Source organism: Hordeum vulgare, chromosome 4H, assembly GCF_904849725.1.
Source record: "Hordeum vulgare subsp. vulgare chromosome 4H, MorexV3_pseudomolecules_assembly, whole genome shotgun sequence".
Classification (NCBI taxonomy): domain Eukaryota; kingdom Viridiplantae; phylum Streptophyta; class Magnoliopsida; order Poales; family Poaceae; genus Hordeum; species Hordeum vulgare.
In genome coordinates, this window is record NC_058521.1 from 91,978,386 (window position 1) to 92,050,474 (window position 72,089).

Sequence of the window (72,089 nt, forward strand, 5' to 3'; positions counted from 1 at the left end):
GGGGGGAGGACTCTCCCCCCCCCCAAACCGAGTCCTACTTGGTTTGGTGGGAGGGAGTCCTTCCCCCTTCCCACTTCTCCCTTTTTTTTCTTTCCTTTGATTTTTCTATCTTGGCGCATAGGGGATTGGTGGGCTGTCCCACCAGCCCACTAAGGGCTGGTGTGACCCCCCAAATACCTATGGGCTTCCCCGGAGTGGGTTGCCCCCCTCCGGTGAACTCCCGGAACCCATTCGTCATTCCCGGTACATTCCCGGTAACTCCGAAAAACCTTCCGGTAATCAAATGAGGTCATCCTATATATCAATCTTCGTTTCCGGACCATTCCGGAAACCCTCGTGACGTCCGTGATCTCATCCGGGACTCCGAACAACATTCGGTAACCAACCATATAACTCAAATACGCATAAAACAACGTTGAACCTTAAGTGTGCAGACCCTGCGGGTTCGAGAACTATGTAGACATGACCCGAGAGACTCCTCGGTCAATATCCAACAGCGGGACCTGGATGCCCATATTGGATCCTACATATTCTACGAAGATCTTATCGTTTGAACCTCAGTGTCAAGGATTCGTATAATCCCGTATGTCATTCCCTTTGTCCTTCGGTATGTTACTTGCCCGAGATTCGATCGTCAGTATCCGCATACCTATTTCCATCTCGTTTACCGGCAAGTCTCTTTACTCGTTCCGTAATACAAGATCCCGCAACTTACACTAAGTTACATTGCTTGCAAGGCTTGTGTGTGATGTTGTATTACCGAGTGGGCTTCCGAGATACCTCTCCGTCACACAGAGTGACAAATCCCAGTCTTGATCCATACTAACTCAACTAACACCTTCGGAGATACCTGTAGAGCATCTTTATAGTCACCCAGTTACGTTGCGACGTTTGATACACACAAAGCATTCCTCCGGTGTCAGTGAGTTATATGATCTCATGGTCATAGGAATAAATACTTGACACGCAGAAAACAGTAGCAACAAAATGACACGACCAACATGCTACGTCTATTAGTTTGGGTCCAGTCCATCACGTGATTCTCCCAATGACGTGATCCAGTTATCAAGCAACAACACTTTGTTCATAATCAGAAGACACTGACTATCATTGACTAACTGGCTAGCCAACTAGAGGCATGCTAGGGACGGTGTTTCGTCTATGTATCCACACATGTAAATGAGTCTTCATTCAATACAATTATAGCATGGATAATAAACTATTATCTTGATACAGGAATTATAATAATAACCATACATTTATTATTGCCTCTAGGGCATAATTCCAACAGTCTCCCACTTGCACTAGAGTCAATAATCTAGCCCTCACATCACCATGTGAATTACATTGTAATAAATCTAACACCCATACAGTTCTGGTGTCGATCATGTTTTGGCCGTGTAAGAGGTTTAGTCAGCGGGTCTGCTACATTCAGATCCGTGTGCACTTTGCATATATTTACGTCCTCCTCCTCGACGTAGTCGCGGATGAGGTTGAAGCGTCGTTTGATGTGTCTGGTCTTCTTGTGAAACCTTGGTTCCTTTGCTAAGGCAATGGCACTAGTGTTGTCACAGAATAAGGTTATTGGATCCAGTGCACTTGGCACTACTCCAAGATCCGTCATGAACTGCTTCATCCAGACACCCTCCTTAGCCGCCTCCGAGGCAGCCATGTACTCCGCTTCACATGTAGAATCTGCTACGACGCTTTGCTTGGAACTGCACCAGCTTACTGCACCCTCATTAAGAATAAATACGTATCCGGTTTGCGACTTAGAGTCGTCCGGATCTGTGTCAAAGCTTGCATCAACGTAACCTTTTACGGTGAGCTCTTCGTCACCTCCATACACGAGAAACATCTCCTTAGTCCTTTTCAGGTACTTCAGGATATTCTTGACCGCCGTCCAGTGATCCACTCCTGGATTACTCTGGAACCTACCTGCCATACTTATGGCCAGGCTAACATCCGGTCTAGTGCACAGCATCGCATACATGATAGAGCCTATGGCTGAAGCATAGGGGACGGAGCGCATATGCTCTCTATCTTCATCAGTTGCTGGACACTGAGTCTTACTCAATCTCGTACCTTGTAGCACCGGCAAGAACCCTTTCTTGGACTGTTCCATTTTGAACCTCTTCAAAACTTTATCAAGGTATGTGCTTTGTGAAAGTCCTATCAGGCGTTTTGATCTATCCCTATAGATCTTAATGCCTAGAATGTAAGCAGCTTCTCCTAGGTCCTTCATAGAGAAACTTTTATTCAAGTAACCTTTTATGCTCTCCAAAAGCTCTACGTTGTTCCCAATCAGTAATATGTCATCCACATATAATATTAGAAACGCCACAGAGCTCCCACTCACTTTCTTGTAAATACAAGATTCTCCAACCACTTGTATAAACCCAAATGCTTTGATCACCTCATCAAAGCGCTTGTTCCAACTCCGAGATGCTTGCACCAATCCATAAATGGATGGCTGGAGCTTGCATACCTTGTCAGCATTTTTAGGATCGACAAAACCTTCGGGTTGCATCATATACAACTCTTCCTTAAGGAAACCGTTAAGGAACGCCGTTTTGACATCCATCTGCCAGATTTCATAATCGAAAAATGCAGCTATTGCTAACATGAATCTGACGGACTTAAGCATCGCTACGGGTGAGAAGGTCTCATCGTAGTCAACACCTGGAACTTGTGAAAAACCCTTTGCCACAAGTCGAGCTTTATAAACGGTCACATTACCGTCAGCATCCGTCTTCTTCTTAAAGATCCATTTGTTCTGAATAGCCTTGCGGCCTTCAGGTAGTATCTCCAAAGTCCACACTTTGTTCTCATACATGGATCCTATCTCGGATTTCATGGCTTCTAGCCATTTGTTGGAATCTGGGCCCACCATCGCTTCTTCATAATTCGCAGGTTCATTGTTGTCTAACAACATGATTGACAAGACGGGATTACCGTACCACTCTGGAGCAGCGCGTGATCTCGTCGACCTGCGTGGTTCAACAGAAACTTGAACTGGAGTTTCATGATCATCATCATTAACTTCCTCCTCAACCGGTGTAGCAACGACAGAGGTTTCCCCTTGCCCTGCGCCACCATCCAGAGGAATGAGAGGTTCGACAACCTCGTCAAGTTCTATCTTCCTCCCACTCAATTCTCTCGAGAGAAACTCCTTCTCGAGAAAAGTTCCGTTTTTAGCAACAAACACTTTGCCCTCGGATTTGAGATAGAAGGTGTACCCAACTGTCTCCTTTGGGTAACCTATGAAGACGCACTTTTCCGCTTTGGGTTCCAGCTTTTCAGGCTGAAGCTTTTTGACATAAGCATCACATCCCCAAACTTTAAGAAACGACAACTTTGGTCTTTTGCCATACCACAGTTCGTATGGTGTCGTCTTAACGGATTTTGATGGTGCCCTATTTAAAGTAAATGCAGCTGTTTCTAATGCATAACCCCAAAATGATAACGGCAAATCAGTAAGAGACATCATAGATCGCACCATCTCTAACAAAGTACGATTACGACGTTCGGACACACCATTACGCTGTGCTGTTCCAGGCGGTGTCAACTGCGAAACAATTCCACATTGTCTTAAGTGAGTACCAAACTCGAAACTCAGATATTCTCCCCCACGATCAGACCGTAGGAACTTGATCTTCTTGTTACGATGATTTTCTACTTCACTCTGAAATTGCTTGAACTTTTCAAACATTTCAGACTTGTGCTTCATTAAGTAGACATAACCATATCTACTTAAATCGTCAGTGAAGGTGAGGAAATAACGATATCCGCCGCGTGCCTCCACGCTCATTGGACCACACACATCGGTATGTATGATTTCCAACAAGTCACTTGCACGCTCCATTGTTCCGGAGAACGGAGTCTTAGTCATCTTGCCCATGAGGCATGGTTCGCACGTGTCAAGTGAATCAAAGTCAAGTGACTCCAAAAGTCCATCAGCATGGAGTTTCTTCATGCGCTTTACACCAATATGACCCAAACGGCAGTGCCATAAAAATATGGTGCTATCATTGTTTACTCTAACTCTTTTGGTCTCAATGTTATGTATATGCGTATCGCTATCAAGATTCAATATGAACAATCCTCTCACATTCGGTGCATGACCATAAAAGATGTTACTCATAGAAATAGAACAACCATTATTCTCAGACTTAAAAGAGTAACCGTCTCGCAATAAACAAGATCCAGATATAATGTTCATGCTCAACGCAGGCACTAAATAACAATGATTTAAGTTCATCACTAATCCCGATGGTAGCTGAAGTGACACTGTGCCGACGGCGATTGCATCAACCTTGGAACCGTTTCCTACGCGCATCGTCACTTCGTCTTTCGCCAGCCTTCGTCTATTCCGCAGTTCCTGCTTCGAGTTGCAAATGTGAGCAACAGAACCGGTATCAAATACCCAGGCACTACTACGAGAGCCGGTTAAGTACACATCAATAACATGTATATCAAATATACCTGATTTTTCTTTGCCCGCCTTCTTATCTGCCAGATACTTGGGGCAATTGCGCTTCCAGTGACCCATACCCTTGCAATTGAAGCACTCTGTTTCAGGCTTAGGTCCAGCCTTGGGTTTCTTCGGCGGATTGGCAACAGGCTTGCCGCTCTTCTTCGAATTGCCCTTCTTGCCTTTGCCGTTTCTCTTGAAACTAGTGGTCTTGCTCACCATCAACACTTGATGTTCTTTACGGAGTTCAGACTCTGCGACTTTCAGCATCGCAAACAACTCGCCGGGAGACTTGTTCATCCCTTGCATGTTGTAGTTCAACACAAAGCCTTTATAGCTTGGTGGCAGTGATTGAAGGATTCTGTCAGTGATAGCTTCTTGCGGGAGTTCAATCCCCAGTTCAGCTAGACGGTTTGAGTACCCAGACATTTTGAGCACATGTTCACTGACAGACGAGTTTTCCTCCATCTTGCAAGCATAGAATTTATCGGAGGTCTCATACCTCTCGATCCGGGCGTTCTTCTGAAAGATAAACTTCAACTCCTGGAACATCTCAAATGCTCCATGACGCTCAAAGCGACGTTGAAGTCCCGGTTCCAAGCCATACAAGACTGCACATTGAACTATTGAGTAGTCCTCCTTATGCGCTAACCAAGCGTTCTTAACATCCTGATCAGCCATAGCGGGTGGTTCATTTCCTAGCGCAGCATTAAGGACATAATCCTTCTTCCCAGCTTGTAAGATTAGCTTAAGATTACGAGCCCAGTCTACAAAGTTGCTTCCATCATCTTTCAACTTAACTTTCTCTAGGAATGTATTAAAATTCAGGATGACACTTGCGTGAGCCATGATCTACAACACAAATATATTCAAAGCGGACTTAGACTATGTTCAAGATAATTAGAGTTCAACTTAATCAAATTATACGCTAAACTCCCACTCAAAAAGTACATCTCTCTAGTCATTTGAGTGGTTCATGATCCACTTACACTATCCCAAGTCCGATTATCATGTGAGTCGAGAGTAGTTTCAGTGGTAAGCATCCCTATGCTAATCATATCAACTATATGATTCATGATCGACCTTTCGGTCTCATGTGTTCCGAGGCCATGTCTGCACATGCTAGGCTCGACAAGCTTAACCCGAGTGTTCCGCGTGCGCAACTGTTTTGCACCCGTTGTATGTGAACGTTGAGTCTATCACACCCGATCATCACGTGGTGTCTCGAAACGACGAACTGTAGCAACGGTGCACAGTCGGGGAGAACACAATTTCGTCTTGAAATTTTAGTGAGAGATCACCTCATAATGCTACCGTCGTTCTAAGCAAAATAAGGTGCATAAAAGGATTAACATCACATGCAATTCATAAGTGACATGATATGGCCATCATCACGTGCTTCTTGATCTCCATCACCAAAGCACCGGCACGATCTTCTTGTCACCGGCGCCACACCATGATCATCCATCAACGTGTTGCCATCGGGGTTGTCGTGCTACTTATGCTATTTCTACTAAAGCTACATCCTAGCAAAATAGTAAACGCATCTGCAAGCACAAATATGTTAGTATAAAGACAACCCTATGGCTCCTGCCGGTTGCCGTACCATCGACGTGCAAGTCGATATTTCTATTACAACATGATCATCTCATACATCCAATATATCACATCACATCATTGGCCATATCACATCACAATCATACCATGCAAAAACAAGTTAGACGTCCTCTAATTTTGTTGTTGCATGTTTTACGTGGTGACCAAGGGTATCTAGTAGGATCGCATCTTACTTACGCAAACACCACAACGGAGATATATGAGTTGCTATTTAACCTCATCCAAGGACCTCCTCGGTCAAATCCGATTCAACTAAAGTTGGAGAAACCGTCACTTGCCAGTCATCTTTGAGCAATGGGGGTTACTCGTAACGATGAAACCAGTCTCTCGTAAGCGTACGAGTAATGTCGGTCCAAGCCGCTTCAATCCAACAATACCGCGGAATCAAGAAAAGACTAAGGAGGGCAGCAAACCGCACATCACCGCCCACAAAACCTTTTGTGTTCTACTCGAGAAGACATCTACGCATGAACCTAGCTCATGATGCCACTGTTGGGGAACGTCGCATGGGAAACAAAAATTTTCCTACGCGCACGAAGACCTATCATGGTGATGTCCATCTACGAGAGGGGATGAGTGATCTACGTACCCTTGTAGATCGCACAGCAGAAGCGTTTAGTGAACGCGGTTGATGTAGTGGAACGTCCTCACGTCCCTCGATCCGCCCCGCGAACAATCCCGCGATCAGTCCCACGATCTAGTACCGAACGGACGGCACCTCCGCGTTCAGCACACGTACAGCTCGACGATGATCTCGGCCTTCTTGATCCAGCAAGAGAGACGGAGAGGTAGAAGAGTTCTCCGGCAGCGTGATGGCGCTCCGGAGGTTGGTGATGACCTTGTCTCAGCAGGGCTCCGCCCGAGCTCCGCAGAAACACGATCTAGAGGAAAAACTATGGAGGTATGTGGTCGGGCAGCCGTGAGAAAGTCGTCTCAAATCTGCCCTAAAAGCCCCATATATATAGGAGGAGGGAGGGGGACCTTGCCTTGGGGTCCAAGGGATCCCTAAGGGGTCGGCCGAGCCAGGGGGGAGGACTCTCCCCCCCAAACTGAGTCCTACTTGGTTTGGTGGGAGGGAGTCCTTCCCCCTTCCCACTTCTCCCTTTTTTTTCCTTTCCTTTGATTTTTCTATCTTGGCGCATAGGGGATTGGTGGGCTGTCCCACCAGCCCACTAAGGGCTGGTGTGACCCCCCAAATACCTATGGGCTTCCCCGGAGTGGGTTGCCCCCCTCCGGTGAACTCCCGGAACCCATTCGTCATTCCCGGTACATTCCCGGTAACTCCAAAAAACCTTCCGGTAATCAAATGAGGTCATCCTATATATCAATCTTCGTTTCCGGACCATTCCGGAAACCCTCGTGACGTCCGTGATCTCATCCGGGACTCCGAACAACATTCGGTAACCAACCATATAACTCAAATACGCATAAAACAACGTTGAACCTTAAGTGTGCAGACCCTGCGGGTTCGAGAACTATGTAGACATGACCCGAGAGACTCCTCGGTCAATATCCAACAGCGGGACCTGGATGCCCATATTGGATCCTACATATTCTATGGAGATCTTACCGTTTGAACCTCAGTGTCAAGGATTCGTATAATCCCGTATGTCATTCCCTTTGTCCTTCGGTATGTTACTTGCCCGAGATTCGATCATCAGTATCCGCATACCTATTTCAATCTCGTTTACCGGCAAGTCTCTTTACTCGTTCCGTAATACAAGATCCCGCAACTTACACTAAGTTACATTGCTTGCAAGGCTTGTGTGTGATGTTGTATTACCGAGTGGGCCCCGAGATACCTCTCCGTCACACGGAGTGACAAATCCCAGTCTTGATCCATACTAACTCAACTAACACCTTCGGAGATACCTGTAGAGCATCTTTATAGTCACCCAGTTACGTTGCGACGTTTGATACACACAAAGCATTCCTCCGGTGTCAGTGAGTTATATGATCTCACGGTCATAGGAATAAATACTTGACACGCAGAAAACAGTAGCAACAAAATGACACGATCAACATGCTACGTCTATTAGTTTGGGTCCAGTCCATCACGTGATTCTCCCAATGAGTGATCCAGTTATCAAGCAACAACACTTTGTTCATAATCAGAAGACACTGACTATCATTGACTAACTGGCTAGCCAACTAGAGGCATGCTAGGGACGGTGTTTCGTCTATGTATCCACACATGTAAATGAGTCTTCATTCAATACAATTATAGCATGGATAATAAACTATTATCTTGATACAGGAATTATAATAATAACCATACATTTATTATTGCCTCTAGGGCATAATTCCAACAAAAACAACAGTGCTTATGACCACGGTTGCAAGGATTGTTTACCTTACGCATAGTTCGTTAATGCAGTTGTCCGTTGCTTTGATTTTACACTTTGGGTGGGGCTCGCAACTTAATACCGGAGAGATGTTTGGGATAGATATCTCAAGGTGGATGATTAGTAAGTAGATGGTGATGAATAAACGGTCTACTTGTCTTGGCGTACTGCCCATTACTATTAAACCTCTAACTATCAAGTGGCATAATTAGCATTGCGGTGCGATCATAATTCTGTCAATTGCCCAACTGTGATTTGTTTACCCAAGCATAGTTGTTTATCGTCTTTTGGGAGAGATACATCACTAGTGAACATCATGTGACTTCGGTCCATATCACGATCATTGTTTACACCTCCATCATTTGCCACTTTCATTTACTTTTTCGTTGCAATCACTATTACTTTCCTGCTTGTGTTTTGATCCTTTGCAAACTACAAAGCCGGGGAGATTGACAACCTCTCTGTACTCGTTGGGAGCAAAGTTATTTATTGTGTGTGCAGGTCCACGTCTTCTGCTAGCGACAGGGTGGAAGACACCTACTTGTTGAGCCTAGGAGTTCTCCTTGTTCGATAAACCTTACAGTCTCCGTGTAAGGTAAATCTGCTGCTTACTACATCTCCACCTTCCACTTGGGGTAACCAACGAGGGGCGAGAAGTATATCCATCAACTCATCATCACCAAGCGGTACTACCGTGATGACTGATACGTCTCCAACGTATCTATAATTTTTGATGGTTCCATGCTATTATCTTGTCAACTTTGGATGTTTTGTATGGATGAATATGCTATTTTATATCTTTTTTGGTACTAACCTATTAACTCAGTGCCAAGTGCCAGTTTCTGTTTTTTCCGTGTTTTTGACTTCTTTCATAGGTAAATATTAAACGGAGTCCAAACGGAATAAAACCCGCGGAATGATTTTTTTCATAACAGAACATACGTAGGAGACTTGAGAACCAAGGTAAAGGACCTCTCGGGAGGTCACAAGCTCCCTAGCCCCGGCCTAGGGGGGCCGGGCCTAGCAGGCTTGTGGGCTCCCCATGGCTCCTCTGCCCTACTTCTTCCGCCTATAAATTCTCTAAAAATCCAAAACCACTGGAGAGAGCCACGAAAATACTTTTCCGCCGCCGCAAGCTTCTGTCTCCGCAAGATCCCATATGGGCACATTCTGGTTCCCTGCCGGAGGGGGGATCCGGACACGGAGGGCTTCTTCATCAACACCATTGCCTCTCCGATGATGCATGAGTAGTTCACCACAGACCTTCGGGTCCATAGCTAGTAGCTAGATGGCTACTTCTCTCTCTTGGATCTTCAATACAAAGTTCTCCATGATCTTCATGGAGATCTATCCGATGTAACTTTCTTTTGCGGTGTGTTTGTCGAGATCCGATGAATTGTGGATTTATAATCAGATTATCTATGATTATTATTCGAGTCTCCTCTGATCTCTTATATGCATGATTTTGTATGCTTGTAATTCTCTTCGAGTTGTGAGTTTCTTTGGCCAATTTGATCTATGATTCTTGCAATGGGAGAAGTGCTTGGTTTTGGGTTCATACCGTGCGGTGTCCTCACCTAGTGATAGAAGGGGTAGCGAGGAACGCATCGTGTTGATGTCATCAAGGGTAAAAAGATGGGGTTTATATCATATTGCATGAATTTATCCCTCTACATCATGTCATATTGCTTAAGGCGTTACTCCGTTTGTTATGAACTTAATACACTAGATGCATGCTGGATAGCGGTCGATGTGTGGAGTAATAGTAGTACATGCAGACAGTATCGGTCTACTTGTCTCGGACGTGATGCCTATGTTGGGGAACGTCGCATGGGAAACAAAAAATTTCCTACGCGCACGAAGACCTATCATGGTGATGTCCATCTACGAGAGGGGATGGGTGATCTACGTACCCTTGTAGATCGTACGGCAGAAGCGTTAGAGAACGCGGTTGATGTAGTGGAACGTCCTCACGTCCCTCGATCCGCCCCGCGAACAATCCCGCGATCAGTCCCACGATCTAGTACCGAACGGACGGCACCTCCGCGTTCAGCACACGTACAGCTCGACGATGATCTCGGCCTTCTTGATCCAGCAAGAGAGACGGAGAGGTAGAAGAGTTCTCCGGCAGCGTGACGGCGCTCCGGAGGTTGGTGATGATCTCGTCTCAGCAGGGCTCCGCCCGAGCTCCGCAGAAACGCGATCTAGAGGAAAAACTATGGAGGTATGTGGTCGGGCAGCCGTGAGAAAGTCGTCACAAATCTGCCCTAAAAGCCCCATATATATAGGAGGAGGGAGGGGGACCTTGCCTTGGGGTCCAAGGGACTCCCAAGGGGTCGTCCGAGCCAGGGGGGGAGGACTCCCCCCCAAACCGAGTTGGACTTGGTTTGGTGGGAGGAGTCCCCCTCCCTTCCCACTTCTTCCCCCCCCTTTTTTTTTTCTTTTCCTTTGATTTTTCTTTTCTTGGCGCATAGGCCTCCTTGGGGCTGTCCCACCAGCCCACTAAGGGCTGGTGTGTCTCCCTAAAGCCTATGGGCTTCCCCGGGGTGGGTTGCCCCCCCGGTGAACTCCCGGAACCCATTCGTCATTCCCGGTACATTCCCGGTAACTCCGAAAACCATCCGGTAATCAAATGAGGTCATCCTATATATCAATCTTCGTTTCCGGACCATTCCGGAAAGCCTCATGACGTCCGTGATCTCATCCGGGACTCCGAACAACATTCGGTAACCAACCATATAACTCAAATACGCATAAAACAACGTCAAACCTTAAGTGTGCAGACCCTGCGGGTTCGAGAACTATGTAGACATGACCCGAGAGACTCCTCGGTCAATATCCAATAGCAGGACCTGGATGCCCATATTGGATCCTACATATTCTACGAAGATCTTATCGTTTGAACCTCAGTGCCAAGGATTCGTATAATCCCGTATGTCATTCCCTTTGTCCTTCGGTATGTTACTTGCCCGAGATTCGATCGTCAGTATCCGCATACCTATTTCAATCTCGTTTACCGGCAAGTCTCTTTACTCGTTCCGTAATACAAGATCCCGCAACTTACACTAAGTTACATTGCTTGCAAGGCTTGTGTGTGATGTTGTATTACCGAGTGGGCCCCGAGATACCTCTCCGTCACACGGAGTGACAAATCCCAGTCTTGATCCATACTAACTCAACTAACACCTTCGGAGATACCTGTAGAGCATCTTTATACTCACCCAGTTACGTTGCGACGTTTGATACACACAAAGCATTCCTCCGGTGTCAGTGAGTTATATGATCTCATGGTCATAGGAATAAATACTTGACACGCAGAAAACAGTAGCAACAAAATGACACGATCAACATGCTACGTCTATTAGTTTGGGTCTAGTCCATCACGTGATTCTCCCAATGACGTGATCCAGTTATCAAGCAAAAACACCTTGTTCATAATCAGAAGACACTGACTATCATCGATCAACTGGCTAGCCAACTAGAGGCTTGCTAGGGATGGTGTTTTGTCTATGTATCCACACATGTAAATGAGTCTTCATTCAATACAATTATAGCATGGATAATAAACTATTATCTTGATACAGGAATTATAATAATAACCATACATTTATTATTGCCTCTAGGGCATAATTCCAACAGTCTCCCACTTGCACTAGAGTCAATAATCCAGCCCTCACATCACCATGTGAATTACATTGTAATAAATCTAACACCCATACAGTTCTGGTGTCGATCATGTTTTGGTCGTGGAAGAGGTTTAGTCAGCGGGTCTGCTACATTCAGATCCGTGTGCACTTTGCATATATTTACGTCCTCCTCCTCGACGTAGTCGCGGATGAGGTTGAAGCGTCTTTGATGTGTCTGGTCTTCTTGTGAAACCTTGGTTCCTTTGCTAAGGCAATGGCACCAGTGTTGTCACAGAACAAGGTTATTGGATCCAGTGCACTTGGCACCACTCCAAGATCCGTCATGAACTGCTTCATCGAGACACCCTCCTTAGCCGCCTCCGAGGCAGCCATGTACTCCGCTTCACATGTAGAATCTGCTACGACGCTTTGCTTGGAACTGCACCAGCTTACTGCACCCCCATTAAGAATAAATACGTATCCGTTTGCGACTTAGAGTCGTCCGGATCTGTGTCAAAGCTTGCATCGACGTAACCTTTTACGGCGAGCTCTTCGTCACCTCCATACACGAGAAACATCTCCTTAGTCCTTTTCAGGTACTTCAGGATATTCTTGACCGCTGTCCAGTGATCCACTCCTGGATTACTTTGGAACCTACCTGCCATACTTATGGCTAGGCTAACATCCGGTCTAGTGCACAGCATCGCATACATGATAGAACCTATGGCTGAAGCATAGGGGACGGAGCGCATATGCTCCCTATCTTCATCAGTTGCTGGGCATCGAGTCTTACTCAATCTCGTACCTTGTAACACTGGCAAGAACCCTTTCTTGGACTGTTCCATTTTGAACCTCTTCAAAACTTTATCAAGGTATGTGCTTTGTGAAAGACCTATCAGGCGTTTTGATCTATCCCTATAGATCTTAATGCCTAGAATGTAAGCAGCTTCTCCTAGGTCCTTCATAGAGAAACTTTTATTCAAGTAACCTTTTATGCTCTCCAAAAGCTCCACGTTGTTTCCAATCAGTAATATGTCATCCACATATAATATTAGAAACGCCACAGAGCTCCCACTCACTTTCTTGTAAATACAAGATTCTCCAACCACTTGTATAAACCCAAATGCTTTGATCACCTCATCAAAGCGTTTGTTCCAACTCCGAGATGCTTGCACCAGTCCATAAATGGATCGCTGGAGCTTGCACACCTTGTCAACATTTTTAGGATCGACAAAACCTTCGGGTTGCATCATATACAACTCTTCCTTAAGGAAACCGTTAAGGAACGCCGTTTTGACATCCATCTGCCAGATTTCATAATCGAAAAATGCAGCTATTGCTAACATGATTCTGACGGACTTAAGCATCGCTACGGGAGAGAAAGTCTCATCGTAGTCAATTCCTGGAACTTGTGAAAAACCCTTTGCCACAAGTCGAGCTTTATAAACGGTCACATTACCGTCAGCGTCCGTCTTCTTCTTAAAGATCCATTAGTTCTGAATAGCCTTGCGGCCCTCAGGTAGTATCTCCAAAGTCCACACTTTGTTCTCATACATGGATCCTATCTCGGATTTCATGGCTTCCAGCCATTTGTTGGAATCTGGGCCCACCATTGCTTCTTCATAATTTGCAGGTTCATTGTTGTCTAACAACATGATTGACAAGACGGGATTACCGTACCACTCTGGAGCAGCGCGTGATCTCGTCGACCTGCGTGGTTCAACAGAAACTTGAACTGGAGTTTCATGATCATCATCATTAACTTCCTCCTCAACTGGCGTTGCAACGACAGAGGTTTCCCCTTGCCCTGCGCCACCATCCAGAGGGATGAGAGGTTCGACAACCTCGTCAAGTTCTATCTTCCTCCCACTCAATTCTCTCGAGAGAAACTCCTTCTCGAGAAAAGTTTCGTTCTTAGCAACAAACACTTTGCCTTCGGATTTGAGATAGAAGGTGTACCCAACTATCTCTTTTGGGTAACCTATGAAGACGCATTTTTCCGCTTTGGGTTCCAGCTTTTCAGGCTGAAGCTTTTTGACATAAGCATCACATCCCCAAACCTTAAGAAACGACAACTTTGGTCTTTTGCCATACCACAGTTCGTATGGTGTCGTCTCAACGGATTTTGATGGTGCCCTATTTAAAGTGAATGCAGCTGTTTCTAATGCATAACCCCAAAATGATGATAACGGCAAATCAGTAAGAGACATCATAGATTGCACCATCTCTAACAAAGTACGATTACGACGTTCGGACACACCATTATGCCGTGGTGTTCCAGGCGGTGTTAACTGCGGAACAATTCCACATTGTCTTAAGTGAGTACCAAACTCGAAACTCAGATATTCACCCCCACGATCAGACCGTAGGAACTAGATCTTTTTGTTACGATGATTTTCCACTTCACTCTGAAACTGCTTGAACTTTTCAAATGTTGCAGACTTGTGCTTCATCAAGTAGACATAACCATATCTACTTAAATCGTCAGTGAAGGTGAGAAAATAACGATATCCGCCGCGTGCCTCCACGCTCATTGGACCACACACATCGGTATGTATGATTTCCAACAAGTCACTTGCACGCTCCATTGTTCCGGAGAACGGAGTCTTAGTCATCTTGCCCATGAGGCATGGTTCGCACGTGTCAAGTGAATCAAAGTCAAGTGACTCCAAAAGTCCATCAGCATGGAGTTTCTTCATGCGCTTTACACCAATATGACCCAAGCGGCAGTGCCACAAAAATATGGCGCTATCATTGTTTACTCTAACTCTTTTGGTCTCAATGTTATGTATATGCGTATCGCTATCAAGATTCAATATGAACAATCCTCTCACATTCGGTGCATGACCATAAAAGATGTTACTCATAGAAATAGAACAACCATTATTCTCAGACTTAAAAGAGTAACCGTCTCGCAATAAACAAGATCCAGATATAATGTTCATGCTCAACGCAGGCACTAAATAACAATGATTTAAGTTCATCACTAATCCCGATGGTAGTTGAAGTGACACTGTGCCGACGGCGATTGCATCAACCTTGGAACCGTTTCCTACGCGCATCGTCACTTCGTCTTTCGCCAGCCTTCGTCTATTCCGCAGTTCCTGCTTCGAGTTGCAAATGTGAGCAACAGAACCAGTATCGAATACCCAGGAACTACTACGAGAACCGGTTAACTACACATCAATAACATGTATATCAAATATACCTGATTTTTCTTTGCCCGCCTTCTTATCTGCCAGATACTTGGGGCAATTGCGCTTCCAGTGACCCATACCCTTGCAATAGAAGCACTCTGTTTCAGGCTTAGGTCCAGCCTTGGGTTTCTTCGGCGGATTGGCAACAGGCTTGCCGCTCTTCTTCGAATTGCCCTTCTTGCCTTTGCCGTTTCTCTTGAAACTAGTGGTCTTGCTCACCATCAACACTTGATGCTCTTTACGGAGTTCAGACTCTGCGACTTTCAGCATCGCAAACAACTCGCCGGGAGACTTGTTCATCCCTTGCATATTGTAGTTCAACACAAAGCCTTTATAGCTTGGCGGCAGTGATTGAAGGATTCTGTCAGTGATAGCTTCTTGCGGGAGTTCAATCCCCAGTTCAGCTAGACGGTTTGAGTACCCAGACATTTTGAGCACATGTTCACTGACAGACGAGTTTTCCTCCATCTTGCAAGCACAGAATTTATCGGAGGTCTCATACCTCTCGATCCGGGCGTTCTTCTGAAAGATAAACTTCAACTCCTGGAACATCTCAAATGCTCCATGACGCTCAAAGCGACGTTGAAGTCCCGGTTCCAAGCCATACAAGACTGCACATTGAACTATTGAGTAGTCCTCCTTATGCGCTAACCAAGCGTTCTTAACATCCTGATCAGCCATAGCGGGTGGTTCATCTCCTAGCGCAGCATTAAGGACATAATCCTTCTTTCCAGCTTGTAAGATTAGCTTAAGATTACGAGCCCAGTCTACAAAGTTGCTTCCATCATCTTTCAACTTAGCTTTCTCTAGGAACGTATTAAAATTCAGGATGACACTTGCGTGAGCCATGATCTACAACACAAATATATTCAAAGTGGACTTAGACTATGTTCAAGATAATTAGAGTTCAACTTAATCAAATTATATGCTAAACTCCTACTCAAAAAGTACATCTCTCTAGTCATTTGAGTGGTTCATGATCCACTTACACTATCCCAAGTCCGATCATCACGTGAGTTGAGTATAGTTTCAGTGGTAAGCATCCCTATGCTAATCATATCAACTATATGATTCATGATCGACCTTTCGGTCTCATGTGTTCCGAGGCCATGTCTGCACATGCTAGGCTCGTCAAGCTTAACCCGAGTGTTCCGCGTGCGCAACTGTTTTGCACCCGTTGTATGTGAACGTTGAGTCTATCACACCCGATCATCACGTGGTGTCTCGATACGACGAACTGAAGCAACGGTGCACAGTCGGGGAGAACACAATTTCGTCTTGAAATTTTAGTGAGAGATCACCTCATAATGCTACCGTCGTTCTAAGCAAAATAAGGTGCATAAAAGGATTAACATCACATGCAATTCATAAGTGACATGATATGGCCATCATCACGTGCTTCTTGATCTCCATCACCAAAGCACCGGCACGATCTTCTTGTCACCGGCGCCACACCATGATCATCCATCAACGTGTTGCCATCGTGGTTGTCGTGCTACTTATGCTATTACTACTATAGCTACATACTAGCAAAATAGTAAACGCATCTGCAAGCACATATGTTAGTATAAAGACAACCCTATGGCTCCTACCGGTTGCCGTACCATCGACGTGCAAGTCGATATTTCTATTACAACATGATCATCTCATACATCCAATATATCACATCACATCGTTGGCCATATCACATCATAATCATACCCTGCAAAAACAAGTTAGACGTCCTCTAATTTTGTTGTTGCAAGTTTTACGTGGTGACCAAGGGTATCTAGTAGGATCGCATCTTACTTACGCAAACACCACAACGGAGATATATGAGTTGCTATTTAACCTCATCCAAGGACCTCCTCGGTCAAATCCGATTCAACTAAAGTTGGAGAAACCGACACTTGCCAGTCATCTTTGAGCAAAGGGGGTTACTCATAACGATGAAACCAGTCTCTCGTAAGCGTACGAGTAATGTCGGTCCAAGCCGCTTCAATCCAACAATACCGCGGAATCAAGAAAATACTAAGGAGGGCAGCAAAACGCACATCACCGCCCACAAAACCTTTTGTGTTCTACTCGAGAAGACATCTACGCATGAACCTAGCTCATGATGCCACTGTTGGGGAACGTCGCATGGCAAACAAAAAATTTCCTACGCGCACGAAGACCTATCATGGTGATGTCCATCTACGAGAGGGGATGAGTGATCTACGTACCCTTGTAGATCATACAGCAGAAGCGTTAGAGAACGTGGTTGATGTAGTGGAACGTCCTCACGTCCCTCGATCCGCCCCGCGAACAATCCCGCGATCAGTCCCACGATCTAGTACCGAACGGACGGCACCTCCGCGTTCAGCACACGTACAGCTCGACGATGATCTCGGCCTTCTTGATCCAGCAAGAGAGACGGAGAGGTAGAAGAGTTCTCCGGCAGCGTGACGGCGCTCCGGAGGTTGGTGATGATCTCGTCTCAGCAGGGCTCCGCCCGAGCTCCGTAGAAACGCGATCTAAAGGAAAAACTATGGAGGTATGTGGTCGGGCAGCCGTGAGAAAGTCGTCACAAATCTGCCCTAAAAGCCCCATATATATAGGAGGAGGGAGGGGGACCTTGCCTTGGGGTCCAAGGGACTCCCAAGGGGTCGGCCGAGCCAAGGGGGGGAGGACTCCCCCCCCCAAACCGAGTTGGACTTGGTTTGGTGGGAGGAGTCCCCCTCCCTTCCCACTTCTTCCCCTTTTTTTTCTTTTCCTTTGATTTTTCTTTTCTTGGCGCATAGGCCTCCTTGGGGCTGTCCCACCAGCCCACTAAGGGCTGGTGTGTCTCCCCAAAGCCTATGGGCTTCCCCGGGGTGGGTTGCCCCCCCCCCCCCCGGTGAACTCCCGGAACCCATTCGTCATTCCCGGTACATTCCCGGTAACTCCGAAAACCTTCCGGTAATCAAATGAGGTCATCCTATATATCAATCTTCGTTTCCGGACCATTCCGGAAACCCTCGTGACGTCCGTGATCTCATCCGGGACTCCGAACAACATTCGGTAACCAACCATATAACTCAAATACGCATAAAACAACGTCAAACCTTAAGTGTGCAGACCCTGCGGGTTCGAGAACTATGTAGACATGACCCGAGAGACTCCTCGGTCAATATCCAATAGCGGGACCTGGATGCCCATATTGGATCCTACATATTCTACGAAGATCTTATCGTTTGAACCTCAGTGCCAAGGATTCGTATAATCCCGTATGTCATTCCCTTTGTCCTTCGGTATGTTACTTGCCCGAGATTCGATCGTCAGTATCCGCATACCTATTTCAATCTCGTTTACCGGCAAGTCTCTTTACTCATTCCGTAATACAAGATCCCGCAACTTACACTAAGTTACATTGCTTGCAAGGCTTGTGTGTGATGTTGTATTACCGAGTGGGCCCCGAGATAGCTCTCCGTCACACGGAGTGACAAATCCCAGTCTTGATCCATACTAACTCAACTAACACCTTCGGAGATACCTGTAGAGCATCTTTATAGTCACCCAGTTACGTTGCGACGTTTGATACACACAAAGAATTCCTCCGGTGTCAGTGAGTTATATGATCTCATGGTCATAGGAATAAATACTTGACACGCAGAAAACAGTAGCAACAAAATGACACGATCAACATGCTACGTCTATTAGTTTGGGTCTAGTCCATCACGTGATTCTCCCAATGACGTGATCCAGTTATCAAGCAAAAACACCTTGTTCATAATTAGAAGACACTGACTATCATCGATCAACTGGCTAGCTAACTAGAGGCATGCTAGGGATGGTGTTTCGTCTATGTATCCACACTTGTAAATGAGTCTTCATTCAATACAATTATAGCATGGATAATAAACTATTATCTTGATACAGGAATTATAATAATAACCATACATTTATTATTGCCTCTAGGGCATAATTCCAACAGCCTATATGTATGATCATTGCCTTATATATCATCATGACTTTGCGCGATTCTATCAATTGCTCGACAGTAATTCGTTCACCCACCGTAATACTTGCTATCATGAGAGAAGCCTCTAGTGAACACTATGGCCCCGGGTCTACTTCACATCATATTTTCAAATCTACACTTTTACTTTGTTGCACTTTCCACCTTCAGATCTCACCTTCCAAATAATCATGAAGGGATTAACAACCCCTTTATAACATTGGGTGCAAGTTTGTTTGTTTTTGCGCAGGTACATTGGTGCCTTGTCTTGATACTCCTACTGGATTGATACCTTGGTTCTCAAACTGAGGGAAATACCTACTGCTACTGTGCTGCATCACCCTTTCCTCTTCAAGGGAAAAACCAACGCAAGCTCAAGAGGTAGCTAGAAGAATTTCTGGCGCCGTTGCCGGGGAGGATCAAGTCAAGAATAGTCTCCCGTCAACGTGCCAATTTATGGCACCATTGCCGAGGAGGATCAAGTCAAGAATAGTCTCCCGTCAACGTGCCAATTTCTGGCGCCGTTGCCGGGGAGTATCAAGTCAAGAATAGTCTCTCGTCAACATGTCAATTTTTGGCACCGTTGCCGTGGAGTATTCTAAGTGAAGCATATCCAAGTAACTATCGCAAACTCATCTCTTGCATTTACTTTTTTGCCTTTTGCCTCTCGTTTTCCTCTCTCCCACTTCTGAAAAACAAAAATTACAAAAATATTTGCCTTTTTTGTTCGCCCTTTTCTTTCGCTTGCTTTCTGTTTGCTTGTGTGGGATAGTCTACCTATCCTTATGGCTAATCCTATTGCTTTGAACGATACTCCCGAGAGCGAAGTTATTAATTTCAAACAAAATGAGGCAGAAAACTTAAAGGATGCTTGGTATAGGATTTTCAATGCTCAGAATAGATCTACTCGTAAGCAATCTACTACCGTTCTGCTTCGCAACTTTTATGTGGGTATTTCCCCTTGGAATAGGTATGTTCTTGACACAATCGTAGGCGGAAATTTCTTGGGTAGCCATACCCTTGATTCTTATGGTGCCTTGATAAATTTGGTAGGATCACCCCCACTCATGGTTAATGGAACTACCTTAAAGTTGCTACGTAGGCTGGATATCATTGAAAATAAAGTTGCTACGATTGAACTCATTGAAAATTTGGATAAAAAGATCCACAATCAAATCACTCAGTATGGATCCAAGGTGGGGATAACTTTGAAAAATTTAAAGTAGAGGGAACCCACAGTTAACGAAAAACTAGGTCATGATTCCGCTAGAATTGGCAAACTAGAGGATGTTATAACCAACTTGGGTTCCGCTTTTGCCGCTGTTCAGAACACTCCAAATTTTGCCCACAATAAGGCCACCAAATTTGTTTTTTTCGTAAAAACAGTGGTGAACCATCTAGTAAGAGAGATGAAGATCTTAAAATGTTGAGTGTTCACCCTACTTATGGTTTGAGCACCAAATACAACGATACTTGATTCTATCTCCTTATGCCTAGCTAAAGACGTTAAACAATAGCGCTTGTTGGGAGGCAACCCAATGAATTTATCTTTGCTTTTTGCTTTCTGTTTTGTTGTGTCCACACCATCATAATTCTGTTATGATTGTGTTTTTTCTGTTGCTTTTTGTGTTTGTGCCAAGTAAAACCTTTATGATTAGTTTTGGTGATGGTTGTTTGATCATGCTAAAAAAGACAAAAACTTTGTGCTCACGAAATTATTTTTAATTCCTATCCAGAAATAGCCTTTGAGTTGATTCATTTTGCTGCTGGTTTATATGCAAATTGCCCTAATTTTCATAATTGTTCAGAATTTTTGGGATACCAGAAGTACACGAAGTATACAGATTGCTACAGACTGGTCGGTTTTTGACAGATTCTGTTTTTGTTGTGTTGATTGTTTATTTTGATGAAACTATGGATAGTATCGGGGGGTACTAGCCATGGAAAAGTGAGAATACAGTAATCTAACATCAAACTAAATAGAAATAAAGTTTACTACAGTACCTAAAGAGTTGGTAGTTTGTTTTCTTATACTAATGATATCACGAGTTTCTGTTTAAGTTTTGTGTTGTGAAGTTTTCAAGTTTTGGGTGATGTTCTCATGGAAAATGGGATAAAGAGTGCAAAGAGATTAAGCTTGGGTATGCCCAAGGCATCTCAAGCCAAATTCAAGGACACCAAAAAGCCTAAGCTTGGGGATGCCCCGGGAAGGCATCCCCTCTTTCGTCTTCATTCCATCGGTAACGTTACTTGGAGCTATATTTTTATTCACCACATGAAATGTGTTTTGCTTGGAGCGTTGTGTATTATAGGAGTCTTTTCCTTTTGTTTTGTCTCAATCATCCTTGCTGCACACCTTTTTGAGAGGGACATGCACTCATCATGAATTTGCTAGAATACTCAATGAGCTTCACTTATATCTTTTGAGTTAGGCAATTTAGCTCGCATGTGCTTCGCTTATATCTTTTTAGCTAGATAATTTTGCTCTAGTGCTTCACTTAAATCTTTTTAGAGCACAGTGGTGTCATATTTTGTAGAAATAAAAACTCTCGATCTTCACTTATATCTTTTTGAGAGTGCTCTCTCTCAGTAACTTGGTAATTGGCATGTGCTATGAAAGTAGTCCTAAAGATGATAGGCATCCAAAGAGGATATAATAAAAACTTCCATAATTCAAGTGCATTGATTAGTAAGAGAAGTTTGATTCCTAACAATTAAGTTTTGAGACATGGATTTGATGATATTAGGGTTATGTTAGTAGGGTGTTGTGAATCTAGAAATACTTGTGTTAAAGTTAGTGATTCTCGTAGCATGCACGTATGGTGAACCGCTATGTTAGGAAGTCGGAGCATAATTGATTTATTGATTGTCATCCTTTGTGTGGCGGTCGGGATCGCGCGATGGTTTACACCTACCAACCCTTCCCCTAGGAGTATGCGTTTAGCACTTTGTTTCAATTACTAGTAAAACTTTCACAATAAGTATATGAGTTCTTCATGACTAATGTGAGTCCATGGTATAGATGCACTTTCACCTTCCACCATTGCTAGCCTCTCTAGTGCCGTGCAACTTTCGCCGGTGCACAAACCCACCATATACCTTCCTCAAAACAGCCACCATACCTACCTATTATGGCATTTTCATAGCCATTCCGAGATATATTGCCATGCAACTCCCACCGTTCCGTCTCATGACTTGTGCCATCACTTACATATTGCCATTGCATGATCATAAGATAGCTAGCGAGATGTTTCAACGTCATACGCTAAGCTAGATCGTTGCACATCTCGGTACATTGCCGGAGGCATTTCCTATAGAGTCATCATTACTCTAAGTATTGAGTTGTGAGTAAATAAAAGTGTGATGATCATCATTATTAGAGCATTGTCCCATGTGAGGAATAAAAAAAATAGGCCAAAGATGCCCACCAAAAAAATGAAAAGAGGCCAAAGAGCCCAAAAAAAGAGAAAAGGAGAGAAGGGACAATGCTACTATCTTTTTCCACACTTGTGCTTCAAAATAGCACCATGTTCTTCATAATAGAGAGTCTCTTGTTTTGACACTTCCATATACTAGTGGCAATTTTCATTATATAACTTGGCTTGTATATTCCAATGATGGGCTTCCTCAAAATTGCCCTAGGTCTTCGTGAGCAAGCAAGTTGGGTGCACACCCACTAGTTTTCCTTTTGAGCTTTCACACACTTATAGCTCTCGTGCATCCATTTCATGGCAATCCCTAATCATACACATTGATATCTATTGATGGGCATCTCCATAGCCCATTAATACGCCAAGTCAATCTGACCATCTCCTCCTTTTTGCCTCACAACCTCCACCACACCCTATTCCACCTATAGTGTTATATCCATGGCTCACGCTCATGTATTGCGTGAGAGTTGAAAAAGTTTGAGAAAGTAAGAGTGCGAAAACAATTACTTGGCCAATACCGGGGTTGTGCATGATTTAAATTCGTTGTGTGGGGATGATGGAGCATAGCCAGACTATATGATTTTGAAGGGATAACTTTCTTTGGCCTTGTTACTTCAAAAGTTCATGATCACTTTGCTAGTATGCTTGAAGTATTATTGTTTTCATGTCAATAGTAAACTATTGTTTTGAATCTTACGGATCTGAACGTTCATGCCACAAGAAAGAAGTTACAAAGGACAAATATGTTAGGTAGCATTCCACATCAAAAATTCAGTCTTTATCACTTCCCTACTCGAGGACGAGCACGAGTTAAGCTTGAGTATGCCTGATACGTCTCCAACGTATCTATAATTTTTTATGGTTCCATGCTATTATCTTGTCAACTTTGGATGTTTTGCATGCATGAATATGCTATTTTATATATTTTTTGGAACTAACCTATTAACTCAGTGCCAAGTGCCAGTTTTCTGTTTTTTCCGTGTTTTTGACCTTTTTCAGAGGAGAATATTAAACGGAGTCCAAACGGAATAAAACCTGCAGAATGATTTTTTCCATAATAGAAGATACGCAGGAGAGTTGAGAACCAAGGCAAAGGACCTCGGGGGAGGTCACAAGCCCCCTAGCCCCGACCTAGGGGGGTCGGGCCTAGCAGTCTTGTGGGCTCCCCGTGGCTCCTCTGCCCTACTTCTTCCGCCTATAAATTCTCTAAAAAACCAAAACCACCGGAGAGAGCCACGAAAATACTTTTCCGCCGCCGCAAGCTTATATCTCCGCAAGATCCCATCTGGGGCACGTTCTGTTGCCCTGCCGGAGGGGGATCTGGACACGGAGGGCTTCTTCATCAACACCATTGCATCTCCAATGATGCGTGAGTAGTTCACCACAGACCTTCAGGTCCATAGCTAGTAGCTAGATGGCTTCTTCTCTCTCTTGGATCTTCAATACAAAGTTCTCCATGATCTTCATGGAGATCTATCCGATGTAACTTTCTTTTGCGGTGTGTTTGTCGAGATCCGATGAATTGTGGATTTATGTTCAGATTATCTGTGATTATTATTTGAGTATCCTCTGATCTCTTATATGCATGATTTCGTATCCTTGTAATTGTCTTCGAGTTGTGGGTTTCGTTTGGCCAACTTGATCTATGATTCTTGCAATGGAAGAAGTGCTTGGTTTTGGGTTCATACCGTGCAGTGTCCTCACCTAGTGACAGAAGGGGTAGCGAGGCACGCATCATGTTGTTGCCATCAAGGATAAAAAGATGGGGGTTATATCATATTACATGAATTTATCCCTCTACATCATGTCATCTTGCTTAAGGCGTTACTCCGTTTGTTATGAACTTAATATACTAGATGCATGCTGGATAGCGGTCGATGTGTGGAGTAATAGTAGTAGATGCAGACGGTATCGGTCTACTTGTCTCGGACGTGATGCCTATATGTATGATCATTGCCTTAGATATCATCATGACTTTGCGCGATTCTATCAATTGCTCGATAGTAATTCGTTCACCCACCGTAATACTTGCTATCATGAGAGAAGCCTCTAGTGAACACTATGGCCCCCGGGTCTACTTCACATCATATTTTTAGATCTACACTTTTACTTTGTTACACTTTCCACCTTCAGATCTCACCTTGCAAATAATCGTGAAGGGATTCACAACCCCTTTATAGCATTGGGTGCAAGTTTGTTTGTTTTTGCGCAGGTACATTGGTGCCTTGTCTTGATACTCCTACTGGATTGATACCTTGGTTCTCAAACGGAGGGAAATACTTACTGCTACTGTGTTGCATCACCCTTTCCTCTTCAAGGGAAAAACCAACGCAAGCTCAAGAGGTAGCAATGACCGCGGTACTACCGCGTCGTCGGGGCCGTGAGGAGTTATGTTAGGGCAGGGGCAGTTCCTTCTCCCCCCATACCCATTCATACCCATTCATCTCGTGTCTCTCTCTCACTTCTCAAGAAACGACGCCGGAAGGACTTGCCGAATCTCCTTCTCCGGCCACTCCCCTCCCATTCCGTTTGGTGAGATCATCTCCCTCCTCTCCTTCGTGACATGGAACCCGGTATTGCCCCTAGTTCTCTTCTCTTTGTCTCGATTTTGTTGGATCTAGGGATTGGGGGCATATGAGTTAGGTTTCATCGTTTTGTGGCACAATCTTTACATGAACGGATGGTTGGAGAGTGCTTGTGTGGTAGAAATGCTACTTACTAGGATACAACATGTTAGTTTTGGTCTACGGTAGTACCGGATCTGAAGATTGGAGTGTGAGATCTTGCAGTTTTCGCCCCGTGCGGTACTACTGCACCTCCTCGAGCGATACTACTGCAATGGGCGTGGTAGTAAAAATTTACTACCAGCTGAACTACGGTACTACCGCACCCTGGAGCGGTACTACCGCGGTCAGTGTGGTAGTAAAATTTTACTACTGCCTGCACTACGGTGCAACCACACCCTGGAGCGGTACTACTGCAGTCAGCGTGGTAGTAAAATTTTACTACCGCTTGAACTGCGGTACTACCGCTAGACCCTGAATTCACATGTTTTGTCCTACTAATTCTCATTTCTCCAAGGTTTTCTGGTTTGCTTTGGTCTTTGCCTTGACTTCTTGTATTATTTTCTTGTGTTTGCGTTGTGTGTCATGGGTGGTGGCTCCAGTTCCACCTCCAGGCGCTCGAAACCTTCTCGGGATACCGGTTCCAAGCGCCTTCGCAATCAAGAAGCACCCGAGGGATCCAAGGCTCCGAAGCGCAACTTCAAGAGGCCCGCAAACAAGGGCACGAAGCACACTGTCAGTTGGGATGGTATGCCGCAAGCTGAGTTTCAGGTTCGCCGGAAGTGTGACCCCTACGTCATCGAGAGGGTTCATCTCAAGGGTTGTGAAGTTTTCTGGTCCAAGCAACATGCTCTTATCTATCAAGATGTGATTAAGACCAAGAAGAACATCCATGTAGCGGTTCAGTGGATTGACATGGATCATCTCAAGAAGGACCCGACATATTTTGGTGAGCCTATGGACATGGTGGAGAAGCTTGGGATCGAGGAGATCATCTCGTTCAGCTTGACTTTGATCCTAAGATTGAGGCTCGGTTCTTTGTAACCGTTCACTTCCACTCTGATGTCGAGCGCACTATGACTTGGATGGCCAATGGGGAGAAGTTGTTTGCTTCTTGGAAGGAGTTTATGGATGTTCTGCACATTCGTGACGAGGGTCTTGAGAACCCAATTGGTTTGCGCCCGCACGCAAAGCCATCTGCTACACCTAATGAAAAGTTGCTGCCCTTCTTTATTGAGAAGGTGTCCTCATCTGGTGAGATCTCTCATGTGCTGAACCCATTCCTTGATGTCATGCAGAGAATCTGTCGCAATACTCTCTTTCCGCGCATTGGCAACAAGGACCAGGTGCATTCATATCTGGTGGATATGCTTTTGATGTGTCAAAAAAGGCGGTCCCGTGCTCCTGGACCGCTTGATGTGTCTCACGTCATGTGGAGTGAGCTTCAGTCAGCTGTGTTTCATCGAAAGGTTCCCATCTATGGACCTTATCTGTTTTACTTGATCTGGGAGAGGTGGTCGATGACCTTTCGAGAGATGATGTTTGATGCTCCCGGTTGGATCTGCCATGAGCCTATTAAGCTGCGTGAGAAGAACAAGTGGGCCAACACTACCACGACACCTGCTGCTGCCAACATAGATACTGGTGAGGATGAGGATGAGGCTGAGGTTGAGGATGAGGGTAGTCCAGGGACACATGTGCCTTCCTCTACTCAGCCATCTTGGGCCAAGAAGCTCAAGGACAGGATGAAGACTCTGTTTTGCTTGCAAGCAAAGGGGCAGTATATGACCCATGTTGCTCAGAAGGAGATCCGTCAACGCGACAAGTTGGTTCTGAGGAAGCTCGATGTGCACATCTCCAGTGGGTCTGAGAAGGACATCACTCCTGAAGCTGCTTGGATGGAGAAGAAGAATCTTCAGTGGGATGAATCTGATGATGAGTCCGATGTGGAGTCTGATTGATGATGTCTATGCATTTTGAGCTACCACATGTGTCTTAGGTGTCCTCCCTGCCTTTTTGGTGTCCCGATGCCAAAGGGGGATAGTGTAGGATTTGCGAGTTCCTTTGTTTTCCATGTATCTTTGTTCGTTGAACTTTCATTGTTACTTTTGCTGGTTTTGTTTTGAGTGTAAGACGAGGAGACGTCGTACTCTATCATATGGTGTGAGACATATGCTATCGCTCCTCTATCTTTATTTTCTTATCACTATCCAGCATGTTAGTAGCTTGTGAGTCTATTTATTATGTGCCACTATCTTCATGCTTACATGCTTAGTGTTGAATCAGTTTGTTGCAAGGAATTACTCATCTATAAAATATAGGGGGAGTGTTATTCCTAGGTTGTGTGCTTTACAGTCCATGACATTTCTCTAAGTATGCACACATCTAGGGGAGCATGTCTCTAGTTTATAGGTTTTGGGTTTGCATATGTTATTTTTATATCCTTTAGTGCAAATCCCGTATTGTCATCAATCCACCAAAAATGGGGAGATTGTTAGGGCATATTTCTCCATAAGTGGTTTTGGTGATTGATGACAATGCGTGTGCGGACTAATCGTGTGCATTGAGCATTTCAAATAATTCATGACTAGGCACAAGACGATTCGGTGCCCCTCGGAGTCTATCAAAGACAGTTGCTTTCTACGTTTCTCTTTGGTGGATTTGAGTCGTAGGAAAGTTGTACTATTAAGAGGGGGTCCGCTTCGGAAAGGTTAGGGTGGAATCAACACGTACACAGTTCTATTGCACCACCTTTCCCTCGCTTCAATGGAGCTCCAACTTGTTTCTCCTTGTTTGTGCAAAGGACAAGCGGTAGTACCGTAGGTGCTACTGGTAGTATCTCTCTCTGGGCGGTAGTAGTTTTTTACCACCACTCTCTCGAACTTTGGCACAACCGCAGCCTCAGTGGTGGTAGGCACAGAAGTAAATTTTTTTACTACCGTGGTTGGTGAACCTACCGTGCAGTAGTACCGCTCCTAGTAGCGGTAGTACCACTCCTAGCAGCGGTAGTACCGCTCTGCTCGGGTTGTGAGTGGGGGTACCGGTTGGATTCTTCCCCCACTATATAAAGGGGTCTTCTTCCCCAAGAAAGTTACCTCTTACCTCCCCAATCTCCATTGTTGCTCCAAAGCTCATTTTCGCTCGATCTCTCTCCCTAGCCAATCAAACTTGTTGATTCCCTAGGGATTGGTTGAGAAGGCCCTGATCTATACTTCCACCGAGAGATATTTGATTTCCCCACTAATCCCTAGCGTATCTTGTTACTCTTGGGTATTTGAGCACCCTAGACGGTTGAGGTCACCTCGGAGCCACATTCCATTGTCGTTAAGCTCCGTGGTCTTGTTGGGAGCCTCCAAGCTTTGTGTGGAGATTGCCCCAACCTTGTTTGTAAAGGTCCGGTCGCCGCCTTCAAGGGCACCACTAGTGGAATCACGGCATCTCGCATTGTGTGTGGGCGTGACGAGAGTATGGTGGCCCTAGTGGCTTCTTGGGGAGCATTGTGCCTCCACACCGCACCAACAGAGACTGAAAGTGTGTTATATCGACTAGAGGGGGTGAATAGGCGATTTTTACAATTTCTCATTGAGGAAATTCCTAGTGAGGAAAGTCCTCAGTTATGAACTGAGTGCAGAGGAAATGGAACCAAATTAGGAGCGCAAAAATGTCTACTGCAAAGTACTCAGCGAGATTTCAGAGATTCGGTTTGCACATGTCACAAGTATAGGAAAAGCAGGTGAAGATTAACTTAGGTGAAGAATTTGAGGTTGAGGAAATTCAGAGAAAGTCTTCAGTCAAATTCTTCAAACAGTACAGATGAAAGTCTTCAACATACAATTAAGGAAATGAGAGAGTTGAAGAAATAGAACCAGAAGCTCGATGAAGATAGTTGTTGATGACCCAGTTCCAACTGTTGTGATAGTTGTACGTCTGGTTTGGAGCAGCTTGGTATTAAAACCAAAGGACACACAGTCCCGAGATACACAGTCCCTACCGTATTCTTCTTGAGCTAAGGACACACAGTCCTTGCCCAACACTCGTGGTAAGTCTTCAGGACAGACTTCCATACCCTCACAAACTTGGTCACCCAGCGATCCACAATTGATTGTTGGATGCTCTACACCATGACGCCTAATCGTCTGGAGGATACAAAGTCCTCAAAGGTAACAAGCATCGGTTCCACGCATGAATAACTTCTTGAGTGACGCTCAATCACTTGGGTTTTGGTTTGGGTTTGGGTGTTTGGGGTATTTCCTCACTTGATGATTTTCTCTCAAAGGCTCTCAGGAATTTGGGTTTCTCTAAAAGACAAGTGTCAGTTTCTCTCAGAGCATCCAACCAGCAAGTGGTTGTGGGGTGGCTATTTATAGCCTCGGAGCATCCCGACATGATTTGACATAAATGCCCTTTGATCGTTGTGTGGATAAGATCTGTGAGACGTGGCGCGTGGCACGATAACGTTCAGAACTTTCAACTGTGAAAGTCCTCATGTCTCTCATATTCCTCACTCTCAGGCTTTGGTAGCTTTAGGTTTGGGTTAGGCATCATGAGGAAATTCTTTCCATAGTTTTACCTTGATCCCCTTTAACAGTACGGTGTTCTTATGACACAAGTAAGAAGAAAATGATATAGAAAGAGTAAATTCTCAAACTTCAAAGTCTTCATAGTGTTTTCTTCAAGACACACCGAATTCCTCATCTTCAATATCTTCATGAGGAATATCAATTTCTTTGCAATTTCTTTGCGATCAAAGTCTTCAAGGAATGACCAAAGTCTTCACCCGAAGACATACATTTTTAGGGGTCGATATTCACCGAATAACTCAAACTCCTCAACGACTTATAGAGCTTGTGTACACTCACAAACATATCAGTCTCTTAACCTATAAGTATTCAAACCACCAAAATCACTAAGGGGCACTAGATGCACTTACAATCTCCCCCTTTCTGGTGGTTGATGACAAATAGGTTAAGTTTTCAACACGGATAATAATATGGAATGTAAGTACAGAGTTTGAGGAATTTGAAGTCAAAATATAGAGAAACTCCCCATGAAGATGTGCATGTTCTGAGGAATTTGCTTTCAAGAGCAGATGCACATTGATGATGTTTACCATGGAGATCTACCCGTGTATCTTGCAATTCATGCATACATTTGACATATAGTATGAGGAATTTGAAATGCATGATGAAAAATGGTGTCTGGCGAATTTCAGTATGCATTTATTGATTAACTTGAGGAATAAGCATGCGAGGAAAAACATTCAAAAGTGTCAGAACACCATCGGGCTTAAGTTACAACTCATTACATCAAAAACTTCAGAAGAGACAAGAGTTTGTAACTTAATAAAGTTTATAAACCCATAAATTAAACCTGCTTGAAGACTAACTCTCAGATTCCTCCCCCTTTGTCATCAAGTGACAAAAAGGGACAAAACTGAGGGCTAACGCCCGTGAAGAATTTCACTTCTGAGTTTATGTAGTAGCGTGAGCATCCTTGCAGTCACACTTCTTCATTGGACCAGTTGCAGTATCCGCAAGTTCTTCATCTGAATCTGTAGTGCGGAATGAAGAAAATGAGCTGTCCACCAAGTGAGGAATTGGAATATTCTTGAATTTCTTTTTTGGTGGCCACGACGAGTCAAGGTCTTGAGTGAATTCGAGTTCTTCAAGTTCCTCATGAGTCTTTAGGTGAGACAATATGGCCCAATTGCGACCAAATACCTCATGAAGATAATAGTGATTTTTCTTCACAGCATTTTGAGTTTCGTTGAGGATTTTCACAATGGAGCCAAACTGGCGTTTTACTCACTTGTGATTGCGATCGACTTTCTGGTGAAGACTCAGGAGAAGCTCTCTTTTAGTCATCACCCTGGGCAGTTGGGCTTGGAATTTTGCTCTGCCATCAGATTCTTGAGTGGCAGTGTCATCATATGAGGAATAAGAGGCAGCCTTGCGAAATTGACCATCGAGAGGCCGATTTCCTTCATCAATCACAGACTTGCCTTTGCCTTCAACACGTTCAAAAGTTTTCTTGGCGACTTTGAGAGGCGGCGGATAACCGAGGTGATTCTGATAGTCAGCCTGGTAGTTGATGGCAAATCTGTTTCTGATGAATCTCATGATCCAAGGCGCATAAACCTTCAGCTCAAATGGTGACAAAGCATTGTCAGCCAAAGTCCTCAAGAAGAAATCACGAAAGTTCATTTTGATCCCATGAATGACATTGAACAGGATATTCTTCATGATCCCAACGACATCTTCTTCCTTGTCATGCCCTTTGATAGGTACAATAGAATATGCCAAAATTCTGTAAACAGCTCTCGGCACATATTTCAATTCCTTCACAAGGATTATAGTCCTTGGAGGTTGGCCCAGAGCCAATGGTTTCGTGAGGGCCTCCATGAGATGATTTGGCAGTTCTCTTTCATCATACAACTTGACTGCATCTTCTGAAGGAATTGGGATAGGAATAGCTCGAAGCAATTCTATGGCTAGAGCTTTGTAGTGAGTGTGTTGTGTCATCCAGTCCAGGACCCATGGGTTGATGTCTTTGGGGTCACCAGATATATGCAGTGTGACATAAAGCTGAAGAATAATGTCAGTATTCCAGTCACCAATATATGAGTAGAATGGCAACAACCATGCATCATGAAGAACACTTAGTACTGGGGTGAAGCAAGGAATTTCCTCCATGTCACAATGAGGAATATGGGTGTGATGAAATATCTTCCTTCTCCCACAGAGCACAGAAGCATAGTAGTTAAGTTGAGTTCTGGTCCAGAACTTTCTATGCATGATGCGAAGCCTATCGTAAGGATTTTCTCCTGGGAAGAAATGATGTTCATCATAGAAGTCTTGCTTCTGAAACTTTAGCCTCTTTGAGAAGGGTTGATGAGGCTTTGGTTGAAGATTATGATGCTGCTCATCTTGAGGAGTTTGGGTCACCACAATTGTAGTTTCAGAATTCATCACAACGATTGCAGTTTCATTAGCAGTAGATATGTCCTAAGATGAGGCATTTTCATCACGAGCTTGTTCTTCAGTTTGAGGAATTTGTTGTGCCGAGTGAGCAGATGCAGTTTCTGGTGCAGCAATTTCCTTTTTAGTTTCTTCACCTGATGCAACTCAATCTTGATTTGGTGCTGATTTCACATGTGAGCTCTTTCCATAAGAGCCAGTCAGAATTTCAGTGGCTACAGGAGTTTGAGGAATTTGAGCTGTTATTGGCGAGTTTGGATGAGCCTTTTTCCGAGAACTTGATACGTCTCCAACGTATCTATAATTTTTGATTGTTCCATGCTATTATATTATCAACTTGGGATGTCATATATGCATTTATATGCTATTTTATATCATTTTTGGGACGAACCTATTAACTCAGTGCCCAGTGCTAGTTTCTGTTTTTCCGTGTTTTTTACCTTTTTCAGATAAGAATATTAAACGGAGTCGAAACGGAATAAAACCCGCGGGATGATTTTTTCCATAACACAAGATACCTAGAAGACTTGAGAACCAAGGCAGGGGGTCTCGTGGGAGGTCACGAGCCCCCCTAAGCGCGCCCTAGGGGGGCGCGCTTAGCAGGCTCGTCGGCCCCCCTTGCCTCCTTTGCCCTAACTCTTTCGCCTATAAATTCCCTAAAATCCCGAAACCAACAGGGAGAGCCACGAAAATACTTTTCCGCCGCCGCAAGCTTCTGTTTCCGCGAGATCCCATCTGGGGACCGTTCTGGTGCCCTCACGGAGGGGGATTCGGACACGCGGGACTTCTTCATCAACACCATTGCCTCTCCGATGATGCGTGAGTAGTTCACTACAGACCTTCGGGCATAGCTAGTAGCTATATGGCTTCTTCTCTCTCTTGGATCTTCAATACAAAGTTCTCCATGATCTTCATGGAGATCTATCCGATGTAACTTTCTTTTGCGGAATGTTTGTCGAGATCCGATGAATTGTGGATTTATGATCAGATTATCTATGAATATTATTTGAGTCTCCTCTGATTTCTTATATGCATGATTTCGTATCCTTGTAATTCTCTTCGAGTTAAGAGTTTCGTTTGTCCAACTTGATCTATAATTCTTACAATGGGAGAAGTGCTTGGTTTTGGGTTCATACCGTGCGGTGTCCTGACCTAGTGACAGAAGGGGTAGCGAGGCATGCATCGTGTTGTTGCCATCAAGGGCAAAAAGATGGGGTTTATATCATATTGCATGAATTTATCCCTCTACATCATGTCATCTTGCTTAAGGCGTTACTCTGTTTGTTATGAACTTAATACACTAGATGCATGCTGGATAGCGGTCGATGTGTCGAGTAATAGTAGTAGATGTAGAAAGTATCGGTCTACTTGTCTCGGACATGATGCCTATATGTATGATCATTGCCTTAGATATCGTCATGACTTTGCGCGATTCTATCAATTGCTCGACAGTAATTCGTTCACCCACCGTAATACTTGCTATCATGAGAGAAGCCTCTAGTGAACACTATGACCCCCGGGTCTATTTTACACATTATATATTCAGATTTACATACGAAAATACCAAAAATACCTTGCTGCACTTTTATTTATTTATTTATATTTACCTATTATCACTATCAGATCTCACCTTGCAAGTAATCGTAAAGGGATTGACAATCCCTTTATCGCGTTGGGTGCAAGTTTGTTTGTTTTTGCGCAGGTGCATTGGTGCCTCATCTTGATACTCCTATTGGATTGATACCTTGGTTATCAAACTGAGGGAAATACTTATCTCTACTTTGCTGCATCACCCTTTCCTCTTCAAGGGAAAAACTAACGCAAGCTCAAGAAGTAGCAGGAAGAATTTCTGGCGCTGTTGCCAAGGAGTGTTCAAGTGAAGCATATCTACCAAGTACCTATCGCAAACTCATCTCTTGCATTTACATTATTTGCCATTTGCCTCTCGTTTTCCTATCACCCACTTCTAAAACAAAATTTACAAAAATATTTTCCTTTTTCATTCGCCCTTTCTTTCACTTGCTTTCTGTTTGCTTGTGTGCTTGTCTGCTTGCTAAGTCATCATGTGTGAATTGTTAAAACACAAGAATACTCTACCTGGGTTCAATGCCTTGGATAGCCCCTCTGTCCTTTCCAAACTCATAAATAATGAGTCTATGGGAAAACGTCCCGAGGTGGCTAGAGATACCTTTAGAATATTGATGATGGGGATCCCGTACTTCTCCATTATTCGCTTAATGAATCCTTAAAAGACTCTTGGGATAGACTGCTAAAGATTCAAGCCAGTCATATCCCTCCTTATCATATTGAGCTGTAGTTAAAAGGTTTTTACGCGGGGCAGCCCCACTCTTTTAAACAATTCTTGGATACTATATTTAATAAGGGTTTCCTTGTTGGAGATTCCTTTGACACTTATGAAAGGATGAAAGCAATGTTTGGGCATCCCAAAGGAGAAAATGAGTCTACCACCCTCATGTGATTCTATCAAAATGAATCAATAAAAGAAATGAAAGCTAGTTTAGACGTGAACTTCCGTAATGTGCTTAATCTTTCCTCCACTATAAATGGTCACGTGCTTTCACAAAATAGGAAGATAGATGCTCTCGATAAAAAGGTCCTCCCTTGGTCCCCAAGGAAAGATGACAATACTTGATTCTATTGCCTTACGCCTAGCTAAGGGCGTTAAACAATAGCGCTTATTGGGAGGCAGCCCAATGAATAAATTTATTTTTGCTTTTTACTTTCTGTTTTGTTGAGTCCACACCATCATGATTGTGTTTTTTTGCTTTAATTAGTGTTTGTGCCAAGTAGAACCTTTATGATTAGTTTTGGTGATAGTTGTTTAATCATGCTAAAAAAAGACAGAAACTTTGTGCTCACGAAATTATTTTCATTCCTATCCAGAAAGAGCTTTTGAGTTGATTCATTTTGCTACTGATTGATATGAAAATTTCCCTAATTTTCATAATTTTTTCAGAATTTTTGGGATAGCAGAGGTATCGAAATATACAGATTGCTACAGACTATTCTGTTTTTGACACATTATGTTTTTGTTGTGTTGATTGCTTATTTTGATGAAACTATGGTTAGTATCGGGGGGTACGAGCCATGGAGAAGTGTGAATACAGTAATATAACATCAATCTAAATGGAAATTAAGTTTACTACGGTACCTAAAAAGTTGGTGGTTTGTTTTCTTATGCTAATGATATCACGAGTTTCTGTTTAAGTTTTGTGTTGTGAAGTTTTCAAGTTTTGGGTGATGTTCTTATGGACAAAGAAATAAAGAGTGGAAAGAGCCTAAGCTTGGGGATGCCCAAGTCATCCCAATCCAAATTCAAGGACACCAAAAAGCCTAAGCTTGGGGATGCCCCGGGAAGGCATCCCCTCTTTCGTCTTCAATCCATCGGTAACGTTACTTGGAGCTATATTTTTATTTACCACATGATATGTGTTTTGCTTGGAGCGTCGTGTATTATAGGAGTATTTGCCTTTTGTTTTATCACAATCATCCTTGCTGCACACCTTTTTGAGATGGACATCCACTCATCGTGAATTTGTTAGAATACTCAATGAGCTTCACTTATATCCTTTGAGCTAGGCAATTTAGCTCCCATGAGCTTCACTTATATCCTTTGAGCTAGGCAATTTAGCTCCCATGAGCTTCACTTATATCTTTTGAGCTAGATAATTTAGCTCCCATGAGCTTCACTTATATCTTTTGATCTAGATAATTTTTCTCTAGTGCTTCACTTAAATCTTTTTAGAGCACGACGGTGTCATATTTTGTAGAAATAAAAACTCTCGATCTTCACTTATATCATTTTAAGAGTGATCTCTCTAAGTAAATTGGTAATTGGCGTGTGTTATGAAATTAGTCCTAAATATGATAGGCATCCAAAGAGGATATAATAAAAACTTACATATTCAAGTGTATTGATTAGTAAAAGAAGTTTGATTCCTCACAATTAGTTTTGAGATATGGATATGGTAATAGTAGAGTCATGTTAGTAGGGTGTTGTGAATCTAGAAATACTTGTGTTGAGGTTAGTGATTCCCTTAGCATGCACGTATGGTGAACCGCTATGTTAGGAAGTCGAAGCATAATTGATTTATTGATTGTCATCCTTTGTGTGACGGTCGGGATCGCGCGATGGTTAACTCCTACCAACCCTTCCCCTAGGAGTATGCGTTTAGCACTTTGTTTCGATTACTAATAAAACTTTCGCAATAAGTATATGAGTTATTCATGACTAATGTGAGTCCATGGTATAGATGCACTCTCACCTTCCACCATTGCTAGCCTCTCTAGTGCCATGCAACTTTCGCCCGTGCACAAACCCACCATATACCTTCCTCAAAACAGCCACCATACCTACCTATTATGACATTTTCATAGCCATTCCGAGATATATTGTCATGCAACTTCCACCGTTCCATCTCATGACATGTGCCACCATTTTCATTTTGCCATTGCATAATCGTAAGATAGCTAGCGAGATGTTTCAACGTCAAACGCTAAGCTAGATCGTTGCACATCCCGATACACTGCCGGAGGCATTTCATATAGAGTCATTATTGTTCTAAGTATCGAGTTGTAAGTAAATAAAAGTGTGATGATCATCATTATTAGAGCATTGTCCCATGTGAAAAAATAAACAAAAGGCCAAAGATGCCCACCGAAAAAAAAGAGAAAAAAAATGAAATGAAAAAAAGAGGCCAAAGAGCCCAAACAAAAAAAATGATGAGAGAAAAAGAGAGAAGGGACAATGCTACTATCTTTTTCCACACTTGTGCTTCAAAGTAGCACCGTGTTCTTCATGATAGAGAGTCTCTTGTTTTGTCACTTTCATATACTAGTGGGAATTTTCATTATATAACTTGGCTTGTATATTCCAATGATGGGCTTCCTCAAAATTGCCATAGGTCTTCGTGAGCAAGCAAGTTGGGTGCACACCCACTAGTTTTCTTTTTGAGATTTCATACACTTATATCTCTAGTGCATCCGTTGCATGGAAATCCCTACTAATTCACATTGATATCTATTGATGGGCATCTCCATAGCCCGTTGATACGCCGAGTCGATGTGACCATCTCCTCCTTTTTGCCTCACAACCTCCACCACACTCTATCCCACCTATAGTGCTATATACATGGTCGCGCTCATGTATTTCGTGAGAGTTGAAAAAGTTTGAGAAAGTAAGAGTGCGAAAACAATTACTTGGCCAATACCGGGGTTGTGCATGATTTAAATTCTTTGTGTGGGGATGATGGAACATAGCCAGACTATATGATTTTGTAGGGATAACTTTCTTTGGCCTTATTATTTCAAAAGTTCATGATTACTTTGCTAGTATGCTTGAAGTATTATTGTTTTCATGTCAATATTAAACTATTGTTTTGAATCTTACGGATCTGAACATTCATGCCACAATAAAGAAGTTACAAAGAACAAATATGTTAGGTAGCATTTGATACGTCTCCATCGTATCTACTTTTCCAAACTCTTTTGCCCTTGTTTTGGACTCTAATTTGCATGATTTGAATGGAACTAACCCGGATTGACGCTGTTTTCAGCACAATTGCCATGGTGTTTTTTTCGTGAAGAAATGAAAGTTCTCGGAACGTCCTGAAAATTTACGGAGAATTTTTCTAGAAAATATGAAAAATACCTGCGCAAAGATCCACCAGAGGGCATGGGCCAATGGGCCACAAGACCTGTTGCCGCGGCCACCCCCCTGGTCGCGGCAACCAAGCTTGCGGGGCCCACGTGGGTCTACCACCCCCAACTCCAGCTCTATAAATTCAGTTTCGTCCCGAAAAAAATCAGAAGAGAAGATTTCGTCGCGTTTGCGATACGGAGGCGCCACCACATCATGTTCTTCATCTGGAGGACAAATCTGGAGTCCGTTTTGGGCTCCGGAGAGGGGAAATCGTCGCCATCGTCATCATCAACATTCTTCCCTCTCCAATTCTATGAAGCTCTTCATCGTTCGTGAGTAATCTATTTGTAGGCTCGCTGGGCGGTGATGAGTAGGATGAGATCTATCATGTAATCGAGTTAGTTTTGACGGGGATTGATCCCTAGTATCCACTATGTTCTGAGATTGATGTTGCTACTACTTTGCCATGCTTAATGCTTGTCACTAGGGCCCGAGTGCCATGATTTCAGATCTGAAATTATTATGTTGTCACCAATATATGTGTGTTTTAGATCCGATCTTGCAAGTTGTAGTTACCTACTATGTGTTATGACCCGGCAACCCCGGAGTGACAATAACCGGAACCACTCCCGGTGATGACCATAGTTTGAGCAGTTCATGTGTTCACCAAGTGCTGATGCGTTGTTCGGTTCTTTATTAAAAGGAGAGCCTTAATATCATGTAGTATACTTTTGGACCACACTGCCACGGGAGGGATGGCCAATAGATGTCATCCAAGTTCTTTTCCCTAAGCACATATGACTACACACGGAATGCATGCCTACATCACATTGACGAACGGGAGCTAGCCACATATCTCTCCGTGTTATAACTGTTGCATGATGAATATCATCCAAACAAATCACCGACCCATTGCCTACGAGTTTGTCCCACTGCTGCTGTTACTTGTCTTGCTGCTACTCCTGTTACTACTGTTGTTGCTGCTGTTACTTGCTACTGCTGTTACTTGCTACTGCTGTCACTACTGCTGTTCCTTGCCACTACTATTACTCGTTACACTGCCGCTACCTGCTACAATTCTGGTTCGCTCGTCGTTGACGTGAAAAGACAATTTCCGTCAACGGGCAACTTCTCGCGCCATTGATACGACAGTTAGGAATAGTCTGCCGTCAACAGATCGTTTCTGACACCGTTGTTATCATACTACTTTGCTGCTGATACTTTGCTTGCAGATACTAATCTTTCAGGTGTGGTTGAATCTGATACATTCAGCTGCTAATACTCGAGAATATTCTCTCACCTCCTGACTCGCGAATCAACAAATTTGGGTCGAATACTCTACCCTCGAAAACTGCCGCGAACCCATGCGCTGGTGGGCCATTGCAAGACAATTGCTAATTATTGAGCAACTGGGAGTGCTAGCAGCATTCTTCTGGCGCCGTTGCCGGAGAAGGTCTGTTGTCACAGTAGCAGCATTTTTCTGGCGCCGTTGCCGGGGAGGTATTGCTATATTCTCTGAGCCACTTGGGATTTATATCTGCTGATCACTATGAAGAATCTGAAGGATCCAAAAACCAAAGTCTTCCCCTCAACTACGAGGGGAGGTAAGGAACTGTTATCTAGCTATGCACTTGATTCACCTTCAGTTATGAGTAAATTTGTGACATCACCTCCTGCTAGAAATCTTGATATGTCGCATGTGCTTGATGATGCTTATGATGCTACTGCTAGAGATGCTATGTGTGATGATGCTATGCCTGATACTGCTAGAGATGTTATGCTTGATAGTGTTTTGCCTGATGATGCTAGAGATGCTATTTTGCCTGATGATGCTATGCTTCATACTGCTAGAGATACTACTTTGTCTGATGTGCCACTAGGGGTGTTCCTTGATGCTCATATTGCTAGAGTTACTGCCAATGCTCGTGATGCTTCTGAAACTGCCGATACTATTGAGATAGAACGTGCTTTTGCTCCTGTTAGATCTAGCTCTCCTAGATATGAATTGCCTAATATACCTGAGGGTTACATTATGGAGGGAGAGATAGCTGAGGATTTTCTTGCGTGTAAGGATGCCTATGACGCTGAGAAATTACTTCTCAAGTGGAAGGAAAAATCTCTGAAAGCTAGGATGAAATACGACCCGAAGTTTGCCACTTCACCTATCTTTATCACCGATAAGGATTATGAATTCTCTGTCGATCCCGATATAATCTCTCTAGTTGAATCTGATCCTTTCCACGGTTACGAGTCTGAGACGGTCGTAGCCCATCTTACCAAACTACACGATATAGCCACCCTTTTCACTAGTGAGGAGAAGATCCGCCACTACTATATCCTTAAGCTATTTCCTTTCTCTCTAAAGGATGACGCTAAAGCCTGGTTCACTTCTCTTGCTCCTGGATGTGTGAGTAGTCCCCAGGATATGGTCTATTACTTCTGTGAGAAATATTTCCCTGCCCATAAGAAGCAAGCTGCCTTGCAGGAAATATACAACTTTGCTCAACTCAAAGACGAGAGTCTCCCACAAGCTTGGGGGAGGCTCGTCCAGCTACAGAATGCTTTGCCTGATCACCCTATTAAGAAGAACGAGACACTTGATATCTTCTATAACGGACTTACCGATGCTTCTAAAGACCACCTAGATAGTTGTGTCGGTTGTGTTTTTAGGGAACGAACTATAGAACAAGCCGAGACTCTACTGAATAATATCTTGATCAACGATAATGCTTGGACTATTCCCGAACCACCTCCTAAGCCAACTCCAAAGAAAAGAGGTATTATATTCCTCAGTCCCGAAGATATGCAAGAAGCCAAGAAATCTATGCAAGAGAAAGGCATTAGATCTGAAGATGTCAAAAATCTACCACCTATCGAAGAGATCCATGGTCTCGATAACCCGATAAAGGTAGTAGAAGTAAATTCTCTGCGTAGGTTTGATGAGAGTGATATTCCTTTTGATAAACCTGCTAGCCTATGCTTTGATGAATTTGACAACTTTGCTGCCAAACAACAGAGTTTCAATGATTATGTTAGCAGACATTTGGAACAAAGTACTCGTATGCTTAGTCATTTAAGTGCTTCTGTAGACAGAAATGTCAATGATCTGAAGCTTCTGAGTAAACATGCCTCTATGATTACTACTCAGGTAGAACAAGTACTTAAAACTCAGAATGACCTGCTCAATGAATTAAATGACAACTCTGTCAGAGTCGTTACTAGAGGAGGCAAAATGACTCAGGAACCTTTGTATCCTGAGGGTCATCCTAAGAGAATCGATCAAGATTCTCAAGGAATTAATGCAGATGCACCCAGTCATCCTAAGGAGAAGAAGAAGGATGATAGAAACCTGCATGTTGGTTCACCAAATACTGTCACACCTGAAGAACCAAATGATATTTCTGCGTCTGGTGCAGAAACACAATCTGGTGATGAACATGAACCTGGTGACAATATGGACAGCGATGTTCATAATGATGCTCAACCTAGCAATGATAAGGATGTGGAGATTGAACCTACGGTTAATCCTGATAATCCACAACCTAAGAGATACGGTAAGAATGACTTCACTTCTAGGAAGCATGGTAAAGAAAGAGAGCCATGGGTTCAGAGACCTATGCCCTTTCCTCCTCAGCCATCCAAGAAAAAGGATGATGAGGATTTTGAGCACTTTATTGAAATGATAAGACCCGTCTTTCTGCAGATGCGGTTAGTTGATATGCTCAAAATGTCCCCATATGCCAAGTACATGAAAGATATCGTGACCAATAAACGGAAGATACCAGATCTTGAGATCTCCACCATGCTTGCCAATTACACTTTCAAAGGTGGAACTCCTAAGAAACTTGGTGATCCCGGAGTGCCCACTATACCTTGCTCCATTAAAGGAAACTACGTAAGAACTGCCTTATGTGACCTTGGAGCCGGAGTCAGTGTTATGCCTCTCTCTCTTTTATCGTAGACTTGAACTAGATAAGTTGACACCCACAGAAATCTCTCTGCAAATGGCCGACAAATCAACTGCTTTCCCTGTTGGCATTTGCGAGGATGTGCCTATTGTGGTTGCTAACACCACTATCTTAATAGACTTTGTTATCTTGGATATTCCCGAGGACGATGCCATGGCTGTCATCCTCGGAAGACCCTTTTGAAACACTGCAGGGGCTGTTATAGATTGCAACAAAGGCAATGTCACTTTCCATGTCAACGGTAATGAGCAAACCGTGCACTTTCCGAAGAAACGATATCAAGTACATTGCATCAATGTTATCGAAAAAACTTCATCGATTCTTATTGGGAGCTTTGAATGCCATATTCCTCATCTCAAGATGAATTATGATTTGCTTGTTGGGGAGATTCATATCCCCATTGAGGTGACTTAGTGGCTATTCGAAAATTCTCTGTTCTCTCTTGCGATTCACGAAAGTTTTGTCATAAGGATTTGATCAACCCCATTGATGGATTTCTTTTGATGACCATGAAACGGATGAATCAAAGAGTCACAAACCTATGTTTTAAGCTTTCATTTTCTGTTGCTTAAAAGAAAAATGATAGGTTTAGTTTAGTTTTTCCTGTTTTCTGTTTTAGCGTCCTGGAGAAAAATACCACGAAAATAAAAGTTCTCCGATGGTCCTGAAAATCTAGTATGATTTTTTCTGGAATATTTGAAAAATACTGGGACAAAGAGCTGGCCTGGCGGCCACCCCAATGGGCCACAAGCCCTGTCACCGCGGCCAACCCCCTCGTCGCGGCGAGCAAGCTTGTGGGGCCCACAGGGACCCCCTCCACTCATTCCAGCTCCCCTCCTCTTCTTCTTCCTCCAAAAAAAATCCTTTCGCATCTCAAATCCGTGTTCTTGCTCATTTGGCTGTGATTTTCGATCTCCTTGCTCAAAGCATCATTCTCCGAACCGTTTTGGGGAAATTACTCCTTGGTAAGTGACTAGTGACTCCTCCATTGGTCCATTTAGTTTTTGCTCTAGTGCTTTATCCTTGGCGTATTCTTGCTACCATGGTGACCCTGTTCTTGAGCTTGAAATGTTGATTTTAGCTGGTCCCAAGTAGTTTTAGCGCGTGATACGGTCTCTAGGCACTAGTAGGAGTAGTTGCTACGAGTTGGGTTAATCCTTACTCACTTTTCATTCGAAGTCTCTAAAAATTTCAGAATTTTTCAGAGCTAGAAAAGGAAAAAGATTAGGAGGTTCTTGAGAGGATTTCCAAGCCGTAACCCCAAGGAGGATGAGAAGAACCACCCCAAGTACGTGGTTCCTCGAGTCATGGAAGTTCGAGCGTGCGAGTGGCCAAGTGATGAATTTTTGCGCACCGCCGGGCTTTATGAAGACTTTTATCACTTGGTGGAGAACGCAGGTCTTACCGCGTTCGTTGAAGATAAGTGTTCACAATACCTCCTCCTCCTCACCAATATTTTCATTCAAAGCTTCAACTTTTATCCGAGGAAGAATCCTCCCATGGTTGAGTTCTTGTTGTACGATATCCCCCAGTGCATGACACTACAGGATTTTGGCAATGCATGCAAATTACCTTATGTTGGGGATATTCATGATCCTCATCCATGGGACTTGGAGGATTTTATAGGTACTATTGATGTCGGAGAGGAGAGAGGAGTGTCTCGCGCTAGAATTGCTAGCATACATTTTCCTGTGCTTCGGTACTTCTCATTATTTGTGGGAAAATGTTTGATTGGCCGTGGGGAGGCTCGATCACTTAGTTACCCAGACCTTGTGGTTTTGCGCAAAGGCCTTTATAGCACTAAGACTTATAGCCTAGGTGCTATAGTAGCTCAGCGGTTGAACACTAACCGTTCCAAAGGTGTCGGCTATGTAGGTATCTATGCCACTCATCTTGCTAGACACTTTGAGATACCTATTAGACTTTGCGAGGAAGAAGAGATGCTTCTTCCTGAGAAATATCTGGATTATGACAGCATGGTTCGCCATGATTTTCTGGATAGAGATGCTAGTAGATGGATGATTTATAACCTGGTATTTAGTCAGGGTACCCGAGAGACTATTACTTTGCATGGTCCTTCGTAGTTCGATCTTCATGCAGGCAGGTACACTATTATGCCTTCGGACATCTACGCATATTGGGGATTAGCCCAACCACAGGTGCGCATGCTCGAGCCACTAGTTGAGTACCAGACGCCAGTTTATCAGTGGGAGCCAGAGGAGCTCACACAGTAGTGGCATCCACGGTCCGCTCCGGAGTATCCCGGAGCTGGTTATTTCCCGCCTTGGGAGTAGACCAAGCTAGGACAAAAGCCTAAGCTTGGGGGAGTACGTTTTCTCACCGACCTTACATTCATGCTTATGCTTTCACTTTGTTCGTCGGTGTTCACACTTTGCCACTGTATTATCCATGCTAGTTTATTTTCGTTTTCTTGTTTTCTTGTTTTGTGTCCTTTTGAGAAAACCCAAAAATATTTTCCTTTCTTCTTTTGCTTGTTGGAAGCTTTCCCGTGTAAATAGTTTTCTTTTTCTTTGGGTCAAGGTAGAAGATATTGGTTACAATGTTTAGTGGCTCTTGCATGCATACCTATTTAGCTTTCAAAGAGCCATATTACCTTGTCTTCTCCTTTGTGTTTACGTGCAGATTCAGCTTAGTCCATTGCATGAGCACGCTTATTATTGTTCACATTGTTCGATCGTGCAAGTGAAAGGCAATATTGATGATATATGATGAAGTGACCGAGACTGGAAAAGCTGGTATGAACTCTATCTATTTTGTTTTTGTAAATATGACTAGCTTGCCGTTCCAGATTCAGCTTTGTTCTGAGAGAACCATGTTTGCAATGAAAACTTAGAGATCATAGTTTCTGATGCCATGCTTATTTAGCTAGGAGCTTATAATGGTTTGTCTTGAATGCCAACATAGATTTTGAGATGACTATGATGTAGTATGATAGGATGGTATTATCCTTTGAATGATTCAAGTGGCTTGACTTGGCGCATGTTAATGCACGTAGTTGAAACAAAATCAACATAGCCTCTATGATGTTCGTGTTCATGGTAATTTATATCCTGTTCATGCTTGCACTCCATGTTAGTCAAACTCATTGCATTATGATGACTATTGTCGCTCTCTAGTTGGTCGGTTCCCAGTCTTTTGCTAGCCTTCACTTGTACTAAGCGGAATCCTGCTTGTGCATCCACTTCCATAAACCCAAAAGTTTTTCCATGAGAGTCCACCATACCTACCTATGTGCGGTATTTACCTGTCGTTCCAAGTAAATTTGCATGTGCCATTCTCTAAACCTTCAAGAAATATTCTGTTTTGCATGCCCGAACCGTTCATGTGGTGACAGGGGGCTATTGGTATCTTCCATGTTAGGCGTTTTATCCTCGACATGTGTTTATTCACTGTCATTCATGAGAAAGGGGCCGGTAATTGGAATGCCCAGTTCCACGCTTAAATTGAAAACATAACTGTAAAACAAGAACCCCCCGGATTGATGTTAGTATGGACGGTACCCGAGGATTCGGCTAGCCGTGGAGTGTGATTGATTGGTGGTGGTGGAGTTAAAACTTTACTTTTCTGTTTGGGAACCACCTATAGCATGAGTAGCGTGGAAGATATTGAGAACTCTTGGTCATTGCGTTAACAATGAAAGCATGCCACCCAAAATTATTATCTCTGTTTTCAAAGCTTGAGCTCTGGCACCTCTACAAATCAATGCTTCCCTCTGCGAAGGGCTTGTCTATTTATTTTCCTGTTGAGTCATCCTCTTCTTATATAAGCACCAATTAGAGAGCACCTCTGTCATTTTTATGCTTTGCTTTTGATTGATATTGAGTATGACTATGACTGGATCTTCGTTGCTATGAATTACAATGTTTAATCAGCCCTTGATCTTTGAAAGTGCTGTGCATTTATGTTTTGCGGTCTCAGAAAGAGCTAGCGAGATACCACCTATTCATATTGCTTCATGCTTGTTTTGATTGAATTGTTGGTGTATGAAACTCATTTTTATTTACTCGCTAGCTGATTATGCCATTGTTATTAGTTTACCGTGAGACCTTTGTGTCACTTGCTTATGTGGTTAACTTGTGATCTTGCTGAAATTCTGGTTACGAGTTAGACATAGTTGCAACAACAAGATCAAACAAAGTTTGTCAAAGTTTTTCTTTCTCTTTCAGTTTGTCAACTGAGTTGCTTGAGGACAAGCAAGGTTTTAAGCTTGGGGGAGTTTGATACGTCTCCATCGTATCTACTTTTCCAAACTCTTTTGCCCTTGTTTTGGACTCTAATTTGCATGATTTGAATGGAACTAACCCGGACTGACGCTGTTTTCAGCAGAATTGCCATGGTGTTGTTTTTGTGCAGAAATGGAAGTCCTTGGGACGTCCTGAAAATCTACGGAGAATTTTTCTGGAAAATACGAAAAATACCTGCGCAAAGATCCACCGGAGGGCATGGGCCAGTGGGCCACAAGCTCTGTTGCCGCGGCGAGGGGGCCACAAGCTCTGTTGCCGCGGCCAGGAATATGAAAAATACCTGCGCAAAGATCCACCGGAGGGCATGGGCCAGTGGGCCACAAGCTCTGTTGCCGCGGCCAGGGGGCCACAAGCTCTGTTGCCGCGGCCACCCCCTGGTCGCGGCAACCAAGCTTGTGGGTCCCACGTGGGTCTACCGCCCCCAACTCCAGCTCTATAAATTCACTTTCGTGCCGAAAAAAATCAGAAGAGAAGATTTCGTCGCGTTTGCGATACGGAGGCGCCGCCACATCCTGTTCTTCATCTGGAGGAAAGATCTGGAGTCCGTTTTGGGCTCCGGAGAGGGGAAATCGTCGCCATCATCATCATCAACCTTCTTCCCTCTCCAATTCCATGAAGCTCTTCATTGTTTGTGAGTAATCTATTTGTAGGCTCGCTGGGCGGTGATGAGTAGGATGAGATCTATCATGTAATCGAGTTAGTTTTGACGGGGATTGATCCCTAGTATCCACTATGTTCTGAGATTGATGTTGCTACTACTTTGTCATGCTTAATGCTTGTCACTAGGGCCCGAGTGCCATGATTTCAGATCTGAAATTATTATGTTTTCACCAATATATGTGTGTTTTAGATCCGATCTTGCAAATTGTAGTAACCTACTATGTGTTGACACGGCTGTCACGCCCAAGATGCGACCCTATCCTTAATTTGGCACGAAGGCCTCGTCAGGGATAGAAGCGCATCTCGTCGTGTCGCAAGAATGGATATCGTTACAAGTACATGTACTGAAAAGAAGAGATAAATATAGAATTGGCTTACACTCGCCACAAGCTACATCAGAGTCACTTCAGTACATTACATAATCATCAAGAGTAAGAGCAGGGTCCGACTACGGACGAAAACAAACGACAAAAGAAGAACGACGTCCACCCTTGCTATCCCAGGCTGCCGGCCTGGAACCCATCCTAGATCGATGAAGAAGAAGAAGAAGCAACTCCAAATGTACAATCAACGCACTCGCGTCAAGTAACCTTTACCTGTACCTGCAACTGGTGTTGTAGTAATCTGTGAGCCACAGGGGACTCAGCAATCTCATTTCCAAAGGTATCAAGACTAGCAAAGCTTAATGGGTGAGGTATGGTTAAGTGGTGAGGTTGCAGCAGCGGCTAAGCATATATTTGGTGGCTAAGCTTACGAGTACAAGAGAATAAGAGGGGGAAGATCTACGCATAACGGACGAGAGCTACTGATGATCATATGAATGATCCTGAACACCTACCTACGTCAGTCATAACCCCACCGTGTCCTCGATCGGAGAAGGAACTCACAAAAGAGACAGTCACGGTTACGCACACCGTTGGCAAGTTTTAATTAAGTTAACTTCAAGTTATCTAGAACCAGTGTTAAACAAAGCTTCCACGTTGCCACATAACCGCGGGCACGGCTTTCCGAAAGATTTAACCCTGCGGGGGTGCTCCAACTAGTCCATCACAAATTACCACAAGCCACATAGAAATCCTCAATCACGAAGCTCGCGATCTCGTCGGATTCCCTAGTGGAAAACCTCAACTCTGAGATTACCCAAAGCATCACCGGAATCCCGATGCACAAGATATTTCGTCAAAGGTAAAACTAACCCAGCAAGGCCACTTGACGTGTCGACGATCCCGATAGGAGTCGCATACCTCGTTCTCAGGACACGACGGATGGGTCACACTAGGAGAACCAAACCTCGGGTTGCCCCGCGGTGGCCCCCTAGTCTGCCAATTTGGACCAACACTCATGAGGAGCACTGGCCCGGGGGTTGATTAAATTATCCTCGGGGCCCGGGAAGTCCCTATGCAATTTTATTAGGTGATTAGGCAAATGTAGTACCAAAGTTGGGCCTTGCCAGACCAGTCTTAATCTAAAACGAATTATCAAGGGAGTCCCCATAACAACCCCGATCGTGTTAGGAGCGCTCATTTATGGAACAAAACACCGGTAGCCGGAAACTAAGGGGGCAAAGGTGGAACAAAACACCAGGCTAGAAAGGCCGAGCCTTCCACCTTTTACCAAGTATATAGGTGCATTAAATTAAATAGCATTTAATATAGTGATACAACAAGGAACCCATGCTTTCACATGGAAGCAACTGCACCTGCAACTAGCAACGCTAACACATGGTTAAGCAAGCGGTAACATAGCCAATCAGTGGTTTGCTAGGTCGAACAGGTTGAAGGTTAACATGGCATTGTTGAGAGGCTGATATTTAATAGGTGGTAGGCAACGAGACATAATCGATAGAAGCGATAAAACTAGCATGGCAATGATAGTAATGGTATCTGAGGAAATGATCATCTTGCCTGAGATCCCGCTTGGAAGAAGAATGCCTCCGTGAAGCAGACGAACCGACGTAGTCGAACGGGTCCTCACAATCCGGCACGCTGCGGAACTCTATCGAGACGAAGCAAACTGGAAACGCAAATCAACACACGGAATTCACCACACGATGCACAACACAAATGATGCATGAGCAGCTGAAAACATGCAAGTCACGGCATGACAAATCACACAATCAAACACTACACATTAAGTGAAGTTCAATATGCAACGAGTTGCATATTGACAAAACTCCACGTTAATTTATTTAGTTCTATCCCGATTAGGTACTCAGCAATATTAAATGTGGTTAAACATGGCAAGAGGTGAAGCGTAATTAATCTACCTATCTAGGCATTTTAAGTGAGGTCGGAAATGACATATAGCACCTCCGAGACGACCTCACATGTTACTTTACAATTCTGTCCAGATTTGAACTAATGCATTTAATTAGTTGTTAAACAGAAAACAAATAGGTTCACGTGATTCTACGCGTCATTTCAAGCAATGTACACATAAAGAACATCTCCAATGGAGCTACGGATCAAAAGTTACAAGCACCGCAAGATATGATGGCATGAATGCAATATGTGTGCAACGACGGCTACGAGCACTTCAAAACATACAACCAGCAAGAGAAAATGAAACTACACGAGATTCTAAGCAAGTATCATGTAGGACTCGATCAAAACGGAGCTATGGTTCGGCATCTACGAGCAAAAAAAGAAATCACTACAATCTGCCAAAATCAGCCACATAGCATTTTCTACGCCCCACAACTACGAGCTACACAAGTCCAATATGCTCAAGCAAGGCATGGCACGGAAGAGGGAAAGAAGCACTACTACAAACAACTAACAACAACTAGCATGGCATCATTGAACACTAGGAAAAGAAGTCGCAAAATGGCTTCCCACACACTATTTCAGACTTAGTGAAAATTACACCTCATGAAAGTGCAGTTTTCGATCTGAAGCAATATTGACAGCAGCAAAACCTATAGCTACAGAACTCCAAATGGCATGAATATTTACAGCATGCTAGAGAAACACAAGGGGTACAACTAACTCCATTGGACCCACCTCAAAAGAGCTACAGATCATAAGATGTTAGCAAGACAAGACAGCAACAAAATATAACAGATTCCAGACTTTGAAATATTTCAGCTCCTCCAAATCAACACTATTTCTAGCAACTTGAGATCTAGCAAACAACACCTAAACATGCATTTCTATTGCAACCAAAATTACCAGGGGCTATACTAAACACCCAAGAACAATTCCCTAGTTGACAACTAATTCAAACGAGGCACGGGATAAATCCTACGAATTAATCAAAAGGGCAACATGGCAAAATATCTCGCGAACTAACTTCCTCAAAAGTGAAAACTAATTGCACAGAAAAATCCTTGGGATTTTTCTACCCCGGAAACATATAAAATATGTGGGGTTTGCAACACAAAATAATGCCGCACATAAATGCGAGAAAAAATAGCCTATACGCGGAAAAATAAATTACCGGCAAATCCTTACACGTAAAAATACAATTGATTGCACTAAAATACATGAAAAAATGATTCCTAAAACGTGGACATTTAATCTACGGTATACGGGCAGTCCGGACACGCACGAGAAATTATACGGGTCGGAAACATAATAGGACAGCACGTGTTTCTGGGCATACGGCACGCACTAGGGGAGCGCGACGAGCGGTTGCGGCCGGCGGCTTCCTGGCGGAACGGAGACGAAGGCAGGCGGCGGCCGGCGGTTGGATGCGCGGCTCTAGCCTGGGGTGGCACTCGAGCCGGCGGCAGCAGGGCGGAGCGGCGAGACGACGCGCTAGAGGGCGGCGGCGCTCGGGAGGCCGGCGGCGCGCGGCTACGGGCAGGAGGTGCGGGGTGCACGGGAGGCGGCGGCTGGCGGCGATTTCGGGCCCGACGGGCCAGCCGTGGGCTCGCGGGCCCGGCGGCGCGAGGAGGAGGTGGGAGGAGGCTGCGGGAGGATTAGGGTTTCGGGGTTGGCACGATTTTCGAGGCAGGGAAGAGGAGTTGTCTTAAAATTATGGTGGAGGGGTATTTATAGAGAAAAGAGGGGCTCGGTTAACCGGAATCGCGTTCCGGATCCAACCGCAGGGTCGTATTCGGACGATTCCGAACGCGGGAATGGGTACGCGGCCGCGTAGAGGTCATATCCGGGGATGAGAGGGAGAACGGGCGGCGCGGCATCGAGTTTCTAAAACAACGAAAAACGTCCGACGGTGGACCGAATACGGTGCCGCTACGTTCGACCGTTCTGGTACCAGACGGACTCTGATTGTGACGAAATTCGATAGGCGGCCTAGCTATAACTAATCACGACCGCATGCCAAGTTTCACCTCGATCAGAGAAAGTTTTACGCACACTTTTAAAACAGGGTTCGAACGAAGCCGCGGGCGCGTGCGTGTGCGGTCGGGCTCAGAACGGACAACGAAGCGAACCGGCAACTAACGGTGCAAGTTTTGAAAACGGGCGGCAATGGAGATGCCGTTGCAATGCACATGATGTGCATGATGCGATGATGATGCAACAAAAGAAAATAGACACACGACGAAAATGAAAAGAGAGGGGAATCTTCTGGAACGTCGGCATCAGGCTGTCACAACTCTCCTACACTACAAGAGGATCTTGCCCCGAGATCCAAGAATGAAAGGGGCAGAGGATGAGAAAGAACAAGGTCAACTTTAGTCGCTTCTTGAGAAACGAGTGAAACCAACGATCCTTGAAGGTTGCAAGGAGATGAGGAATGACATGAGAAAGAAGCCAGAATTCACGGAAAATATCGGCAGCACTTCGGTAGGAAAATGGGACAAAAAATTGGACAAGATGGAAGAAATAGACAATATTCATAACAACAACTAAATAGAGCAAGGGAACACCATGATCTTGATAGAACAACAAGATTGACCCAAATGAGCAACATCACAATGCCTCCGGAACAATAGAATAGGAACTAGCTCAAGCGGAAGAAGAGAATGAAGAAAGGAATGACAACTATCATCACGATAGAATTGAAGAGCCTCCGGATAGAAGAATAGATGGTGTACTTGGAAAACCCACAACGAAAAGAACAAGATAGTAGTGGGCTTATGAGAATCGTCTCAACAAATATGAGGTGACAAACAACCACTAAAAGAACCAAGGATAGATTACGAGAAACAAGATATGAACAATTACTTACACCAAGAGGAAACATTGAGAACTTGGATTAATGACAAGCACCATGATAGCAACAATCCAAAGGAAAAGCTTTAGGTGAAATCCAAACCAAGATAACTGAATGAAGAAATCATTGGTTGAAAAAAATGTCTCATGATCATAGAATTGGTGGGTTTAATTATCTCATTCTTGAAAGGAAAACTCTTCGAGGATCCTACACTAACAAGAATGTTATAATACCACCTCAAAGGATAAAGGAAGAACAAATGCACTTGGAAATGCAAGATAAGAAAACTTGAGGTTCTCCAATTGAATCATGAAGAACACTTCGAGAATGAATTGATATCACGATGAACCACCATGAAGGACCTCTGTACACAAATGAATGATGCAAAGATATGAAGGAAGAAAGAATAAGATTACGACCTTCTCAAGATTTAGATGAAGCATCACAAGGAGATACTTAAAAGAACTTGGAACTCCGGAAAGAAAGACAAGCACAAGAGAAACGAATCGATATCATGAGCCACTCCGGAAGAAGAATTGAAATATCTTGGAAGAAGGAAGAACAAGAATAAGAATTATGTTATGCTAATCCTTCACCAAGTTAAATTGATGACAATCAACGGATTTAGCATATCACTTATTCTACTAGAAATGAATCTTGGAGAAACAGAGAGGAAAGCGCCACTTGAGGCAAAATTGAAGGAAGCACCGGTAAGAATTCACAATTGAATGGGAAAACCAAGAATTAATGGAGATACATGAGAATGATGAGATCATGAGCCACCTAAAATAAAACTTGAATAAGGCACAGGATAATCAAGAGACGAACGAAGAGACAACAATTGAGACGAATTGAGGATGAAAGCTGAAAGCTGAGAACGAAGATTCTTCTAAAATGATGGCCTTCGGAGGACGAGAAATAAAAAACAACTCAGAGAAGCATCAGATAGGAAGAAAGGGATTACTCGTGATTGGAACAATTAAGATGATGGTACCAAGATTTGAGAGAAACACCCCTTCGAAATTGCAAGCTGAGAATGATGATGAGAAATAGCCCGAAGAATTACTGAGACACTCTGAAATAATGAAGAATGAAAGGTTGAGCCAAATAAGACAATTAATTCAAATAGGCCTTGGAGAAGGGATATGACTAATGAAATTCATACTTACATCATAGTTGCAAAGAATTAAAGATTTCCGGAGGATTACAAGAGCTAAAAGATCCTAGGAAAAACCTGTGGGTTATGGGCCCACTCGAAGAAACCACCGTTGAAAAGATTGCTGGAACGAGAGATATTGCACCGGTACAAGAAAACTAGATGAGGTTAGCACCTCGAAATAACTGAAGGATTGAAAACCAGAACTACTGAAATATCTTTAACACTCCGGATAGAGAAGAGATGAATAAACAAGATAGGCTGATAAAATCTCCGACATAGGAAAGAATTACAAGGATGAAAAGGATATGATGACACAGACAACTGAATTAAATTCACCGGGTAAGAGGGAAAAGAACAGATAGCGGAAGCACAAAGAAGAGAAAACTCTTGGATGAAAATTGAATCACTGAAGAAAAGGGTGGGAGGGCAGGGAAAACAAAGACGACTTGGGACAGATTAGACAAACTCCGGTAAGAATTGAGAGAATGATCTTGCAAAATTGGAGAGGATAGAATTACTTGAAGAGAAACACACCGGTTGAATGGAATTGATACGATGACTCCGGTTGACAAGAATTGATATGACAATTGATTGAGCAAGAGAATTAGCATTCACATAAAAATATGAGAACACCTCTTAGGAAAGATCTGAAATCACCACTTGACATCGAAGCAACTCAAATTACCATATTCCAACAAAACAAAGGGTGAGGCTTATGAAACAAGCCAAAACAAACTCATGAGAAAGATTTCGTCCGTTATTTTCATGGACAGGATCGCACGGGCTCGACTTTACAATAGCCATCAAGTGCAAAGCAGTGCACCCGACATACGAAGTATCCCCGAGTCGTAGCAAGCTACAAGGACTCTTTAAGACACAACATGTACCGCTGTAAGTCGATCGTGAACAAACGAATCCACTAGATGTCGAACCCCAATCTAACATCATGTATTTGTTGGAAGATTGTCCTATAAGCAACTACTAGAATTCCCACCTATGAATTCCCGAAATATCTGGTCATGCAATCTGGTACACGGATACAAGGAGTAATAATCACACAACTCCTATACTAACCCGTCACCTGTATCACATCCGTCAACACACAACCAGAATCTCAGACCTTCATCTACAACAGACCCTCGTGATCACAACGATACAAAGTATGGCAGTACTCCCGAACAATCTGCACCTGTACTGGAGACATCGGGGTTATCTCGCCACTACTAGTATTGAAGCAATTACGAACATCCTTCGTTCTGAGATATTAAGAAATCTGAATGATAACGATGTGCTCAAGAATCCCCTGGAGCTCCACTCCCCTGAGACTTAAAACAGATAGGAGGCACCAAGACAGAACTCCGTCACATCGGCATCATATAGATTCCAAGAATATCCGCGTGATCCTAAAAAAAATTGAGTGGGAAGAGGATTAGAGTAAATTATTACGTCAAGATTCCTCACCAGAGCATAGAAGAGGAGAAAAAGAATCCTACTCTCCGATATATAACTAGACTCAAAGTATTTTTTACTAGACTCGACTCGGCCAAGTTCGATCAATCAAGGGGGCTCCTAGGTCGGTATGGCTCTTATACCAACTTGTCACGCCCAAGATGCGACCCTATCCTTAATTTGGCACAAAGGCCTCGTCAGGGATAGAAGTGCATCTCGTCGTGTCGCAAGAATGGATATCGTTACAAGTACATGTACTGAAAAGAAGAGATAAATACATAATTGGCTTACACTCGCCACAAGCTACATCAGAGTCACTTCAGTACATTACATAATCATCAAGAGTAAGAGCGGGGTCCGACTACGGACGAAAACAAACGACAAAAGAAGAACGACGTCCACCCTTGCTATCCCAGGCTGCCGGCTTGGAACCCATCCTAGATCGATGAAGAAGAAGAAGAAGAAGCAACTCCAAATGTACAATCAACGCGCTCGCGTCAAGTAACCTTTACCTGTACCTGCAACTGGTGTTGTAGTAATCTGTGAGCCACAAGGGACTCAGCAATCTCATTTCCAAAGGTATCAAGACTAGCAAAGCTTAATGGGTGAGGTATGGTTAAGTGGTGAGGTTGCAGCAGCGGCTAAGCATATATTTGGTGGCTAAGCTTACGAGTACAAGAGAATAAGAGGGGGAAGATCTACGCATAACGGACGAGAGCTACTGATGATCATATGAATGATCCTGAACACCTACCTACGTCAGTCATAACCCCACCGTGTCCTCGATCGGAGAAGGAACTCACGAAAGAGATAGTCACGGTTACGCACACCGTTGGCAAGTTTTAATTAAGTTAACTTCAAGTTATCTAGAACCAGTGTTAAACAAAGCTTCCACGTTGCCACATAACCACGGCACGGCTTTCCTAAAGATTTAACCCTGCAGGGGTGCTCCAACTAGTCCATCACAAATTACCACAAGCCGCACAGAAATCCTCAATCACGAAGCTCACGATCTCGTCGGATTCCCTAGTGGAAAACCTCAACTCTGAGATTACCCAAAGCATCACCGGAATCCCGATGCACAAGATATTTCATCAAAGGTAAAACTAACCCAGCAAGTACGCCCGACGTGTCGACGATCCCGATAGGAGTCGCGTACCTCGTTCTCAGGACACGACGGATGGGTCACACTAGGAGAACCAAACCTCGGGTTGCCCCGCGGTGGCCCCCTAGTCTGCCAATTTGGACCAACACTCATGAGGAGCACTGGCCCGGGGGTTGATTAAATTATCCTCGGGGCCCGGGAAGTCCCTATGCAATTTTATTATGTGATTAGGCAAATGTAGTACCAAAGTTGGTCCTTGCCAGACCAGTCTTAATCTAAAACGAATTATCAAGGGGGTTCCCATAACAACCCCGATCGTGTTAGGAGCGCTCATTTATGGAACAAAACACCGGTAGCCGGAAACTAAGGGGGCAAAGGTGGAACAAAACACCAGGCTAGAAAGGCCGAGCCTTCCACCTTTTACAAAGTATATAGGTGCATTAAATTAAATAGCATTTAATATGGTGATACAACAAGGAACCCATGCTTTCACATGGAAGCAACTGCACCTGCTACTAGCAACGCTAACACATGGTTAAGCAAGCGGTAACATAGCCAATCAATGGTTTGCTAGGTCGAACAGGTTGAAGGTTAACATGGCATTGTTGAGAGGCTGATATTTAACAGGTGGTAGGCAACGAGACATAATCGATAGAAGCGATAAAACTAGCATGGCAATGATAGTAATGGTATCTGAGGAAATGATCATCTTGCCTGAGATCCCGCTTGGAAGAAGAATGCCTCCGTGAAGCAGACGAACCGACGTAGTCGAACGGGTCCTCACAATCCGGCACGCTGTGGAACTCTATCGAGACGAAGCAAACCGGAAACGCAAATCAACACACGGAATTCACCACACGATGCACAACACAAATGATGCATGAGCAGCTAAAAACATGCAAGTCACGGCATGACAAATCACACAATCAAACACTACACATTAAGTGAAGTTCAATATGCAACGAGTTGCATATTGACGAAACTCCACGTTAATTTATTTAGTTCTATCCCGATTAGGTACTCGGCAATATTAAATGTGGTTAAACATGGCAAGAGGTGAAGCGTAATTAATCTACCTATCTAGGCATCTTAAGTGAGGTCGGAAATGACATATAGCACCTCCGAGACGACGTCACATGTTATTTTACAATTCTGTCCAGATCTGAACTAATGCATTTAATTAGTTGTTAAACAGAAAACAAATAGGTTCACGTGATTCTACGCGTCATTTCAAGCAATCTACACATAAAGAACATCTCCAACGGAGCTACGGATCAAAAGTTACAAGCACCGCAAGATATGATGGCATGAATGCAATATGTGTGCAACGACGGCTACGAGCACTTCAAAACATACAACCAGCAAGAGAAAATGAAACTACACGAGATTTTAAGCAAGTATCATGTAGGACTCGATCAAAACGGAGCTATGGTTCAGCATCTACGAGCAAAACAAGAAATCACTACAATCTGCCAAAATCAGCCACATAGCATTTTCTACGCCCGACAACTACGAGCTACACAAGTCCGATATGCTCAAGCAAGGCATGGCACGGAAGAGGGAAAGAAGCACTACTACAAATAACTAACAACAACTAGCATGGCATCATTGAACACTAGCAAAAGAAGTCACAAAATGGCTTCCCACACACTATTTCAGACTTAGTGAAAATTACACCTCATGAAAGTGCAGTTTTCGATCGGAAGCAATATAGACAGCAGCAAAACCTATAGCTACAGGACTCCAAATGGCATGAAAATTTACAGCATGCTAGAGAAACACAAGGGGTACAACTAACTCCATTGGACCCACCTCAAAAAAGCTACAGGTCACAAGATGCAAGCAAGACAAGACAGCAACAGAATATAACAGATTCCAGACTTAGAAATATTTCAGCTCCTCCAAATCAACACTATATCTAGCAACTTGAGACCTAGCAAACAACACCTAAACATGCATTTCTATTGCAACCAAAATTACCAGGGGCTATACTAAACACCCAAGAACAATTCCCTAGTTGACAACTAATTCAAACGAGGCACGGGATAAATCCTACGAATTAATCAGAAGGGCAACATGGCAAAATATCTCGCGAACTAACTTCCTCAAAAGCTAAAACTAATTGCGCAGAAAAATCATTGGGATTTTTCTACCCCGAAAACATATAAAATATGTGGGGTTCGCAACACAAAATAATGCCGCACATAAATGCGAGAAAAAATAGCCTATACGCGGGAAAATAAATTACCGGCAAATCCCTACACTTAAAAATACAATTGACCGCACTAAAATACATGCAAAAATGATTCCTAAAACGTGGACATTTAATCTACGGTATACGGGCAGTCCGGACACGCACGAGAAATTATACGGGTCAGAAACATAATAGGACAGCACGTGTTTCTAGGCATACGGCATGCTAAACGACCCCAAACAACAATGCAAGTTTTACAAATGGATTCTACGCGCAAAACTACATGAAAACCCTATGCTACATGTTGCGATCCGATATACGGTTAAAAAGTTACGTACGTTCTAATATTCGACTAATTCCTGAAATACAACTAATTCGGAAAAAGAAACCTAAACTGCTACTGGGCCGAACAGGGGCGCAAAATTTTTATCACAGCGCAGGGGCGCAATTTAGAAGGCTTGGGGGCTGCTGTATACCTGGGCCTCTTGGGCCGGCCTGGTGGAGCGGAGGCCTCGGCCTGGCTTGGGCGAAGACAGCTTGGGAGGTCGACGTGCTCGTGGGCCGAAGGGCGCTGCAGCGCGGTACTGGCCAGCGCGGGCGCGGCCCTGGTGGGGCCGCCTGTAGAAGGATGCAGGAGCTGGGCCTGGCTGCTCGCGCTGCACTGGAGGCGGCCCACGGCTCCAGCGGTCAACGGGGCCAGGGGCCGATCGATCTGGCGAACCAGATCACGGGAGGAGGCGGCGCGCTCGAGGGGGCGGCTAGCCGGCGCGAACAACTGCCGCGGCGAGGACGCCGGGAACTGGCGTGGGGCTGGGCGCCGGCGGCTCCTGGGGTGTTGCAGGTCCTCGACGTGCTGCTGGCGGCGCTGCACTGGGGGAGCGCGACGAGCGGCGGCGGTTGCGGCCGGCGGCTTCCTGGCGGAACAGAGACGACGGCAGGCGGTTGGATGCACGGCTCCGGCCTAGGGTTGCACTCGGGCCGGCGCCAGCAGGGCGGAGCGGCGAGGCGACGCGCTAGAGGGCGGCGAGGCGCTCGGGAGGCCGGCGGCGCGCGGCTACGGGCAGGAGGTGCGGGGTGCACGGGAGGCGGCGGCTGGCGGCGATTTCGGGCCCGGCGGGCCAGCCGTGGGCTCGCGGGCCTGGCAGCGCGAGGAGGAGGTGGGAGGAGGCTGCGGGAGGATTAGGGTTTCGGGGTTGGCACGGTTTTCAAGACACGGAAGAGGGGTTGTCTAAAAATTATGGTGGAGTGGTATTTATAGAGAAAAGAGGGGCTCGGTTAACCAGAATCGCGTTCCAGATCCAACCACGGGGTCGGATTCGGACGATTCCGAACGCGGGAATGGGTACGCGGCCGCGTAGAGGGGATATCCGGGGACGAGAGGGAGAACGGGCGGCGCGGCATCGAGTTTTTAAAACAACAAAAAACGTCCGACGGTAGACTGAATACGGTGCCGCTACGTTCGACCGTTCTGGTACCAGACGGACTCCGATTGTGACGAAATTCGAGAGGCGGCCTAGCTATAACTAATGACGACAGCATGCCAAGTTTCACCTCGATCAGAGAAAGTTTTACGCACACTTTTAAAACAGGGTTCGAACGAAGCCGCGGGCGCGTGCGTGTGCGGTCGGGCTCAGAACGGACAACGAAGCGAACCGGCAACTAACGATGCAAGTTTTGAAAACGGGCGGCAACGGAGATGCCGATGCAATGCAGATGATGTGCATGATGCGATGATGATGCGACAAAAGAAAATAGACACACGACGAAAACGGAAAGAGAGGGGATTCTTCTGGAACGTCGACATCGGGCTGTCACACCGGCAACCCCGGAGTGACAATAACCGGAACCACTCCCGGTGATGACCATAGTTTGAGGAGTTCATGTGTTCACCAAGTGCTAATGCGTTGTTCCGGTTCTTTATTAAAAGGATAACCTTAGTATCCTGTAGTATCCTTTTGGACCCCGCTGCCACGGGAGGGATGGACAATAGATGTCATGCAAGTTCTTTTCCCTAAGCACGTATGACTACACACGGAATGCATGCCTACATCACATTGACGAACGGGAGCCAGCCACATATTTCTCTGTGTTATAACTGTTGCATGATGAATATCATCCAAACAAGTCACCGACCCATTGCCTACGAGTTTGTCCCACTGCTGTTGTTACTTGTCTTGCTGCTATTGCTGTTACTACTGTTGCTGCTGCTGTTACTACTGTTGCTACTTGCTACTGTTGTTGCTACTGTTGCTGCTGCTGTTACTTGCTACTGTTGTCACTACTGCTGTTCCTTGCCACTGCTATTACTCGTTACACTGCTGCTACCTGCTACAATTCTGGTTCGCTCGTCATTGACGGGAAAATACAATTTCCGTCAACGGGCAACTTCTGGCGCCATTGATACGACAGTTAGGAATAGTCTGCCGTCAACAGATCGTTTCTGACACCGTTGTTATCATACTACTTTGCTGCTGATACTTTGCTTGCAGATACTAATCTTTCAGGTGTGGTTGAATCTGATACATTCAGCTCCTAATACTCGCGAATATTCTCTCACCTCCTGACTGGCGAATCAACAAATTTGGGTCGAATACTCTACCCTCGAAAACTGTCGCGAACTCACGCGCTAGTGGGCCATTGCAAGACAATTGCTAATTGTTGAGCAACTCGTAGTGCTAGCAGCATTCTTCTGGCGCTGTTGCCGGAGAAGATCTGTTGTCACAGTAGCAGCATTCCACATCTAAAATTCGGTCTTTATCACTTCTCTACTCGAGGACGAGCAGGAGTTAAGCTTGGGGATGCTTGATACGTCTCCAATGTATCTATAATTTTTTATTGTTCCATGCTATTATATTATCAACTTGGGATGTCTTATATGCATTTATATGCTATTGTATATCATTTTTGGTACTAACCTATTAACTCTGTGCCCAGTGTCAGTTTATGTTTTTTCGTGTTTTTGACCTTTTTCAGATAAGAATATTAAACGGAGTCCAAACGGAATAAAACCCGCGGGATGATTTTTTTCATAACAGAAGATACCCACAAGACTTGAGAACCAAGGCAGGGGGTCTCGTGGGAGGTCACGAGCCCCCTAGGCGCGCCTCGGGGGGGCGCCTAGCAGGCTCGTGGGCCCCCTTGCCTCCTTTGCCCTACCTCTTTCGCCTATAAATTCCCTAAAATCCCGAAACAAACAGGGAGAGCCACGAAAATACTTTTCCGCAGCCGCAAGCTTCTGTTTCCGCAAGATCTCATCTGGGGACCGTTCTGGTGCCCTGTCGGAGGGGGATTCACACACAGAGGGCTTCTTCATCAACACCATTGCCTCTCCGATGATGCATGAGTAGTTCACCATAGACCTTCGGGTCCATAGCTAGTAGCTAGATGGCTTCTTCTCTCTCTTGGATCTTCAATACAAAGTTCTCCATGATCTTCATGGAGATCTACCCGATGTAACTTTCTTTTGCGGTGTGTTTGTCGAGATCCGATGAATTGTGGATTTATGATCAGATTATCTATGAATATTATTTGAGTCTCCTCCGATTTCTTATATGCATGATTTCGTATCCTTGTAATTCTCTTCGAGTTATGAGTTTCGTTTGGCCAACTTGATCTATAATTCTTGCAATGGGAGAAGTGCTTGGTTTTGGGTTCATACCGTGCGGTGTCCTCACCTAGTGATAGAAGGGGTAGCGAGGCACGCATCGTGTTGTTGCCATCAAGGGTAAAAAGATGGGGTTTATATCATATTGCATGAATTTATCCCTCTACATCATGTCATCTTGCTTAAGGCGTTACTCTGTTTGTTATGAACTTAATACACTAGATGCATGCTGGATAGCGGTCGATGTGTCGAGTAATAGTAGTAGATGCAGAAAGTATCGGTCTACTTGTCTCGGACGTGATGCCTATATGTATGATCATTGCCTTAGATACCGTCATGACTTTGCGCCATTCTATCAATTGCTCGGCAGTAATTCGTTCACCCACCGTAATACTTGCTATCATGAGAGAAGCCTCTAGTGAACACTATGGCCCCCGGGTCTATTTTACACATTATATATTCAGATTTACATACAAAAATACCAAAAATACCTTGCTGCACTTTTATTTATTTATTTATATTTACCTATTATCACTATCAGATCTCACCTTGCAAGTAATCGTAAAGGGATTGACAACCCCTTTATCGCGTTGAGTGCAAGTTTGTTTGTTTTTGCGCAGGTGCATTGGTGCCTCATCTTGATACTCCTACTGGATTGATACCTTGGTTCTCAAACTAAGGAAAATACTTATCTCTACTTTGCTGCATCACCCTTTCCTCTTCAAGGGAAAAACTAACGCAAGCTCAAGAAGTAGCAGAACTCATCAAGGATAACAGGTGTGCTGCTACCAATGTCTTCATCACCCTCCTTTTCTTCAACAGTCATTTCTGGGTTTTGAGGAGGGGGTGTTGTGACTTGAGGAATTTGATCTGCTTGAATTTCCTCATCCATTTGCGTGGATTCAGCAGAGCGATTATCATCCATTTCTTCAACATGTTCTGGAATGATGTACTCTTCACCAAATGGAACAATCATATATGATAGTGCTACATTGAGGGGAGTAGCATCTACTGGAGCTGATGATGTAGTAGGCATAGTATTTAGGCGTTTTGCTTCTAAAGACTGCAAAGTTCTTGAATCTTTTCTCTTTTTGGCTTCCTTCTTAACAACCTTTGTTTTCTTTACGTCTGATGTAGACGTAAGAGTCACTTTATTCACCTTTGAAGACCGGTGAAGGAGCATTTTCATTAGGCATTGCTTTAGGAGTGTCTGGCCTCGCAGATTCTTCAGCAGGAATATGCTAAGTGATTTCATCAGCAACCTCTACTTCTTATTCATCAGAGTGAGGTAATGTTACAGTATAGTTGGACTAAGGATTTTCTGGTTGATTTGGGGCTGCAACCCTACTATTGTATTCATCAACTGCAGTAGTTGCTGCTTTGACAAACTTCACTTTGACACCCTTTTGATCCGCATGAAGACTTGTATATGCGTCAGTGAGGGATTTCAGCTCTGCCTGAGTAGAAACAAGTTTCTCAGGCGTCAGGTTAAGGATGTTTTGCTTCAAGAATTTCTCCTTTTTAACCTTCGTAGTCCTAGCCTGTTTGGCTTGCTGATCCTTCCATTTTGCATCATTGATGAATGAGATGATCATGTGACTGAGTCCAGGTGGAAGTTTCAAGTCATCAATTGGTGTGTTTGGATCATCATACCAAAGGTCGATGAAACTCAGCACAACTTTGGAGTTCTGGTGCGAAGGGAATGGTGTTTCCAGTAGCTTGTGCAACTCTTTCTTGCTTGTTCCTGATGATGGCTTGAAGAGTTTCATCATCATATTCTTCACTTCCTTCTGATGCAGAAGGAATGTTGACAATCTTGCTTGGACTTGGCCTGGTACCTCTACCAGCAGTCATCTTGGTCTTCAACACACTAGGTGAAGATTTTGAAGTTGAGACTGTGGCAGATGGTTCATAAGAACTTGGATTGTCGAGTTAATGCTGACTGAGCTATGACTGTATAAGCGGTGAAGACTTTGGTGCATTCGATTACTTGGCAGTTGTTGTTGCTACTTTATGAGGAAGTTGCTCTTGTGATACTGCTGATGAGGCTTTTGGCTTGAGACTTGGTTTCTTCAACAGAACCTTCTTCTGAGGTTTTTCTGTTGCAGAAGCCTTAGTAGCAGAAGAAGTGGCAGCAGTAGCTGCAGCAGCAGAATCCTCATTAAACTTCATGACAACAGCTTTAGCCTTTTTCTGCAGCTTATACAAACACTTGTCCCTTTCATCAGGATAGTCCTCAATTGTGGCTACGCTTTAGGGATGTGTTTTTTATTGATCTCCCTATGGCAACCTTTTGCAAGGAGGTTCGAGGGCAAACTTCTTGGCATATTTTGGAGTGACATACCTATATTCCTTCCACTCCTTTGCCCATCCACGTTCAATCTTTTGAAGCCTTATCTTGCATTTTGCCATAGTTTGTTTTCCATGAATTTCTTCATCTGGTGTGCAGTACTCAGCATATATGTCCTCAGGGATCTCAATAGCAGTGTTTTGTTCCAGTTTCTTGCCACCCTTCTGTTTTCTGTCTTCCTCCAATTTCTTCAGCTGAGGTTTTGGCTGAGGAATTTGTATTCTTGAGGAATCTGAGGACACAGGTAATGTTTCTTCAAGAAATGTCCAAATGAGTTAAGTTGATGAGACCTAGTGATTCATCAGCTGACATGTTGTACCTGTGAACAGAATATAGGTGTGAAGAATTTGGAGATGTAGTATGCCTTCTTAGACTTGAGGAAGTTGAAAAAACAATAAGTTGAGGAATTTGACCAGTGAGTTGAGGAATTTGACTAAGCATTCTTATCTTGGATTCCAAAGTTGTGCACATTCAAAAATTTACACAATTGAGGAATCCCGTGAAGAATTTAGTGGCTTAGTGAAATTCATCAAGTGTTCTAGACATGGGTGTGCACAACAAAGAGATTTTCTGAGGAAAAGCTGATTTCACAAATCTTAAGAGAATAAAAAGGTCAACAGAGGCAGCAAAATAGGATTTTAATTACCCGGTGCAAAGAACACGATGAGTTGGGGAAGTAAAAGAAGAAGTTCTTTGGTTCAGATCTTCAGTGCCTAACTCGGCGACTGAAGACAGCTACGGCGGTGACAGAGGAAGATGCTCCGCAGTCGGCGTGAGTCTGGTGACGGCGAGGTCGAGGCAGCGAAGCTTTTCCTCACCGGCGACAAAGATGCTAGCGGCGGCACTAGGTTTTGAGCTCGAGCAGAGAAGACGAGAGGGAGAGAAGAGTTTTTACTAAGGTGTGGTAAGGGGCTATTTATAGCTCAGGTGAAAACGGTGTGAAGCAAAAAACTTTGGACAAAACTGCACGACACGTGCTACCCACGATCTCCGCATGACACATGCTACCCACGATCGAAGCGGTGGATATTATCCGTTCATGAGTAGTGGGTGCGGTTACTTTGGTAACGTTAAAATATTTTTTTGAATTTTGAGGATTTTGTTTCAAAGTCCTTAGCTGACAAGGACTCAGTGAGGATTTTGAACAAGTGTCAAACATAACACATATGAATAATTGAGAATAGACTAGGTTGAGCTTAGCATAGAGGGGAGACGGGTCCGATCACATTCACTTAGAAGAAATACCAACTTGAAGATTTAGCAATAAGTGAATGTTGTTGAGGACACTCAACACCCAATATATTATACATAGTCAAATTAAGATCATCACAGAAAGTTTTGAAGACTTTGAAAATTTTGAAGACTTTGAAGATTTTGAGGAATTTGTGAACAGTCTCAGATTGAAGAATTTCAACTTTGAAGAATTTCAAAGTTTGGTGGTGGCATGACCCACCATATAAGAATGATGATTTTAGGCGCCGCGTACAATTGTCATAGGGCCCTGAGGACCAAATTATTCATTAATTTCTTCACACTTAGAGTGATATTCTTCATTGATTGAAGAAAATCGTTACTTTGTGTGTTGCACATCTAAGTCATCAATTTTGCATAAGTGTTAGGATGTGTGCATGTTTATAAAACATTTGAAGATTCTAGGATATTTAGCTCACACCGCAACTTGCAAAACCTTCTCTCTTCCAAGGGCTTTGTGAAGATATCAGCTAGTTGGTCATCAATCTTCACATGGTCGATGATGATATTGCCCTTGAGTACATGGTCACGAAGAAAATGATGACGAATCTGGATGTGCTTGGTCTTCGAGTGTTGTACTGGGTTGTAGGCGATCTTGATTGCACTCTCATTGTCGTAGTAGAGGGGTCCATTCTTCATGTTTATGCGTAGTCTCTCATGGTTTGCGTCATCCATAGAAGTTGAGCACAGCAAGATCCAGCAGCAATGTATTTAGCTTCAAAAGTGGAGAGTGATACGAAGTTCTGCTTCTTTGAGGACCAGTAGACTAAAGATCTTCCGAAGAAATGACATGTGCCTGATGTTGACTTGCGATCCACACGGTCGCCAGCATAATCATAATCAGAATATCCAACAAGGTGAAGGTTTGATCCCTTGGGGTACCATAATCCTAGTGTTGGTGTGTGAGCTAGATATCGAAGAATATGTTTCACAACCTTATGTTGTGATTCCTTCGGTTTTGCTTGAAAACATGCACACATGCAAACACTAAGCATAATATCTGGACTAGATGTATATAGGTACAATAAAGAGCCAATCACAGAGCGATATACCTGTTGGTAGGCATAGGTATCTTGACGCATTTGCATTCATGCATGCCTAATTTCCTTGGAACATCCTTTAGGTATTTCTCCTAAGATAAGAAGATGCCATTGCGTTGTTGACGAATTTGCAGACCTAAGAAGAATTTAAGCTCCCCCATCATGGACATTTGATATTCTTCACCCATCATGTAGGCAAATTCATCACTATAACGTTTGTCAGTACAACCAAAAATAATGTCGTCGACATATATTTGGCACACAAATAGTTCATTGCCATAGGATTTTGTGAAAAGGGTAGGATCAAGTGAACCGGTTTTGAAGCCTTTCTTCATGAGGAATTCCTTCAATGTATCATACCACGCCCGAGGGGCTTGCTTGAGGCCATAGATTGCCTTTTTGAGTCTGAAGACTTTGGCAGGATGCTTCGGGTCTTCAAAACCTGGGGGCTGAGCAACATATACTTCTTCCTCAAGCTTACCATTGAGGAGTGCACTTTTCACATCCATTGGATATAGAGTAAGATTGTGATGATTAGCATAGGCAAGTAATATTCGAATAGCTTCAATTCTAGCAATAGATGCAAAAGTTTTATCAAAGTCAATTCCTTCAACCTGTGTGTAGCCTTGAGCTACAAACCGTGCCTTGTTCCTCACAACCTGACCATCCTCATCTTGCTTGTTTCGGTAGATCCAATTGGTGCCAATGATATTGTGCTTGAGAGGGTCTGGTCTTTTGACGAGTTCCCACACGTCATTTAGCTTCAACTGAAGAAGTTCATCTTGCATGGCTTGAATCCACTCAGGTTCCATGAAGGCTTCAGCAACTTTTGAGGGTTCTGTGATAGACACAAAAGAGGAATGCCCACAAAAGTTAACTAAATGTGAAGCTTTTGAGCGAGTGAGAGGACCTGGCGCATTGATGTCATCGAGGATTTTGTCAAGTTCCACTTCATTTGCAATCCTAGGATGAGCTGGTTGGAGACTTCGGTTGGGCTGAGGAATTTGATTTGTAGCATTTTCCTCATGTGCATCTGCTTGAATGTCATCAATGTTGGGGACAACTTCTTCAACAAGGGGTTGTTCCTTTGTAGGAATGATGTCTTCAGTAGCCTTGAGCTTGATGGCTTCCTCGGGAGTCAATTTATCTGGCACTGGAGGTCTTTGCTCTCTTTGCGAGCCATTAGTTTCATCGAACCACACATCTACAGTTTCAACAACCTTGTTGTGATAGGTGCTGAAGACTCTGTAGGTGTGCGAGTCTTTTTCGTAACCAATCATAAAACCCTCACATGCTTTAGGTGCAAACTTTGAGCTATGGTGAGGATCTCTAATCCAGCATCTTGCACCAAAGACTTTGAATAACTTACATTGGGTTTCTTGTGAGTGAGGAGTTCATATGAGGTTTTCTTGAGGAATATGTGAAGATATACCCTATTATGACATGGCAAGCAGTGTTGATTGCTTCAGGCCAAAAGCGACGAGGAGTCTCATATTCTTCAAGCATAGTCCGTGTCATTTCAACCAGAGTCATGTTCTTGCGTTCAATGACTCCATTCTGTTGAGGAGTATAAGGAGCATACAATTCGTGAGTAATACCAAGTTCATCAAGATAATCATCAAGACCAGTATTTTTGAATTCCGTCCCATTATCAGTCCTGATGTGTTTGATCTTGACGCCGAAGTTCATCGAGGCCCTTGAGGAAAATCGTTTCAAGACTTCCTACACTTCAGTTTTATACAAAATGATGTGTACCCAAGTATAGCGAGAATAGTCATCAACAATGACAAAGCCATATAAAGATGTTGCATTGGTTAGAGTAGCATAATGAGTAGGTCCAAACAGATCCATGTGAAGCAATTCAACCGGACGAGTAGTAGTTATGATAATCTTTGAGGGGTGTTTGGATCTGGTTATTTTTTCAGACTCACAAGCACCACAGAGATGGTCCTTGAGGAATTTGACGGATTCGATGCCAATGACATGCTTCTTCTTCGCGAGTGTGTGCAAATTCCTCATACCTGCATGACCAAGTCATCGATGCCATAGCCAGCCTTCCGAGGTTTTTGCTAGTAAACATGTGGCTGGTTGAGGACATGTGGAAAAATCAACAATATACAAATCTCCTCTCCTAAAGCCTTCGAAGACTTTGGATTCGTCATATTCCATGATGACTACACATCTATATTTTCCAAAGATGACAATCATATCAAGATCACGAAGCATTGAGACTGACATGAGGTTAAACCCAAGGGATTCAACAAGCATGACTTTGTCCATGTGCCGGTCCTTGGAGATAGTCACTTTATCATATCCCAATACCTTGCTTTTACCTTTATTAGCGTAAGTGATTTGCTTCAGTGGTGATGGAGTCAGTGGTATATTCATCAATAATCTTTTATCACGAGTCATGTGATTTGTGCAACCACTGTCAAGAACCCACTCTGTATTCTTGGGTTTGTGATCCTGCATATGAATTAGTACAGCTTACCATCTCATATGCTTCAGACTTGAAGAATATGATATCAATTTCATGAGATAAGAATTTCACCACAACAGTAAATTTGAGGACGTGTGAAATGTTAGTTCATTTCATCATGTTTTAGCTTGCGACGAATCAAGCAATTTCCTCAGGTCTCCAGCAACTTCTTCAGATGATGACTTTCATCTAGAGGCCTCACCTGCAGAAGTGATTAGTTTGATTGCTTCACCACCCACATCTGAAGAGGTAGCAAAGAGTTCATCATCCCGCGAGCACCGTATGAGAATGGAGGCATTGAAGCTAATGCACTTCTTTCCACAATAGGGGGGTTAGAGTACTCAAATGGATAGACAGAGAAATTCTTTGAGGACTTATGAACATAATGATTTGAAGAATAGTGCTCATATTCATGTCCCTTGTAGTTTCCCTGCATATCATAAGCATTAGTGCGAGTACGAGCATAATTTTGACCATTTGAGGAATTTGATCCTCGTGAAGACTTTGGTCCACCTGACGAATTTGATCTGGGGTTCTGGTTCTTCACAGGTGGCGTCATGAGAACATTCACCAAAAGATTTTCCAAGAAACTTTTAGGAATCCAGATTTTCCTCACGGGAGGTCCATTGCTGCAGTTAGTTCCAATATATCGAGCAAATACTTCACGAGATTGATTTCTGAAAATTTTATAGTTGGAGTCAAATGACTCATTAGAGAAGTAGGACATTTCACATGCAAAGTCTGTTAGAGTGGATGGATCAATGGAAGGGCCTTTAGCAGCAACCCATGAAGTTTTGGGATACTGCTCACATTTCCAGTATGATCCATCAACATTCAATTTCCTCTTGAAGGCAATGCCCTCTTTCCTTGGGTTCATGTTCAGAATCTGCTTTTTGAGCACATCGCAAAGGGTTTGATGCCATTTGAGACTTTTGTATATGCATGTCACATACAATTCCTTCAACCCTGCATTTTTGTTAGTAGCGTTTGTGGTTTTCTCAAGTGAATAATTTGATACCACAGGAACAGTTGAAGAATTTGTAGCGATAGAAGCATTTGATGATTCTGGTGAAGAATTAGCAGTTTCACGCTCGATGCATTTCAGACATGGTGGAGTGAATTCAACCTGAGCGGTAGTGATCTGTTGAACAAGCAATGAATCAATTTCCATTCAAAGATCATCATGAGACATTATTAACTTCTCAAGATCAAGCTTCCTTTGAAGAAATTCATAGGAAAGTTTCTCATGACCAGCCAAGAGTGTGCCATAACAATCTTGAAGACTATAAAATTTAGACTGGAGACTTTTAACATCTTTAGTGAGGACTTGAGTATGATTCATTTCATCGTTCAACAGATCATCGCTTTTGTCTAGCAGTTTCTGAAGCTTTTCAATGGCACTTTGTTGCTTAGTGACAATATTGGCAAGTTTATAGTAACTGGGTTTTTGATAATCATAAGGTTCACAGTGTAGCGACCCGACTCAATACGAGTCAAGCCTCTGGTGTTCCGTACCATCCCAAGATCATGCCGGTACACACTCAGTACATCCATGTATATATCAAGAGTTCAATCACACAGCTTTATTAATCGAAATCTCATATCGAGTACTTTATTACAATAATGAATTACAATAAAGTGGCTGGAGGCCATCTCATGAGATATCTAACAAAGACTAACGGAAGCATCAGGTAGACGAGTCCATCCGACTCCAGGGCATGTCGCTGAGCGTAGATCGTAGCCTCACTCCTGGTCGGAAAAGTACTCTGCAACATGATACGTTGCAGCCGTGTAGGTCAGCATATGGAATATGCCGGCAAGTCATCAAAAAGAGGGGGAAAATAATAACCAACTATCTCTACATGCATATTTGGCAGGTGGGGCTATAAGTTTTAGCATACAGCCAATTTTCTCCTACAACAAGAGAGGGCTGAAAGCAAAAATATTACTACATTGTTTGTTGTTAACGAGATGGTTCCGCCAACCAATTCTCGTACCCGAGTTGTTGATAATTCCCACATCATTATTAAGTTGTGTCGAGAGTTCAGGGAAAATTCAATGCCTTCGGCTCAAGTTGTCCATGACCATGGACACGGCTAATCGATTAGGTTTGGGCACTCTGGAGAGTTTTGCACACGTTCCCCACAAGATTTGATCGCCTCCGAGTATGTCCTCGCACTTCAGGGTGTTTGAAGACCGGATGATCAAAACATGGTCTTTCAACGGGTCCCTCTGAATCCCTGTCGGTGCCCATCCATTCCTACCGTTCTTCTACATCTGCTAGCACCGCCTGTCCAGAGTTGCCGCGTTCTCCAACCAAGCCAGAGCCCATAATGACTTGTGGCTGTGCAGGTAATCCTTGGGTCTTGAAGCCTCCGCCCGTCTCTTCGAGCCTGGGTGAAGCTTTCCGCAAGATGTCATGGCACGTCTCCAAGTATCCCGGGGTCGTCCACTGGTTTCTCCAGGGAGCCCGTCAAACCGTCCTTCACCCAGAGTTGCATTGCTTCACGAGGTCTTGAAAAATCTTGACTTAACCGGTCTTGGTTATTTAATTATCCTCGCATCACTCGTGTTATGCACTCAACCAGAATCCCGTCTACTCAAGCATAGCAATATGAAATTTGTCATCCCGGGGCAAGTATCGGGGTTGTTGTGTGCCTACCACATGATACTACAACCTATAACTATAATTTCCAAGTACCTACTCAGCATGCAATTGGGCAAAGAAAGGTGAAACTACCATGCATAGAAAACATAGGCGAATAGTATGATGAAAATGACTTGTCTTGATGATAGTTGTCTTGATCGAGCGCTTCTAAGTAACAAGCTTCACACTCCGGGTGATCTACCGATACAAACACATACACACCATAAGCACTACAATCATCAACAAGTAAAATAACCTCACAAGCATAAAGTAGCTATGGCATAAAGTGAAAGAATTCACTTCACCTAACTAAGGCAGAAATTGTTTCTATTAAAACCCCAAGTAAAAATATTTTAAAAAAATTGAAACTTATACTATAGAAAGATATAATCACTAGGAAGCAGTAGCAAAAAGGATCAAATAAAAATCTATTTTAAAACTCCTGGAATAAGCAAAACAAGGTTTAAACTAAATCTGATCTAATTCAAATTTGAAAATTTCAAACATAGACAAATTATATGTTTTTGAAAACTACAGAAACATTGTGATCTACTGGAACAAGTTTCAACTCCATTGGAATTGTGGATCAAAAGTTATGATCAAAACAATTTTGAAACTTTCTCTGTTTTGGAATAAAACAGAAAAAAAGAGAAATTGATTCTAACGGACAGGGGTACACGTGGCAGCCCCTGATTGGTTACGGGTTCATTTGCTGCGGGGAAAACTAGCACACGGCCGAAGTATAGCTAAAACGACTCGGCTTAGTTTAAATGACAGAAAAAAAACCGATCCGGTTTTTTTGTAAAACCCGAAGGGGTATGCACATCTAATCCTATGCGTCTAATTCCAATCCAACGGTTGAAAAATAAACACAGGGGCTCACTGGGGAGATGGCCGGCGAGGAGCTTGCTCCGGCGAGGCCGAGGCGAAGCAGGTGACGGCGAGG